Source organism: Chionomys nivalis, chromosome 2 (assembly GCF_950005125.1).
Source record: "Chionomys nivalis chromosome 2, mChiNiv1.1, whole genome shotgun sequence".
Classification (NCBI taxonomy): Eukaryota; Metazoa; Chordata; class Mammalia; order Rodentia; family Cricetidae; genus Chionomys; species Chionomys nivalis.
This window is the reverse complement of record NC_080087.1, coordinates 18445710-18517798: the sequence shown is the minus strand read 5'-3', so window position 1 is coordinate 18517798 and position 72089 is coordinate 18445710.

Sequence of the window (72089 nt, the reverse complement as noted above, 5' to 3'; positions counted from 1 at the left end):
CAGTGAGACACCCTCTCAAAAATAAATTAAAAAGTACATAATGGCATAATTGGTTGTAAACCATCATGCTAATATTTGAAATGCTAAAATTTCAAATATAATGCATTATTATAAAGAGTTGGGAAATTTGAAAATGATTTTAATTTATTTTGTATATTATGTATGTGTATGTGTGTGTTTGCATGGCAGTCTATGCATGTGTAAGTGCGGGTGGCTTCAGGGTCCAGCAGAGAGCATTGGGCCCCGGGAGCTGGAGTTACAGGTAGTTGTGAACCCCCTGACATGGCTGCTGGGACTTGGGTTCCTGGGAAAGCAACAAGCACTTTTAACTGCTGAGCCGTGTCTCCAGCCTTCAGGAGTTGAACATTTTTAAGAGACTCATGACTTAATGGAATTTATCTTGTTGAGCTTGAGTTAATGAAGTATTTATCTAAGTTGCTCTTCCTCAAGGAGATTAATTTTATCTTATTTAGAATTTATGTTAGTAATATGTATGTCCATTCAGTTTTAATTTATATATACACTGTTATATAAACAATATATATATTTTGATATGTATATAACAAAATATCAAAGATGGGGACATTTATAAACAAGGAAATATCTTTTACTCAAAGTTCAGCAGGCCGTGTTTCATGGAAGTCTTTCTGTGTGTTATAACATGGCTGAAGACATCATAGATGAAAGAGTGAGAGATCAAACATGGAGGATCACGCCATTTTTCAGAGTTAGCATTATTCGCTTCATGGAGGCACAACCTTACCTCTATAGACTTCCCATCAGGCCTTGCCTCCCAGCATGGTTGCCTTGGCAATTGGGTATGCTTTTAGGGGGTTGTTTGAAGATACAGTATGGCCAAAACATAACAAACAAACCCAACTCCGGTGGCTTACACAAACGGGATTATTTTTCCCTCCTCCTGCTTGGAGGAAGATGTTCAAAACCAAATCCACCAGGTCAGAGAATTCAGGACCATCCTCAACTGCTCATTTGCCCTGTCTCATAGCCATGAACCATGGCCTCCACCATCACAGCCAAACTCAATTCTGGAAGAATGATAAGTTTCCAAAAAAATACGGTGTGCATATTGAATATCAATGCAGAGATATTTATTTATTATCCATCTCTCTTCTCATCCATCTACCTATCGATTGGACCACAAAATTTCACATGAAAGAGACAAAGGAGTCTAGGAACAGGAATTCGTATTTAACAGTAGCTGCAAGGAAGCCTGCTGTCCAGGTGAGGAAGAAACAGACAGCAATCTCTAGTGGACACATCAGTCTTCATGTGGTCAAGACCATCCGTCTGCTAAGGGAGTGTTTACCAAGTGTACCTCCAGCCTTGGCCCTTGCTCCTAAGCCCCAGACTCTCATGCCGGACTGCTTTCCATACAGACATCTTCCAGCCGTCAGCTTTCCCTGTCCAAAGTACTTGATTTTTCATCAACCTTTACCCGAACCATCAATTCACACTTTTCTTGTTAGGGTCCCAGTTTAGAAAGGATTTTGGATCATTCTTTTACCCCAACATTCCATTAGTAAACATTACTGATTCTGCCTCCAAATATTGTCCATGGCAAAGGAGTGTGAAGAAGCAATGTTGTGGGCTGCTGTGAAAAATAAGATCTTTGCTTTGGTGTAGGTGTCTTGTGTCTGCTTCTAGTACCCACAGTATCTAGTATAGAGGCAGACTCCCTCTTAAATCCTCACACGCAAGCACACGCAAGCGCACGCATGGGTGCATACATGTGTGTGTGTGTGCATGTGTGTGTGTTGTGTGTTAAACTCAGCCCCTGACAGAACTCTGCGCTCGATGCCCACTCTACATCAAAGGCTTCTTGCTCTAGATGCTGTTATAACTGGCTGCTTCCTGTCAGTCTTGTTTTTAGCTCAAGTGACCTCTTGAGGAGCTTTTGACTACTCGGTCCTTCCGTGCTCTAAGTTTTCTGTCACTCAAACAAATGCCTATAGTACTGACTTATTTTGGGTGCTGGACTTCCGGTGTCCAGCCATTGTTTGTAGGCCTCCACAAATATTCTGGGAGAATGAGCGCATCATAGCAAAGTGCTTTTTTTCACGGTCAGGAAGTAAAAGGAAAAAAGAGGGTCCCACTATCCCCCTCGAGGGGACATCCTCAATGACCAAAAGCCCTTCCTGTCATTAGCTAAAGATTCCACTGCCTTTCCATAGCTCATCTGTGGGGATCAAGACTTAAAATATGAGCCTTCAACACATTCATCTCTAAACTGAAGAATGCTGTGAGTTGTCTAACACAGGGGTTCTCAACCTATGGGTTGTGACCCTCTGCAGGGGGGGGTGGTGTCTAAGAAAAGGTTTCTCAACCTGTGGGTTGTGACCCTCTGCGGGATGATGTTAAATGAGCCTTTCCCAGGGGTCTCATATCAGATACCCTGAAAAATCAGATATTTACATTATAATTTACAACAATAGCAAAGCCACAGTTATGAAGTAGCAACAAAAATAATTTTATGGTTGGGGTCACCACAACATGAAGAACTGTATTAGAGGGCCACAGCATTGGGAAGGGTTGAGAACCATTGTCACCGATCCACCGTGATTTGAGATTCCATTACTGACTTCATCAAACATGACTAAGAGGAACCAGTTATTTTCAAAACAATCTTCTGAGTTACCTTTCCATAGGTTCTGTCTCAGGGAAGAAAGCTGAGCTTGAACTCACACTGACAACCAGGGGCCTTCTCCACACTGTCTGAACTGGCAAAAGGCAAACACGGGCTCCCAGTGCAGATCAGAATACAGCTCCAGAAGTTTCTTCAGCAAATGACCTTAACCTTCATGTACCAGAACATACCTAGGGAACCATGGATCCGCAGTTGTAGTAGGAACCTAGTTGGGATAGCACAAGGATGTGGGCCACTCCAAGAACTAACGGAGACCTCCTTCTAAAACCTGAGATCTTGTTGATCTTTACTTTAAAAGGCTAAGAAGGAAGCATGAATAGGCTTTGCCCCCAGCTCCCCACACATCCTTGTGAGGGTGGCCTGGATACTGCTTTGAGCCAAGGTGGAGCACCCTGGACAGCTCAAATGTATGCGCAGGCTTAGAGACCATTGCTCTGTGTTTATCCTGGCTTCTCTTTCCAGTCATTTGCATTTGGTTTTCTTCCCTCTTTGTCTTGGAGGCAGCCTGGGATGTATAAATCACTTAATGAGCAGTAAACAGCAGGACCACCAAAGAGATGAAAAATAAAACCCCCAAGAGATGGGTCAGAGAGGAGCAATTGGAGAAAGCAGAGAGGGTGGGGATGGGCAGAAAGAATGTGCTCTCCCTGGGATTGATGGCACTACCTCATTCCCCCAGGGACCAATTCTATTTCTACCCATTGTATCCATTGTATGACTGAACTAACCTCCATTCTCCCCATCTTCCCCATCTTCCCCTCTTCTTCTAGAGAGAGAGAGAGAGAGAGAGAGAGACAGAGAGAGAGAGAGAGAGAGAGAGAGAGAGAGGATAGTGAGCCCATGGCTGAAAAATAATTGTGAAGAGAAAAGGAGCAGGTATCCAACTTTGGGGAGTGTGGCCGTCATCCTGATGGTGTCCTTCTCTGGAGCATTGGTTCATCAAATTAGATCATCATCTGGCTGGACCTCTGCTGTCTTGTTTGCCTCCCTGCTCAGACCCAGAATGTCCTTCCTTGTCATCTCAGTTGTAAGGCCCCATCCTTTAAAGTCCAGCTTTATATCATGTTTATGAAAAGCTATCCCAAGACGCTCCAACCACACTGGGTGACTAAGACCAAGAGAAGAGGAGACCAAGGTGGCTCTTCTGATCGATCATCCCAAACTTTCCACTCCCCTTTCAGTTGTTGGTGGATAAGAGCCTAGTCTACCAGCTGTGTGTTCTCTGAGTACCTAGCAGAGGGCTGACATATGGCCCATCCTTGGTAAAACATGGTAGAATGGATGTCGACCACAGAGAGTCCCCACACTTTGAAGGGTGTCATAGGCCATCTAGCAGATTTCATACTTTGAGGGGTGTCATAGGCTATCTAGCAGATTTCATACTTTGAGGGGTGTCATAGGCTATCCATCTGGAAGACTTCATCACAACAGTTTTTGAATTTTTGGTGGGAAACCTGTGACGAAGGGTGTTTGAATCTAAGAGTTAGTAGTAACTGGGAGGCAGGGAGATGGTTCAGTCATTGAAATGCTTGTCCTGGAGGTGTAAAAACCTGAGTTCAATCTCCAGAATTTACGTAAAAAGACTGGGCATGATGGTGCATGCTTGCAACTCTAGGAAAACATCCTAGGTTGAGCTCTGACCTCCATGTATACACACTTGCACACCGACACATATTAAAATGTCGAGAGAGAGAGAGAGAGAGAGAGAGAGAGAGAGAGAGAGAGAGAGAGAGAGAGAGAGAGAAGCTGTGATATATTTGGGGACTGGTGTGGTTAAACCAAGTGCAACCTCTTCACTCTTTGGCACCCATATTTTATAGTTTCATTTCTGGCCACAAACCAAAGCAAGGAGCTAAATAAACATTCTTTCTGTAAAGTTTTGGACTTAAAATGAACCCAAAGGGCTCTGTCTAAACTCATATTCATTCTCACTGTTAATCTTTGACAAAAGGATTATGGATAGGAGCCAACCACGTAACAGGTGTTATTCATTCTATCTGCTTCCAGAAGAGATTTAAAACAGGAGATACTTGTGGAAGTGGAGGGGATTCTGGAAAAGAAATGAACTAGTAAGGAGTGGGCTCCTCAGCCTCTGGGACTTCCTGAACGAGGCCAGAACACAGATGACCTGTCAGAGGGGAGTTTGATACCTAGGCAATGTAGCCACATTTAGAGATCTGGCTTGAAGCAGAGAGCAAAGGAAGGGACAGACTTGTTTCCTATTGGTTGGCTGAACTAACCTCCAATCTTACCTTTCTTCCTTTCTTTTTCCTTCTTCACCTATTTTAAAGGAGAGAGAAAGAGAGAAAGAGAGAGAGAGAGAGAGAGAGAGAGAGAGAGAGAGAGAGAGAGAGAGAGAGAGAGAGAAATCTGATAGCTTACTAGGAACATGAAAACAGAAAACAGCGCTTGAGAAAGTAAAATGTAGGAGGCTCCATGACAGCTGTGGAGAACTGACTCTCTTTCAACCTAACCCCGAAGTATCCATATGAACTGCAAAGCATGGTCCCAGTTTTACAGATTTCACTGTTACTGGAGTCAAGAGCACAGCCTTGGAGCCACAGGGCTTGCACCCAGTCTTAACAGTGATCGTGGGCGAGCATTTCAACCTCTCCATTAACTATTTCCTTTATGGGAAGTGGTGGAGGCGGTGGCTAACAGTGGCTCCTGCCTCCTAGGGTTGTGGAGTTGAGGGCCTGAGCACAGCATCTGGACAGCAGTGTGAGCTCAGTCCTGAGAAGTCTGCTGTGGTCGAGGGATTCTACCTTGTCCTCAGAAAAGCCCTGCCCGTTGGGAAGCCCCTTCCCTTCGACGATATTTGAACTTAGAGATCAAATACCATCCATTCTTAGCCTTTAATCAGACATAGCTCTCTCTGTCGGTGGAAAACAAGTGCGGCCTTGACATCCAGCCAAAGGTCACCTGTCTCAAAGGCAGAGAGGCAGAAACACAAGTAAGGCTCTTCTGACTCCAGATGATGTTCCAGTCACTGCTAAGCTCAGCTCCTGTCCCAACATGACTCAGGCTCACCTGCTGCACCAGTGGAGGGAGGGGCCTACACTCAGTTGATGAGGTCGCCATGGGAAGCCCTGTCAAAGGGCCGGAAGAGTCCAGAGGACCTGCTGGGGGATGGATGATGTCTGGGCCTCACCACTGGTTGGCAGGTGGATCGGTTTATTCAAAACCTGTTCCCCTGAAAATGGGTTTAATTAGTGAGCTCTCCACTATTCCCTGAACAGTCAGTCCATTCTTCCTCAGCGCCTTCTTTCATTCCTTTCTTTCTTTTTTTTATTGTGTGTGTGTGTGCATGTGTGTGTTATAGGGACATTTACACGTGTGTGTACGTGTACAAGAGGGTGTGTTTGCACAAGTACACACATGCATGTGGGGGTTAGATATCAACAGCAGATGCTTTCTTCCATCACCTCCTTCTATCTTAATATTTGGAGACCGGATCCCTCACCGAGCCTGGAGCACACTGATTCAGCTAGGCTGGCTGGCCAGTGACCTCCAGGTATCTTACCTGTCTCTTCCCCTCCCAGGCTAAGGTTACAGACGCACACTGCCACATCTGACTTTGTCCATGGGTGTCCATGGGGTCTGAACTCAGTTCGTCATGCCTTTGGGAGCCATCTCCCCAGCCCTCTCCAACTCTCTTTTTTGTCCACTTTATTCTGCCTGCATGGACATATGTGCACCATGTAAGCGCCTCATGTCTGTGGCTAGGAACTGAATATAATAACATATTTTAATAAGTACAGTTCTAATTTGTTAAGGAGTAAAAACAAGGGCCGTGGTTCAGAAGGATTTGTGGTGTTAGATACTATGTAGTGAACCCACTGAGATGAAACAAGACTATAATAAAATGTAAGACTCCTCACAGATCAAGCATTTGTTTCATAAAGTTGAAACAAGGTCTTTGGACTCATATCACAGATGTGTTGTGTGTGTGCCTGCAGCTAACGGACTGCTAATTTTCAACGAGGTGTTTAAATGTAATTAAATTAACACTTCTGCAATTCCCTTAATTAAGGGCCAAGGGAATGAAGAGATTTGACTTCTGCCAAATTTTCTTCTGTGTCTGATTTTTTTTCCCATGTTGAAAGCAGTTCTCAGAGTTTCCTAGCTTAGAGGCAAACACTAAGCCAGAGCCAGCATGAACCCTGGCAGTGACCTACGAGGGGAAAATTGGGGGGGGGGGAAGCTGAGGTGAAAATCCAGCTTAAAAGAAGCAGGATGTCCACTAATTACAACTAATGCGGGACTTGAAACTGGTGGGCAATGGCTTTCATCCTTCGAGCCTTCGCAGCCAAAGACTTGTCCAGCGGCCACAAGCCCACACTGGATGTAATCTTGTTTGTTAGATACATGAAATTTCTTGACTTCCTTCTTCCCTCGTTCCTTTCCTTCCTTCCTTCATTTTGCTTTTTTTTTTTTTTTTTTTTTTTTTTTAAATTTGCTGAGAGACTTTTTACTCTGCAACCCAAACTGGCCTGGAATTTATTGTGTAGCATCAACTGTATGCTGGTCCTTCTGCTTCAGCATCCCAAGTGCTAGGATTACAGATCATCCCAGGTGTGTGTGTGTGTGTGCGAGCACACGCGCGCGTGCCCGCGCACCTGTCTGCCTGCCTTCCTGCCTGTCTGTCTGTGTGGTAGGTAAGGTCTTCACCATTGGGCTGTACTTTCAGTTCTCTTTAATATTTTAGTATCTACTTTTGAAAGGTTTAAAGTAGTTGAAAATACTGAAATTTACTGAAAAAAAAATTGACCCCAGAAAAGTCCATAAAGTAAGAAAGCATGCATTGAGGCACACACCTTTTAGCACTTGAGTGCAAAGCCATAGAACTTAGTTCCAAGCAGTCACACAGCACCGAGCTAGCCAAACAGAAGGTCTCTTGAAAGCAGTCCTGAGTGCGGAGAGCCTTTCTCCAGAGTCATTCAGGGTTTACTCTTCATCGTGTAAACCTGAAGCCACAGCCAATTTTCACATGACACATGGCATTTGAGATCCAGCCCAGGCTATCGATCACAGCCTTTGAAATAAATGACTCACTTCAAAATGATAAATTATGTCACAGTGCTCAAATAACCTCAAGCCTTTCATTGAATGATAGAATTCAAAATTCTATTTTCCCTTCTCAGCCATGTTTCTGTGATTCCTCATAAAAAATAAACTGATACATGCCAGACAACCCCCAGATCTACCTTCACCCACAGGGAGGGAAGAGAGGATTCTGACGCTCACTGGCCTCATTCTCTAGTGAAGTATTGACAGCTCATCATTTCAAACCGTTTATCAGATGAAGACTTGAAGGGAAGACTCTTTATTGAGTCTTATAGAAAGGAAATATGGGTTAAAAACTGTTAGGCCAACATGGGCCAGCATCCTATTGATTATAGAAAACCAGAACATCTCAAGGGTGGATGCTCAGAGTCACTCTGACGTTGATTCTATAAAAAGCCTCTGGTCACTTCCGGTCATTTCCAGTCTCGGAAAGCAACGGAGGAAGACACATGATGCTGATCTCTGACTTCCACAAGTACATACACGTGCACACACATATACAACACTGAGAGACAGAAACAGAGAAGACAGACAGAAAGAGAGCAAGAGACAGAGAGACTCAAATTTAAGGATCATTTATGAGACACTCTGCAGCTCCACTTCATGCAGATGTGACCAACAGAGTGAGGACAGAAATACCGGAGATACCGCAAACAATTCTTACTCGTACAATGATCCCAGATCTGCTCCTATGAAACAGAACTGGGGGAAATCACCCTTAATTGTAGGGGACAAGGAAATAAACGCTGTGCCAAGATGAAGTCAAAACAATTCAGTAATCATTGAGGCTTTTGAAACCCAACTCATGCTAATGAGCCACAGCCACAGAGCACAATCGATCGGATTAGTGTCTTCTTGGGTGAATATGCAGTTGTGTGAAAGCTACGTTAAAGATGCAACAGCAACAATAATAATCCGCTGGTCATACTCCGAAGTAGAGCTCATCAGCCAGATAAAGCTTGATCCTGCTCCCTTAACCATGGGATACAAATTAAGTGAATTTGTTTCAAGGAAAGCCTCCTAGATGAGACTACTGGGGAGACAACCCAGGCAGTGTCCTGTCTACTGCGCAGACATGACCTGAGTTTGGGTCTCCAGCAATCACATAAATGCTGAGCATGGTGCTAACACTGCATTCAGGGGTGGAGGCAGGTGGATGCCCGCCTTTCTCTAGTCAGTCACTGTAGCGAATTGATGAGCTCCTGATTCAGTGAGACCCTTGTCTTAAAGATAAGGTGGGCAGGCAATACGGAAAGGCTCCTGGTCTCCACATACAACACACACACACACACACACACACACACACACGAAGTTTCTAGATGTAAAAATCAAAAGAGACCAGAGGTGGTGACACATATGTTTAACCTCGGAGGCAGAATCAAGTATTTTAGAGGCCAACCTGGTTTCATTTTAGAGGTCAACCTGGTTTACATAGTGAGTTCCAGGTTAACTAGGGCTACACAGTAAGACTCTGTGTCAAAAACAAAACAAAACAAAAAACAAACAAACAAACAAAAGCCCTGAACTTTGCTATCTAATGAAGTATGGAAACAAAAGAAACATAAGCCTTGTAATGTCCTCACAGGGGTTCACAGGTCCTGTTTGACTTGCAAAGCTGCAGCAGTCTATCCAGAAGTTTGGCAAAGGTGAAAATGAAATCTGTACAAAGCTCCTGTCAAATGCAAGCATGACTCGCTGATGAATTCCCGGATTGAGGCAAATTTTCTAGCTCATGAGCCCCAACCCATGAGTGAGGTTTTTGTTATTCTTGTTGTTGCTACTGCTGTTGTTTTCTTTCCTAACTCAGGGCATTAAATAACTCACACCAAACCCATTCGGGAGGTCAAAATCAGTCCTCCACAGCCGCGGTCTTCAGACATGCTGAGGGTCTGCTTTGGAGGCAGGTGTAAGTGGCATAGTTGTCTAATTCTCACGATGTCATGAATTGAAATAGGAATTTAGAAGGCAAGAGAAGAGGCGAAAGTACACGAGGGATCATCTTAAAGAAAGACAGGAGCTATATCTGGGAAGATGGCTGAGGTGAAAAGTGCTTGATGCTCTTCCAGAGGACCAGGGTTTCTGGTTCCCTGCACCGACAGCACCAACACAGGGATGCTCACAACTGCCTGGTGCTTCAGCTCAAAATGATACGAAGCCCTCTACTGGTCTCTGTGGGTACTACACTCACATGCACAGCCTGCACTGCCTAGACATGGTTAAGAATAAAGGAAGGACAAGGACAGCTACAGCTCACTAGCTGCTCACCAATCAGAGACTGATGCAGAAAAACACTGAGGGAGATTCAGTTCACTGAGGAACTCGCAAATTTACATTGTTCCAGTTCTAAGTGAATACTAAAATCTTGCAAGACAAGAGAGGGTGTAGTGAGGTCTTAATTCATTTTTACTTTCTCAGAAAATTTGGAGCATGCATGAAAAGCATAGCGGGAAAACCCTTCCCCATCTAGTAGCACGGAAATAACCCGTGGCAGTGCTGTGCCTTATTTCTCCGCAGCTGCTACCGAGCACAGTCAATTTGCATAAGATGATATGATAGTTTGCTTCCTCCTGGCCTGGCTCTTTAAATAGAAGCTAATTGTTGCAGCTACCAAACCGAGCTCTGGTTTTCCCAGTGTTGTCAGTGAATGCCCTTCTAGAATACACTGTGAAGAACGCTATAAACACTCTGCGGAGATTTTTTTTTTCTTTTAACTGTATCTTTTCTGACCTCTGTTGAATTTGTTGCGATCAATTTATTTGTTGTTGTGATAAAGAAATTGTGTTACATTTAAGTTTAGGCCCCTGCAGTGACGCACACCTGCAACCCCAGCAGCTTGGAAGTCTGAGACAGGAGGACAACAAGTTTGATTTTAGTCAGAGCAGCTGAGGGAACCTTTCTCTCAAAATAAAATGTAAAAGAGGCTAGAAGGCAACACAGCAGTATAGCACCTGCCTTTTGTGTATGAGGCACGGAACTCAATGCCTAGCAGAAGGAAGGAAGGAGGTAGAGAGGGAGGGAGGGAGGGAGGGAGGGAGGGAGGGAGGGAGGGAGGGAAACTCAATACGCCTTGCTAATCTGTGATTGATTGACAGCGAAACTAAGATACGGTTGGGTGAATCCAAAGAATGCTAAGAAGATAGAGCTGCCGTCTAAGAAAATGACACTTAATAGGGACTAAAGTAAAAACATTTTAGAGGCTTCAAAAGTCAGACCAGCTGCCCAAGAACTGGGGAGTGACGGCAGGGCATTTGCAGCAGGTGAAATACTTAGCTGTCTGCTGACAAGTCCAGTTTGAGCAAATGTGTCCTATTGCCACAAAAGCCCTGAATTCTTAAGGTGAGTTATTAAAAGAAACAAGGTAGGACAGCCCAACAGCACTCTCACTGTGTGCACCTTTGCATGTATTTAAGACCTGTTTAGAAGGATGCCCTGCTGGCTAGTTTTATGTGGATTTGCATCATCGGAGAGGAGGGAACCTCAACTGAGAAGATGCCTCTATAAGCTCCAGCTTTAGGCAAGGCTGTAGAGCATTTTCTTAATTGGTGAGTGATGGGGGAGGGTCAAGCCCATGGTGGGTACCAGTCCTGAGCTGCTGGTCCTTGGTTCTATAAGAAAGCAGACTAAGCAAGCCGTGAGGAGCAAGCCAGAAAATAGCACTCCTCCATGGCCTCCACCTCAGCTCCTGCCTCCAGGCTCCTACCTTGTGTGAGTTCCTGTCCTGACTTCCTTCAGTAATGAGCAGAGATGTGGAAGTATGAGCCCAATAAACCCTTTCCTCTCCAGCTTGCTTGTGTTTCATTGCAGCAATAGTGACCCTAACTAAGACAGATACTGAGACACTTTTCACATCCAGAAAAGGCGTCAAGAAAGATAAAGGTACATAAGCAGTGATTTTATAGATGGCACATGTCTGCAGGTGTTTGCTTAAAAGAGAAGACACGAGGACCTGGTCAAGGCAGGCAAACTGAGATTATTTTAAGGTTTACCATGTGGTCACAAACCTTATTTTTAAAAAAAACTGTTAAGGCAGCAAACTTTAAAGATAAAGAAGGGCTTTCTAGAAATCCCAAAGAAAATGTTTAAGTCTTCTAGAGGAGAGTTCCCTAGAGAAGGATGGATTGAACACAATCACTGTCAGATGTGTGCTTACTTCAGTGGGAGGAACATCTAAGATGGTCCTGGCTCCCAGGCTGTGGTTTTATAAACACCGGGGCAGAAAGGTGCACAGCTGTGATTGCTCTCCTATGGGCTGGATAAGGTGAAACTTGTGGTTAGCTTTAGTGTGGAGATACGCTGTCCGTCCCGAGAGGTCACCTATTCATTTTTTCCATTAATACTGTCCTTGAAAATAAAACTAAAGCAGAGTCTGGTGAGCTATCTCAGCAGCTAAAAGTGCTTGCTGCCCTTACAGAGGGACAGAGTTGGGTTCTAAGAACCCTGCAGCTCCAGCTTCAAGGGATCTGCATCTGGATTCTGTGGGAACCAGAATGCACATGTGCATACTCACGTGTGCTCACACACACACACACAGATGTTTTCTCTGTCTCGTTCTCTGACACACACGCAGAGATGTTTTCTCTCTCATTCTCTGACATACACACACACACGCAGAGATGTTTTCTCTCTCTCGTTCTCTGACACACACACACGCGCGCACACACACGCACATGCACACGCACACACACACATGCAGAGATACTCTCTCTCTCTCTCTCTGACACACACACACACACACACATGCATGCAAATAAAAATAGTGTATAGGCAAACAACCCTGAATGCACAAATATTCTCTGATCTTGGAAGCAAAGTAGGGTCCTCCCTGGATAGTAATTGGATGGGACACATAAGAATAAAATAATTCTTAAACAAAAATAGCCAGTTCATGCTTTTAATCCTAGCATTTAGGAGACAGAGGCGGGTAGACCTCTGTGATTTTGAGGCAAGCTTGGTCTACACAGTAAGTTCCATACAAGCCAGATCAACATAGAGAGACCATGTCTCAAACATAGATAAATATAACCAATTACCTCTTTATAATATTAATGTGATGTGTCTATATTAATACTTTAAAAATAAAAATGGTAAATATATAAAGACACAGGGTCTGTGGTGGTTTGAAAGAGAATTGCCCCATAGGCTTGTATGTTTGAATACTTTCAATTGGTAGAACTGTTTGGGAAGGATTAGGAGGTGTGGCATTGTTGGAGGAGATGAGTCACTAGGGGTAGATTTTGAGCTTTTAGAAGACTCCCACTATTCCCAGTGTGCTCTCTCTGCCACCTGCTTGTGGTATGAGATGTGGGCTCGCAGATGTTCCAGCCGCCGTGCCTTTGCTCCGCCATACGGACTCTAACCCTGGTTAGCCCTATTAAACACTTTCTTTTATAAGTTACCTTGGTGTCTCAACAGAGCAACAAAAAACTAAGACAGGCCTTTTGTATATTCTTGGTAAGAATGTAAAATGGGTGACATAAATTAGCTTAATAATGAGTGTGTGTGTGTGTGTGTGTGTGTTGCTGAGGATCAAATCCCAGCCCTACACATTATCAAGCAGTCTACCACTGAGCACCCTTTTCCCAACTCTGGGAACAGAAAGTGGTTCATCTGTGGAAAATAACACACTTAAATGTGGAATTACCAAGCGATCCCATACTTCTTCCCCCAGCTATATACCTGAAAGCATTGAAACCATATTTATAGAGAACCTGCAGGTCAATATCCATGGATGGATTATTGAAAACAGTCAAGAAGTGGAAACAAGCCCAGGGTCCATCTACCAAGGGACATACAACTAACGTGCGGTACAGCCTCACTATGGACAACCATGAGTCGCTGAAGGAATAAGAAATAATAATGCAACGGACAGGTAACTTTCCAACAGTGTGCCAATGGACAAAGGCAAGCATTAGAAGTCGCTGCTGCTTGCTTCTATTCATATAGAATGTCCAGAATGGGCAAGTCCACAGAGGCAGAAAGTAGATTTGTGGTGGCCTAGGACTACGGCCGGCAGGGGTTAATAGGGAGCAACCACTGTGGAGACAGAACTACCTGTGAGGCAGTAGCAATGTTCTCGAATCAACCTGAGCTGACAGTTGCATGGACTGGTGACTGCACAAAGAATCATGCAGCAGTAAACTTTGAGACAGCGGTTTTTGTCTGTGACATCTGTATTCATAAAAAACAACACATCATGTTGTTCATGGTGATACGTTCTATTCTAATGGTTCCCGGTTTTTCCTTAAGCATCTCGGTGAAGCCACACTTTCTCCCCAGCTCAGTTATTTCATTATTATGTATAGTTGTTATGTATTTAGTCACTACGCCATTCTTTGCGCTGATGTTTCTATGGATGTTATTGGAAGCAGTAGTGTTTCCAATCAACTTGTAAGATGTACTGTAACTTTTTCTCCTCTGGGGGTTATTTTCCAGATTTCTTCTGCTAGCTTCTTGTTTACTCTACCGTGGTTGGCGCTGAGCTCCCTTCTTCTAACTGAGGATGTAGGTGGATGAGCAGGGACCTACTCTGACCTGAGCAAGCGTTGGAGTGTGGGATGGCCCAAGTAGAGCAAGGGAGAGGCAGAAGCTTCACCAGGCATCCAGTTGGGAAGTTCACTATCAGGGTAGTGGATGAGCACTGGTCTGGGCTTTCTTGATGGATGGCCAGTGAGATAGGGAATTCTCGAATTCTCCTGCATGTTCCAGTGTTAGAACTCATCACATCCTGGCACCGACATGAAGAAGGAACAAATCTGGGCTGTAGATAGAAGGCTTGTCTCTGTCTCTCCTGATACTGGACTAGTTTCTCTCCACCCACCGGGTTGCCCTAGCTAGTTCCCACAGTTGCTTATGAAATAAAACTCTTATTATCAGTTACAATTGTGGGTAACAATTCTCCTCAAGCAAGCAAACTTCTTCAGGGCCGCAGCTGACTCTACAGAGCCATCAGATTTTCGGTGCACAGCCATGGGACACTTTGGCGTGATGACATCAGCAGTCTGGTTTGGCGTCCGTGAGTGCGATGCTCCAGTGCCCCCTCCATGCATGGGTCAAGGAACTTAAAAGTAGCCACAGAAGGCTGCTGAGGCTTCATTCTCCTTTCCTTGTGCCAGGTGGGACTTCTCAACTCGGTCTGCTTCCCTTCTGAGGTCGTCCCTGTCAAACCACCAGGTGGCACAGTCTCGCCAGATGTGAGCCAAATCCGGGACAACTGGGACAATGAGAGTCTTGTTAGATAACGTCATCAGACACTTCAAGGAGCTTAGCTGACTGTTTGTTGTTCATGCCTCCCTCCCCCAGAGTTTTCCTATGTGTTGGCAATGTCTGTCTGTCCAGATCGTGTCAATACAGATGTGTGAGAGCTAGTCATTCGAGTCAGCTGTTCAGACACTAAAGCCAGCCTGCAAAGGGCCTCTTCTCTTTGTTTTCTGTTCAAATATTTTGAGGACTCCCATGTCACACATTCTTTAGCCTTTCATATGGTTACATCAGCACCCAGGGCCGCTTTTCTGCTATGCACGTAGGGAGACGTAGGAAAAATGACTCATCTTTAATATACAGGAAATTCTCACACAGTAAATAAATTTCCCATCTCTCTTAAAGATTTCTTTGGTTTTCCTTTGCAATGCATTAATAAACTCCAGCTTTAGTGAAGAAGCCAGGAAAAGAAAATGTCCCAAGACAAGAAAAAAATGACCACTTTCTCTTTTAAAAGTTTAAGCATTTTATCTATCTCTATCTATCTATCTATCTATCTATCTATCTATCTATCTATCTATCTATCTATCTACCTACCTACCTGTTTGTGGAGATACAAGTATGGAGGTCAGTAGACAACTTTTGGGAGTCCTCTGTTTTCCACTCTGTGGGGTCCCAGGGATCGAATTCTGGTTGTTAGGATTGGCAACAGGCCACTGAGATATCCTGAAAGTTCATGATTACTTTATTACCATCTTTGTGATTTGTCTGTATCCCCCCAAAAAAAATAAAAAAGATTTGTTCACAGTTCACAGGGTCTGTACTAGCAAAGATCAGGTAGCTTAGTGAGACTGTGTTTGTGAGATTATGTTCATGGTCAATTAACGTAGGCTACCTCCCAGGCAGTCTGTGGTCCCCACCAGCACCCACACATGCAGACCCCAGGGAAGAAGCTTGGTAGGGCTTTGGGAGGGACAAGTTCAGATACAACAAAGGAAAGAAACGGAAGAGATTTGCCAATGAGAATTGCCCTTTTTTTGGCCTGGGTTTACATGATATGGCCAGCAGGGGGCTCATGCTGTGGACTTGTGACCTGAGAACTGCTTGGAGATTCTGGTCTAGTGGAAGCCAGAAATTTGGGGCACTGGGTCCCTACTGTTGCCCCCCTGAAATGTTGACATTTGAGATATCATGAAGCATGAAGAAGTCCCACTGAGTGCTGTGGAGATGGCTTAGTTGGTAAAGTTCTTGCTGTGTAAGCAGGAGGACATGACTAGATCCCTGAGGCTCCCTGGGCAGCCAGCTTAGCTGGTTCAGCAGTCCCAGGTCCCCAGGACAGAAACTGTTTCAAAAAACAAGGCAGATATCAGACACACATCTGAAGTTGACAGACATGCAAGAACACACAAATGCACTCCACACACAACCCACAAACACCCTCTCCCAAGCCTCATCCATGTGGTAGTAGCCCAGAGTGGATGGGGTCAAGACAGTCGTATATCCAAGGTGGAAAGCAAAAGGTGAGAAAAGACCCATTAGTCAGTTCTCCCCCAAAGTCTTCTTGGTCCTTGATTTCCACAGTGGAGGGACAGAAAGAATAGAGTCTGAATTACAAAGCAAGGATGTGATTTTTTTTTATGGGGTTTGATTGTGTCAACAGAATTGTAGGAGCTATTTATGGGTGTGTTACTGCAATCTCTGGAGATGACCTTTAATTCTAGAACTGTATGGTTAAAGATTTATTTTAACTCTGGGATATAAAAAGAACCTCGTGGTGCTTTGACAATTGTTAAGCGGTAGGTTGTTTTTAATTTTTGAATAAGTGGGATCAATTTTTATACGCTGTTGCAACATTTTTATAACCTTTGTTTGCTGTTTGTTTTTGAACCCTATCTTCCTCTTGTCTGTTCTTTTGACCCATATATTATAAAATGAGCTCTGGCATTATACATCAACAACTAACAATTACAACTGGGGGTTTTGACACTCTTACTTTTTTTTTTTCCTAAGACAGGTTTCGCTGTATAGCCCTGGCTTTTCTGGAACTCACCCCATAGAACAAGCTGACCTTGACCTCACAGAGATCCACCTGACTCTACCTCCCCGAGTGCTGGGATTAAAGGCATGAGCTACCACCTTTACTTTTTGCACATCCTATAATAAAACACAAATATTCAAAAAGTAGACATGGATTCAGTTTTGTAACAATTAGATTTGATCTCAAGATGGCAAAAACTTATATGACTAATCTTGACGTTAGCCATAGAAAATGATGATGGATACAGTCACAAAACTCAGAGACTGGCACGATGTGGGAATACTTATTTATCACAGTGCAAAGGGGATCTCTCGGGAGACAGAGAGGGCGCTGGGCTCTGTGTTCTCACTCAGAGATCAGACACTTTCCATCAGGTGACTCTACAGTCTTCTATCGCCTTGGCTTCCTCTACCTGTGTTTTGCTTCTTATCAACAGGTTATAAAGTTGAATGTGTGGGGGACAGGGGAAGAAAATGAAAGGCTCACAGTTAATTTAACTGCCTCAACTTACAGGTGATAGATATCCCATCCTTTCTGCTTAGATTCCGTTGGTGAGAACTCCCCCAAGAACCAGCCCAGGGAGAAGAGAGTCTGCAGGGCAGAGTAAACTATTCTGGCCTCTCCTACACAGCAGGGAAATACGAATCCCAAAGTGCTGTAGCTTAAGGGTAAGGAGTGCCTCACACTGCTCTTTGGTACAGTCTTTGAACAAAACCTGTCTGCTCACACCGTACCCAGACAGGCCTAAGAACATGCTAGCCCTGGGAGATAACTCTCCCCGTCCAGTGGGTGTCTAGTCTAAGGAGTCCAAATGAGGTTCTGATGGAGGATAGTTTTTCAAGAAAAGGGGATATTTTTCAAGTCGATTCAAATTCCTCCTGATGAAAATAGCTCTTGGTCAGTAGTTCTCAACCTCTGGATTGTGACCCCTTTGGGGTCTAATGACCCTTTTATAGGGGTTGCCTAAGACCATCAGAAAATGCAGATATTTACATTACAATTCATAACAGTAGCAACATTAGTTATGACGTAGCAACAAAAATAATTTTATGGTTGGGGTCACCATAGCATGAGGAACTGTATTTAAGGGTCACAGCATTAGGAGGGTTGGGAGTCACTGCTCTAGGTCCTTTGTCTATGTGATAGCCTTAAGTCTTTGTTAATGTGAACACCCCATGATTCCTGCCTCCCTATATTCACCCTGTGTTGTTTCCTTCCGGGGTAAAAACTGTCAACTGTATAGCCAGTAAGATGTTTTGAACCTGATGGAGCCTGGTTTCTGAGAATAGGTCGAAGACATGGTTGTGGCTTCACTGCTCTTTCTTAGCTGGCTTGCTTTTGAGGGAAGCCAGCTGCCACATGATGAAAATACTCGAGGGTCCCTACGAAGACGGAGAGCTCCACACGTCAGGGAATTAAATATCTTTCCAGCAATGAGCACTGGTATACCAGCCATGTGAGGGTGCCATCTTGGAATCAAATGCCCCAGTGCCAGTCAGAGCTGCAAATGGCACAGCTCTCAGTGATATTTAGCCTACAATGTCCCATGAGACCCACATGCTGAAAGTGCTCAGTCGGGACTCTCCCAAATTCCTGATCCACTAAAACAGTGAGAGACAATAAACGGTCATTGTTTAAGCCACTAATGTTCAATTTATCCTAAGAGCAATTTATCCTGTGGGATTGCTAGCTCAGTCTCTCTGTACAATCTGTTATTCTGTCTCTGGCCATAAGGTCAAGAAGGGAGGAAAATAGACTCCTTAGTTCTATTCCTTTGGTTAGAAACCTCTTTGCCTTAAGTCAGGGGTTCTCAAGTTCCCTCATGTTAAGACCCTTTATTACAGTTTTTGTAATGAGTATAGTAAAAAAAAAATGCCCTTTAGACATGTAAAAAGGCTTAATCAGGATCCCCACTACACCCAGGGCTGTGCCTGATAACCAGAACTCAGTGATGTTATTCACTCAAGATAACCAGACACAGTCCTGGAGCCCCATGACTCCCACTGGACAGTATATAAGCAGAGACCAAGAGTAATGCTCTGTTCTGCACATCTGGAGAGATGCCACCTTGATCTGACCTGTGCCTGGAAAGTCTCCTCCAGGATTCTGACCGTCGAATCAGAGACTTCTGTTAGCGACTGAACCTAACCTGCAGCTAAGATATGTCACACAGGCGAGCAATCTTGGAGAAATAGGCTTAGGACTATAGTCAGTATGAACCTTGTGAGGTGACCCTCAGCATAATAAAATACAGCTTTTCTTATAGTAAGAAATGTGTATCCACCTTCTTGCTCGCAACAGTTCCTCATGTTATGGTGACCCCCCGAACATAAAATTATTTTCATTGGTACTTCAATAACTACAATTTTCCTACCATTATATATCATACTGTAAATATCTGTGCTTTCTGATGGTCTTTGGGGGTTGCAACTCACAGGTTGGGAAACACTGACATAAGTGGGTTCACTGTATTTTTAATGTTCATAAAAATGTTGTTACTTCATCTAAAAGTTTGCTAACATGCAATTTACCTTAGCCAGTTTATTAGGCAGGGTTTTCTAGGAGAACCAATAGAATGTGTATACATCAGTAAAGGGAATTTGTGAGACTGGCTTACATATTAGGGGCTGGGTACTGCAGGACTTTCTGTCTACACATTGGAAGACAGCGAACCCAGAGTTACCCACTCGGTGAAGCGAGATGCTTCAAGACCCCCAATTTGGCAGAGGCAGAAGTTGTGAAAGTTGCCTGAAGAGCCTGGTACTTGGTTCATGTTCATTGAAGGAAAGGAGGAGTCTGATGGGAGTAGAGTAGGCAACAGCAGCCACAGGTGCACTGGCTTTACAGCTGGGTACCCACTGCAAGCTGTCACCTACCTGGAGGGTGGGTCCTTCCCCTCCAGTTAGTCTTCTCTGAAACGTCCTCACAGACATGCCCAGGCCTGTCTCCTCAGTGAGTTGAAATCTCTTCAAGTTGACAGTCAAGCACCGTGGAATGGTTGTTTTACTTAAAACGTTTTCATTATTTTTGAAACGTTCACCCGTGTACATAGCAGAGCATGATCGTATCTACTCCCCGTTCTCCTCCTCCCTCTTCCCTTACATGCTTCCCAGCTTCATGCCTTTCAATTTGTTTTCATTTAGTTTAGATAACTTCCAAGTCCAGCTTATAAGTGCATGGACGTGGGCCATCCAGGGGAGCAGGGGAAACTACCACTGATCATATTCCCAATAAAGGATTTTCCCGCCCCCAGCAACTATCTACTGCTAAGAGCAATGTGGGATGGGGCTTGATGATCATCTACCCCATCTATGCCACGACATTGGTAAGCTTGATCTTGTGTAGCTAAGCACAGTTGCTGTGAGATTATGGCATAACAGCCATGCCAAGTCCTGAAGACAGCATTTCAAAGCACTCCTCCACACCCTCTGCCTCTTCTTCCAGCATGTTCCCTGAGCCTTATTGATGGTGAGGTTAATACAGATGCCCTATTTGAGGTTAAGCTCTTATTCTCAGAACTCTGACCTGTTACACATCTCTCTATTGATTGCTGGCCCACTGCAAAATGAAGCTTCGCCAAACAATGTTGAGGGTAGCCCAAGTCTGCTTGTGCCCAAAACTCAAGATTGATTTGTTCTTGGAGAAGAGATCCCCTAAGTAGAGTGCTAGTCATTTAAATGTTTATACAGACCCTAATTGAGAGGTGACTGTCGCTCACAGATGAGCAGATGAAGTCTTGGAGTGTTTAGATAATGTATTCTACGTCACAGTCAGTCTTCAAAACCAGAGGAGTGCCATTTTAGAAGGAGGAAGTGTTTCATCATGGACTCACCCAAAGTCGACAAGATTCCTCTGTGAAGAGTGAGGATCCTGCAGGGAGGGCGCCATCTGTTTGAGCAAAGTACAAGCCCAAGAAAGAAGAGCCCAATTGCAGCTTGAAGTCAGTTCAAAGAATCAGCTGAACAGCACTTTACTAAGCACCAACCTGGTAATATAGATGCCCCCTTTAGATCTTACTAGCTTGTAGATTCTTAACAATGGTGACGATGGCGGCGGTGGTGGTGATGATGATGGGGGGGGGGATAGCCTGCTATTGCTCACATTTCAGTTACTATTCCAAGTTATTCAAATGCAGCAACTCATGTCACCTCACGATTGTATGGTAAGAACTGCTTTTTTTTTATCACTCTTTTCCTGAATAGGTACCAAGACAAGGAGAGCTGAAATAAACTGTCTAATGTCACTTAGGAGTAAGAGATGAACCAAAACCAATGAGGCTAAGCACATAGTGCACAATCTACATCTTTCCTGTGTTGTACACCTATCTGAGCTACTGAGTTATCAAGTTAGGCTTGTCCTATACCTGCTGGCTTGGTAACAGCTCTCTTACTACACCTTATGTCTCCCAGTCTGTGCTTTGCCTCTCTTCAGACTACTGTCTGAACACTCTCTCCTCCTCTATCTGCTTGGAATTCCCGCCTTGCCCTATTCTGTGTTGCAGTAGGACCAAAGCAGCTTCTTTATTAACCAGTGGTATTAACAGCACAGAGAGGGGAATCCCACATCAACTGTCCATTGTTGCTCACCTGACCCTATATGAGTACAGTGTGATCTACTAAGCTACTCTATGTTTTGTATGTGCATATATGTATATACATACATACGTGTGTGTGTATACATATATATTGACTTCTGGGAACACATGGGATGTGTTCTTTGCTCTCTGTCAAGTGCATGGGCTCCAATGGCTATGGTCCCAATCTTGTCAGCCTTCCTGCAGCCTGGATCAGCGAGCGCTAAAAAGTTTGCGCTTAACCAGGCTGGTGTGGTTCTCAAGCTGCGGCATGAAGGGAAATCACTTGGAGGATGTTGCCTCCTGGAGAAATTCAGAGCTCTGGGCAAGGACAAGAGAGCCATCCTCGGCTCTAGTTAGAACCCGGGAAGGGTGGCCTTTTTCTCTCATACCCACTTTCTCCTTTCCAAGTGTTCACATGTTCCAATTATCATTCCATGTTTAAGCTCTGTTACAGCTGTCACAATGCAATTCCAAAGATGATATGGCTTATGCAGGGCAGAAATTCATTCCTTACAGTTGTGAAACCTGGGAAATTCAGAGTTAAGACAGATGCCATGTCTGTGAGAGAATGTTCTTTAGTCTACAGTTGATGTCCTCTCCCTGCATGCACACACAGTGGTCAAGACAAGGACTCCTTATAAGACACTAATTCCATTCATGAGGACTCCACCCTCATGGTCTATTCATCTTCCCAAATTCAGTTGTTTGCATGAAGGGCCATATTTGAGGTGACTGTGAAGGACTAGCCATAGTCTAGATTGGACTTGGCAACCATGTCCACAGGCTCGTTTCAACCCCTCGCCTCTTCTGTCAGAGCCGCAACCTACAAATCTCTTTCTCATCCCTAAGTGATCATAAGCATCAAAAGATGAATAACATTTTATGGTGGCATATAAAAGACCAATGTCAATTGGGTGAATCAGTCTCTTAGTGGAACCCAGCCATAAGCATTTGTTTATATAGAGCCTGTGCCTGCTTTTGTGAGTTGAGTTGCTGCAACAGAGATTGTATGCCCCCAAAAGCATCAAACATTTACCATCTGGCTCTGGAGAGCAAAAGTGTGCTGACCTTTGGTCCAAGTGGAAGAGGAGCTGCTCTGGCCCAAAGCGTGAGGCCAGAAAACACAGAGTATAGGGGAAGCTGCCTGCTCAGAGCAATGTCCTCAGAGGAAGAAGGCCATGGAAGAGAGAGGAGGTGGAGCAAGGTGATGCAGGCTTTACCTAAAAGCAGGAGGGAGTTCCAGTGTAGTGCTAATAATAAAAACCAGAGACAGATATTGGGGTTCCAGATGAAGACCATAAAAGCAAAATAGCCAAGCCACTAGAGAGATCTTACCTCTACCAAAGTTCGGACAAAAAAAGGAAGGGGGCAATCCTGTCCTCAACATGACTACAGACTGCAATGCTCTCCATCAAACCTCAGACTGCAATGAGCTCCTGTCTCCTCCCACCTTATATTCCTCTCTCTGTCCAGCCATGTCACTCCTAACTCCACCTCCCTAGTGCTGGGATTAAAGACACGCAATTCCTGAAAGTTGGGATCACTTCTTTTTAGACAGATTCAGTCTTGTGTAGCCCAGGGTGCCCTTGAGTCCTGGGATCAAAGGTGTGTGCCACCACTCCCTGGCCTCTACTGGCTTAGCTCTGTACTCTGATCTTCAGGCAAGCTTTATTATTAAGACACAAATAAAATATCACTACACTCCATAAAACAGGGTACCATGGTAGAAAACTGAATGGCGCGGCCACAAGTTGTCCCTTTGTCAGTTTGGGAATTTATTAGTTACTGTTATAGTCATGATGACCAAATGCCTGAATAAACAAAGAGGAATGTTTTGTTTGTTTGCTGTTTGGTTCATGATCTCAGAGGGTTCAGTCCATGGCTGCTTGACTCTCTGTCAAGGACCAGGACATTATGGCTGCCAGATGGGAAGCAGAAGGCAAAACAGGAAGAAGAGAGGGACAAAATACTTCTAAGAACCCACACACAGTGACTGCTTCCTCTAGCTAAGTTCTACCTCCTAAAGTTTCCAGAACCTTCCTAAATAATGCCACCAAATGGGAAACAACTATTCAATATTCACGCCTGCAGGGGGCATTTCGTGTTCAAGCCATAGTAGAACAGAGGCGGGAAGTGAAAGAGCAGGAAGTACAGGCAGAACTAGGCAGTGTGCGAGGAGGACAGTTCATCAGGCAATGTCACAGAGGAAGCACAGTCCTCAGCTGCTATTCTCATGCCATCTTCCTCTGCCAGTTTAGTCTGGCGTCTGAATAAACGGTGAGCTAAGGGCTTAGCTGTGTGGCTTATTTTTCAAGTCCATAAGGAATAGTAATCCTTTTGCTTTTTCTCACACCAGGGTACTGAAAATATGCTAGCATACCCCAAAGGCAATTTATAATCAATAAGGAATTGTATTTTGTTGACACAGTCAGGGCAAGACCACACACAGTAGGACAGCAAGTTAGGGACAAAGGGCTCTTTACAATGGTACTTTAGTCCATAGGTGGCAATTATTCACCGTCTGTGTCATGTCTCCTGTGACCTTCAGCGTGTGCTTGTGCCCATGAGTCACTAGGCTGGGAAGCAGCTTAACCACGTGTCTGTGTTCATGGCACCGGAGGGACTCTCGAGGAATCTTGGGAAGGGGCCCAGAGTGCCCATGTCTTAACCTGATATTCTATGGTAATTAATCACTCAGACATTCTTCCAGTAAAAGGTATGGACTCTGAAGGGCAGGAACTGTGGGAGGCTGCTGAGGAAGGATGAAGTACTTCAGAGAGTCTTCCTAACCTCAAATATACCCAGGGAGCAGAGTCTGGGCAACAAGATGAGCCAAGTAAGGAGGAAGCCACATGAGATGCTGCCTCAGCGCCATTTTCCCTTCCTTTATGTTTGCGGGGGGGGGGGGGGGGAGGAATGAAGTCAGAACTATTTTTAAATAAGATTATTAAAAAAAAACCAAACCATTAAAAGGTACACATTAAATATTCATAAGCACAAGCCCACATCCTTTCTAGGCCATCTTCCACCTCTTTGTGGGGCATCTTCCTCCTAAGCAGGGAGGAGTTTGGGCCTCACCTGTGGTCAGTCCCCGGGGATCCTCCCCAGTCCCAGCCTCCATTCCTCACGTCTCGGCTCTGAACAATTCTCATCGTGCTCAAATTTCTTAATTTTCTAAGTTTATCTTTAGTCTGTTACCACAAATACAAGCTTCAGTTGGCTAAACGTGTCATTTGCATCCAGCGATTTTCCTTACAAACTTCCCTCATTTACTGTGTGTATGGAAAAAGCCAGCTTGGAATACTGAACAAAACCTGGGGTGTTGGGGGGTGCCCTTCTGTACTGACAGGGAGAGATGAAAGGGAGTGTTTTGTTACCCACTGGGCACAAGAGCCCCAAGATCACTAACTCCTGTGACCTTGGCCCTTGCCCGCCACCTTTCAAAGGGGTGAAAATGGCTTTTGAAAGTTCAGTCTGCCATGGAAGAGGGTTTAAGTCAGTAGGGTGGATTCCAAGCATGCATGTGAATTAATAAACAATCACACACAGAACAAAAGGTTCTGAAGTGTCATTTCTAACCAGCCACTTCCTCACAGTGGCCCCAAAGCAGGAACAGGTCTGAAAGGCTCAGTGCAAAATGAAAATGAGGGTTTCCTATTAAGACGTTATTAAGACTCTCACAATAGTGGGAGTGGCTCATTCAACCTGGATTGCTATGTCCCATCGTGCTCCAGGCCCTGCACCAGCTGTCACACTCTATGCATACCCACAGAAGTTTAATGTAACTTTGAAAATGTGTCTGATTTCCTGGAAAGAGTCCATCCAACGTCTAGAAATCTGCCTTTTGTACACAGGCAAGGATGCACTGTCCTGCGACCAATTTCTTTTCTTTAGCTTACGGAGGAATGAATTTGCAAAGGATCGAAGGTTGCTTGCTTCAGAAAAGACCTTTGTCAGTGAGGTGCTCGGGGAAGAGCTGCCAGGCCTGGGTGCCAGAACCCCAGTGTTGAACAGATCCAACACTTCAGGTTGTACATTGTCTTTGGGTGGACAAACCCATACAGTGTATTTTGTAAACACACTTGTATAAATGTCAATACCCTTACTTTGTTTCTGTCTGCTCTACTGTTGAATGAGTTCAGCCATTTCTAGCTCCCAAAACCTGGTAATTTATTTAGGATCCCTTTCAGAAAACTGTCACATTGAAGTTGGCAAAAATAGTCAATAATGTGTTGTTAGCTACAAGGTAAAGATTCAGAGTGAGGCATGTTCTTCACCTTCTAAGATGAATATGATGTGGAGGCAAAAGCTGGGAAATATGTCTGGGAAACTGCAGAACTCTACTTCTGGAGTGGGGAGGAACTGGGGGAGGAGAGTTCAGGGGGCCAGTTAGGCAGTACATGAGTGACCATGGTCAGCAACCCCTCTGCTATACATCCAAGGTGGGAGACAGTGCAAAGCAGACAGGGGTTTCCCAAGCCATGGCGCCTATCTCAGGGACCAAAAGGTGAAAAGCACCGTGGGACGAGCTGGCAGCAGTGTTATGATGAGCAGATAAAGTCCCCTTAGGCAAAGTCCCTTCCACTGTCGTAAGACCCCTGAATACCAAGGTCTCATCCTCACCTCTGGTGTCTACTGAAGGGCATCAGACGGGGGCATCATGCCCAGATTTGGGATGACAGCAAACCTGCGAGGTTGAGGGACAGTGTCTGGGGCCAACACAGAGCTTCCCAGGGTCCAGCCTGTGAGATGTGACTTACCAACCCATCCAGCTACTGTCCCTACCAGTGAAGCTGCGGTCTGGAAGGTGGGCTGGCTGCTGGGATGTGGAGTCGAAGTGGGCTTCTGTGGCAAAAGCTGAGTGCCAGGTCGATTCTAAGAGAAGCAAGCAGGCTAGAAAGTTAAGACCTAGAAATCTTTTAGGACCCAAAGGCCCTGGACAAATGGGTTTTTGAGAGGATCCTGCATAGCCCAGAATAAGAGCAATGGGGATGTCCCTCCCCTCTGGACAGCTGCTCCATTTGACCATGAATAAATCTACACACAAAGGCAACATAAAATTAAATTCATAGTGTCTGGGGGTGGGGATTGAGGGGTGACGAAGAGGAGGCAGGAAGGTATGGGGTGAATATGTGCAGAGCACATTATTTACTTGAATGGAAATGGCCTTATGAAACACAACGCAATAAAGTGACCCAGGAAAAGGACACTTTTTCGCTATTGTTAGTGAAAAAGTTAGCAAAGATCTATTAGTCGGTAATGTTGGGGTCATGGCACTTCCGTGTATAGAATTTATACTGAGGTGAGGGCTTTTGAGTAAAAACTCCCCAATATGATGAGTAACCAGTTTATAGGCACATGTGCCTTTAAATATTTAGATCAAGCTGTGCAGAACTAACATCCCTGCAGGATGTGACCCTGTACAACTCCTTGCAGGAAGAGGCTCCAGCAACAACAATGACAAGAAGGGACCCCACCGCTCCAGCCTTCCCTGCCGTGTTGCTGAGCCAGCAGCAAAGGGCGAAGGCTCAGGCAGGCAGCTCTGCCGGCAGGAGATAAACCAGCCTGGGTGTGTACCTCTGTGGGGGGATATTATTCTGCTCAGCTTTTCTTGGGGGCGGTGGTGCCAATATATGCATGAGGTCACTCCACCACACCCCCATTCACCACCCTTTTCCTAGCATTGAAGTGCAACAAAAGGCTCCCCCACCCCCAATCTTGGATGTGCTTTTACAGTAAAAATGTAGGAGAAGAGGCCAGAGGGACGACATTTATTATATATAAATGTTTGTGCTGGGGAGATGGTTTAGTCAACAATGTGTTTGCCAAGCAAGCATGAGCCCCATAGCCCATGTAAAACAGAAGCTAGGCATGTGCTTGCGACCCCAGAACTGGGGCAGCAAATAGGCAGGTCCCAGAGTCTGCGGGCTAGCCAGCCTAACCTACTTAATGAGCTCCACTCCACTGAAAGGCTGTTTCAAGGGGGAGGGGAGGGGGAATGGGACCTGAAGAATAACACTGAGATTGCCCTCTGCTCCAGGTACCACACACACACACACACACACACACACACATGCTCCTATATGAACATGCACACACACACACACACATTTAAAGAAAGAAAGGTAAAAACACGAGGTTTTATGGGAGGTCACTGCTAACAGGCTCTTGTTTCCATTTAGGAAGACAGAGCTGGGGGGGCGGGGTGGACAGGGACTGGGATAGGATGGATGGAGATGGAGATCAGCCCCTCTTCCTCCTGCCCCATTCCCCGCTGGATGATTTTTGAGGACACACCTTTCCTAGCTTTAATTTTCCCCAACTCTATACTCCTTTCCATTCCAGTACTGCCCCCCCGCAGGGTGTTCATTTTATTCCTGAATAATAATTGTGTTTGGATACTATGACCAACTGCTCAAGAGTTCAAAGGTTTATGTTTCTTTAACTACCCTGAATTCATAAAGAATGTATGCTGCTCATGATTTTGGATTTGTTACTTAAAAAAATCTATAATAATGTGCCTGAGATGATCAGCTTATAAAAAAAAAATAAGAGGGACCCCTATGGCAGTTACCTCGAGAACTGGACAATTGTCCAGAACTCATCATTGTCATAGCTCCTTTCAGCAGCCCTGGAGCCAGGCTGTACCACAATTGACCAGCTGGGGGTTGTTGCTACATCGACCCATACATAGTAGGTCAGTCTTGTCTTGTCACCTGTTGACTTGCTACATTTACTCAATTCTATGATAGGACTGGAGCAATCCTTGGACAAGTTATAACTTCTGGCAGAAGGGTTCCATGTCAAGGAAGTGGTAATCCAACACCCTGGGGTCCAGAGAACTTTGAGGTTGCACCTGATATCAATGCTTTGTTGTCTAGATGTCATTAGAAGTCTTGTATTACAATTAGAAGACCACAGCAGAAACCCATGAGACAGATTTCATACAGGTTTAATACAGAGGCTGTAACAGTGAACGGGCCTGCTAGTTGGGATTTCTGTCCCGCCTGGTACCCCACAGCCAGCAAGCTCCAAAGAAAATCACACAGAGATTTCTATAAGTTATAAAGCTGATTGGCCCATTAGCTCAGGCTTCTTATTAGCTCTTGTAGCTTATATTAACCCATTATTCTGATCTATTTTTGCCATATGACTCAGTACCTTTTTCAGCTGGTAGGTCACCTCCTGCTTCCTCAGTGGTCTGGGCAGGACTGGGAGGAATCCAGAATTCTCGTGTTCTCATTGCAACATTTCTACTTCCTGTCTGGTTTTCCCGCCTATACTTCCTGGCCAATCAGTGTTTACTTAAAACATGATTGACAGAATACAGACAATTCTCCCACACCAAGAGGCAACCCTTGGATCTCTACCTGGCATCCACAGACATTCAGATCTGTGCCTCAACAGCCATCTTAGCACTGATTAGAAACTATAGTTCTTGAATCATTGCTAGCATGTGAGCGAGTTGAAACACAAAGTCCAAGAGGTTGTGTTTTCATTGTCTAACTCAAGGTGGTTGCAGCATAAGCTGAGATGCCATCATTTATGGCTGTTCAGTCATCTATTGAAAGTGTTTATCCCATGGCAGCTATGCTCCTGGGAGTTGATGCGGAAGCAGTCATTTTCCAGGGAACTACCAGATAGCTCAGAGAAAGGCAAGGAGGTAAGTTTGGCTTCATAAAAGTTTTATGAGTTCCCAGTCATTGGAAACTAGCTCTGGGGAATTCTTCAAACCTTTCTAAAGTTGCAACTATGAGGAAATGGAAGGTTGAGGAACATTTTGAGGTTATCACTCAAACAAGGAAGTCATGGGGCATCTCAGTGATCAGTAGATAGAAAGGGCTCCTTAGGAGCCTCCACTAAAAGGAAAAGGATTGGCACAGACAAACGCTGAACAATTAAGGAAGTCTTTGGTGCTACATGTGAAGACTTCCACTAGGGATGAAGAGAATGAACACCCGGGGCCTGGTACAGCAATGCAGGCTTTAGTTGAGGCCCTCTGTCCACAACTATACACTTGGGGACAGGGAACGACACCAGATCAGTTCTTGCAGTTGACCAATGCATCCATTTACAAAGAAATGAGTCCACAAAGACAGTCTAGGAGGCTGTGAGATCCTGAGTTTGAGGGAAAAAGGAAGGAGACACATGAGCACACAAAAGTCATTTATTTGCAGCAGCTGATTGACCCAGAGCAATGTGAGAAAGTTATCAAGAAGGCCTCCAAAGATGCTGGACTGGAGCCTGCTCCCTCTGAAGTTGGGCTGTAAGGTTGTAATCCAATGTTAGTGTCCTTGTACCCCAAGGCCAGCAGTTCACAGACCATTGAGATCACTGTGTAGAAGTTAAGTGAGAAAATTCACAAGAAATCTGGCCCAATGGTAAGACGACTCAGCTCAGACACAAAAGAAGGCATTGGCTGACTGCCTTGATACAACAATGAGTACAGTTGAGCAGATTGACCAGACATTTGCTACTTTGTCAGTGTCTGCATATATAGAAACCAAATCTCCCCAGTCGAAGTCTGACGTAAGTCATACTCACTAAAGCCAGCTCCCATGCAAGTTCAGTAGCTACCTGCAACTGAGAAAATGTTCACATCAAAAGTAACTCAAGATCAGGCAGAATTTTGGAGTGTATTTAGTGTATAGAAGTAGCCTATAGCAAATCTAGATACCTGATTGATGTGAAACTCCCCTCTGTATGCTTATAAAAAAGTTATAGAGTAAAAAAAAACATATCTAGATAAAATATACACAGAATCTGGATTATGAATGTTACTGTGTTTTCTTTGAATTTTTTGGCTGTAAATGAGCTAAGTACAGAGAGACATTTCATTGTACAGGATGCTAAGCTAACCAACATATATATTTTAAAGGTATCTTGACTTCAAAATTTGGGTCTAAGGATATGTTGCTTTGGAAAAGAGGTTCTGCTTTTGTTTCCACAAAGGATGAGAACCTGTAGATTCCTTCCAGGCTAATGTGGTTTGATGGACCAACAGTCTCTGTAAACCCCCCCCCCAAAATACTTTGCCCAACAAAAAGCAGGAAGCAGATTGGAGAAAAGTATGTCCAAATTCCCAAATACTGTTTATAGATGTTTCCTCACATTTAAAGGGGGATATGTTATAGAGATGGATACTTTGTATTGGTATGGATCTTGGTCTATTGATACAAATTTAAGGTCAGTTTTGTTATTATATGTATATTTCTGCTCTTGATAAAAATATTGTGTTTGTGAAGCTCATTTAAAAATGTAATACATAATTAAAATACAGATTAATAGATAGTCATTTATAATAGTTAAACTTGTAGCCATGTTAGTTAGGTTTTCTAGATGTACAGAGATGTATTTTAGATGGATAGGTATTCTTAAGATCTTTCAAAGACATACAGAATATGGTCTTTAAAATGTTTTAAGAACTTAGACTTTTCTCGAAAGTGAGACATGTCTGCTTCTGGCAACACAAATTACTTCAGAGAGGTTGATGGGCATTGAAAAAAATGATTATGGAATTTGCCTTCAATGTGACAAGGCTAGGCAAGAAACCCCTCTTACCTGGACTGCTTGATGGTATGCTGTATAAACAAGACATGCAGGACCCACAGAGAAATGACTGCTGAAGTTGCCTAAAGAAGGTGAGACAGTCCTTCTTCATGAAAGAGTCTGCCAGACATTCTGCAGGACACATAAGTAAGTGACTGGCAAACTGCCAATATAGGCAGAACTGTCTTTGAAATTTCCTGCTTCATGGAAAAGTCTGTTAAATACTATGGGCCTGTAGACTGAAGATGGATGCCCCAATGTTACAGAAGAACCTTGAGTGACTGTCCAGGCAGCGAGATGTCTCTGTCAGTTCTACAGTTTTGGAAGTTGCTTATAATGCACTTCTTGTTTACTTAGGTAATATTAAAACTTTCTAGAGTCTTTGATGGAGTTGAAGAAAGATAGTTAAATTATAAAAGATTAGATATAAAACTTTAGACTCACAAAGATAAGATAGATGAGGGCTGGAGAGATGGCTCAGTGGTTAAGAGCACTGACTGTTCTTCCAGAGGTCCTGAGTTCAATTCCCAGCAACCACATGGTGGCTCAAAACCATCTGTAACGAGATCTGGCGCCCTCTTCTGGCCTGCAGGCATACAGGGAGGCAGACTGTTGTATACGTAATAAATAAAATGTTTTTTTTTAAAAAAAAACGGCTGGGTACTGGCATAAAAACAGAGAAGTCGACCAATGGAATAGAATAGAAGACCCTGACTTTAGCCCACAAACCTATGAACACCTGATTTTCGATAAAGGAGCTAAAAGTATATAATGGAAAAAAGAGAGCATCTTCAACAAATTGTGCTGGCAAAACTGGAAGTCAATCTGTAGAAGAATGAAAATAGATCCATATCTATCACCATGCACAAAACTCAAGTCCAAATGGATTAAAGACCTCAATATCAGTCCAAACACACTGAACCTGATAGAAGAGAAAGTCGGAAGTACTCTACAACACATGGGCACAGGAGAACACTTCCTACGTATAACCCCAGCAGCACAAACACTAAGGACATCATTGAATAAATGGGACCTCCTGAGACTGAGAAGCTTCTGTAAAGCAAAGGACACTGTCACTAAGACAGAAAGGCAACCCACTGACTGGGAGAAGATCTTCACCAACCCCGCAACTGACAAAGGTCTGATATCCAAAATATACAAAGAACTCAAGAAATTAGACCGTAAAAGGTTAATCAATCCAATTATAAAATGGGGCACTGAGCTGAACAGAGACTTTTCAACAGAAGAAGTTCAAATGGCCAAAAGACACTTAAGATCGTGCTCAACTTCCTTAGCAATCAGGGAAATGCAAATCAAGACAACATTAAGATACCATCTTACACCGGTCAGAATGGCTAAAATCAAAAACACCAATGATAGCCTCTGCTGGAGAGGTTGTGGAGAAAGGGGCACTCTCATCCATTGCTGGTGGGAATGCAAACTTGTGCAACCACTTTGGAAAGCAGTGTGGCGGTTTCTCAGGAAAGTCGGGTTCAACCTACCTCTTGACCCAGCAATACCACTATTGTGAATATACCCAAGAGATGCCCAAACATACAACAAAAGTATATGCTCAACTATGTTCATAGCAGCATTGTTTGTAATTGCCAGAACCTGGAAACAACCTAGATGTCCTTCAAAGGAAGAATGGATGAAGAAAGTATGGAATATATACATATTAGAGTACTACTCAGCAGTAAAAAACAATGACTTCTTGAATTTTGCATACAAATGGACGGAAATTGAAAACACTATCCTGAGTGAGGTAAGCCAGACCCAAAAAGAGGAACATGGGATGTACTCACTCATATTTGGTTTCTAGCCATAAATAAAGGACATTGAGACTATAATTCGTGACTCTAGAGAAGCTAAATAAGAAGGTGAACCCAAAGAAAAACATATAAGCATCCCCCTGAATATTAACCTTCATCAGGCGATGAAAGAAGACAGAGACAGAGACCAACATTGGAGCACTGGACTGAAGTCTCACGATCCAAAGGAGGAGCAGAAGGAGAGTGAGCACGAGCAAGGAACTCAGGACGGCGAGGGGTGCACCCACACACTGAGGCAATGGGGATGTTCTATCGGGAACTCACCAAGGCCAGCTGGCCGGGGACTGAAAAAGCATGGGACAAAACCGGTCTCGCTGAACATAATGGACAATGAGGACTACTGAGAACTGAAGAACAATGGCAATGGGTTCTTGATCCTATTGCACGTAATGGCTTTGTGGGAGCCCAGGTAGTTTGGATGCTCACCTTAATAGACCTGGATGGAGGTGGGTGGTCCTTGGACCTCCCACAGGGCAGAGAAACCTGCTTGCTCTTTGGGCTGAGGAGGAAGGAAGACTTGATTGGGGGAGGGGGAGGGAATGGGAGGTGGTGGCGGGGAAGAGGCAGAAATCTTTAATAATTAAATAAATTAATTAATAAAAAAAAAGAAAAAAAAAGAAAAGTTGCTGATTATGGAAAAAAAAGATAGGATAGATCATAGAGTATTTTCCTTAATTTGCCAAGTGTAAATAAACTAAATTTTGTAACTATAATTCTTGCTTAATAACTGATATGTTGTATATAATCTTGCTATGTTAAACTTAAAAATCTTCCTTTTTATTTAGACAGAAAAGGGGAGGTGATATGGGATTCTCCTCTGTATGCTATGAATATGTTTTATTACCACTATTTAATAAGGAAGCTGCTTTAGACCTACGGCAGTACAGAATAGAGCAAGGCGAGAATTCCTAGCAGAGATAGAGGAGAAAAGAAGGCAGAGTTAGAGAGATGCCATGTAGCTGCAAAAGGAGACAGACACCCAGGAACCTTACCAGTAAACCATGCGCCTCATGGTAAAATATAAAATAATATAAATGGGTTAATTTAAGATGTAAGAGTTAGTTAATAAGAAGCCTAAGCTAATAGGCCAAGCAGTGTTTTAATTAATACAGTTTTTGTGTGATTATTTCAGGTCTGAGCAGCCAGGAAATGAACAAACAGCTTCTATCAACAAAAGATGACCATTCAATGCATGTACCCTTCATACTTATGAAGACACACAGCCTCTCTGGTTTAAGTCACAACTTAATAAATAAGCAAGTGAATAAGACAGAAAGAAAAGAATATTAAGTGGTGATGGGGAATGCTGTTCTAGGATCCACCATCAACTCTTCAGACTCCCGGTGAGATAGCATATCACTCACAGAAGTACATGGTAGAAAAAACCACTTATCATTTGATAATCTGTAAAGTAAAGACAAGGAATGATCAGGGGTCCTGAATCTCCTTCAAGGGTACACTTCTGATAACCTAATAACCTCCATCAAGGTTTCTTCTCCCAACAGGCCAACAAGTGGACCAAGCAAATCATCCTTAGGGGACATAAACTGTGGCAATGAGCTGGGGAGAAGACATCACAGAGTGATGTACCTGCAGTGCTTCCTGCCAGATTTCAGGTAAACTATCTAAACCTGATGGTCTCACTCAGGTGTGTTATCGTCTCTATGGGGACAGCCCACCCAAACCCTATCAAGCATCCAGCATCTTTTAGGACTATTCTTGCCTGTATAGAAGAACATAATACAACCACAATTTGCCCTTTTTCTAGACTATGAAATCTATAAAAGTGGCTTTAGGTTTAGATATTACATGGAACTAAATTTTCTACCTACAATTTTGAAATAATTTAAATTCTTATAGGACAAAATCTGGTTGTGGGTTGCATCAGGATCATTGAGAATTAACCTTGTTTTACTTTGGATTATATGACAATAAGCATGGCCCAGAATGTCAGCCCAACTCTGCAGACAAGTGGGACAAAGGACAAACGTCTTTCTTTGGAGAATGGTGCTTAGCTTAGATTTAACTTGAGGAGGAATGTATTGTTTAGTTTGGGGACAATCTGAAGGATGTCTATCAAGGAGGGTAATCACTATGTTCTACAGTACAGGCCACAAGAAAGCTAGGTAGAGAAAATAACTGCTCAGACTTAAAGAGAAATTGAAAGGATCATTCCCCAATAAAAGAAGTGGTCCCCTGGAGACAAAATCTGCCCCATCTCTCCTTCGTCATCTTTTCTGATGAGGGGTTCATTCATATATCTGTATAGATCCTGCCTAAAACACCATCTTTATTTTGGTCTGCTATAACAAAACACTAGAGGTGGGTAGTTGGTTCATCCAGAAGAGATGGTTCTTTACTCATTATCTGGAAGTTGAGTACTCCATAAATATGCTGTGGAATCTGAATGAGGGCCATGGTGCATCATAACTTGGAGAAAGGAATCTAAAGACAGAACAAGTGTTTGTTCACAGGTCTCTCTTCTTGGAGAGTGACCAAGGCCATCATGAGTACCCAAGCCTTATGGTCTCATCTAGTACTAACTCCTTCCCAAGGACCTATGTTCAAATGCCATTAGGGTGCGGTTTTCAGAATGGAGTTTCTGCCATGTAAACTTTTGCAATCACATTCAAGCCAGCGTGCCCTGGTCTATTTTCATCCAGCCAGAACAACAGCTGCTTTTCAACCCAATTCTTACTTCAACAAATAGCAGCATTTAGACAATTCTCAACTTTAGAACATGTGCTTTCCAGACCCCCAAGCTTGTTATTCTCCTCTTAGTCTGCTGGCATGATTTCCCAGTTTTCACATTGTGCTATGGGGCTCAGGCTTAGGATTCCCAAGGTTAAGTTCAGCCATTGTCATGTGGGCAAATGTTCATGCATTGATGGTTTCTGAATTCTTAGCTCCAGTTCTAACCTCCCCCATGGTCTCAGCCTGACATGTCATGGACACCTCAGATTGGGTGTGACCAAGCAGAGCTACCGAAGGCTTGCTTCCTATAGGTCCTTACTCCTTCTTTCTCAGTCCCATTAGATATGAGAACCTTCTTCAGTTTTTGCATCTAAATGTTTTAAAATTTCTGTCTTCTTGCTTATAAATAAAACAAAACAAACAAACAACAACAACAGAAAAAAATAACAACCAAAACCTCCATAACAACATAAAACAAGAAAAACCACGGTCTAACCGAGAGAATGAGTTGAGGCTAATTTTAAGAAACAAAGTGTAGACATTCAAATACAGAATATTGAATGAATTATGAATGGATGGAAGCAGGATACTCAAATTGTCACCATAGGTCTTCATGGTTCCATTTATCTTAGTAGACATTACAAGTATGTGGATCTCCTAAGTATTTAAAGACCTTCTTCTCTGGCATGCCAGACTTCTGGACTATCATTATGACTAAACTTCTAGACCGGGGGTTGTATCAACAAATGGACCTAAAACTATGATGCTGATCTAACTTTTCTTTTGTTGTCTCGAGAAATGTTCTAAAGTATCCCAGGTAGGCCTATAGACTACTGAAGCAAAGCAAAAATTCTAAATATTGATCTTTTAGCTTCTACCCTCCCTCTGGGTGGTCTGGGATGATGTGTGTGCATGTGTGTGTGTGTCCATCCAACACATTATTTCAAGCAATGATAGGGATCAAACAAAGTGTCTCTGGTTTGTGAATCTAGCTCTCTACCCACAAAGCTACATCCCCAGCTTGATGTCTGATATTAAAAAGTCAACTTAAATTAAAAACCCTGGGCAGTACGTGCTAGGCCTCACATACCAGTCTCCACGTAAATACAAAGCACTTCAAACTGATTGCCTGCCTCAGTTGCCTTTCAAGTAGTGGAAAATAACCTTAGATGTGAATCTAAATGAGTGTTTAGAAGGTGGGAACTCACATTTCAGCTTTCTAAGCTCCACACCACCCCATAAAACAGCACAAACAAAGAGATGCCGCATGTCCAGATACTGGCTTAGGTCATCTCTCAATGAGCTTTTGAAAATAAAGTGAATGGCATTCACGGAAGTCAGATATATTCTCTTTTTTTCCCCTTTGGATTCTTGAATTGCCTTAACCCTTGATATTATTTTCCTATGTACGATCATCCTTTAAATGGCCCCCAACAAATCTTGCTATTAAAGTTATCAGTGATGAGGAAATTTGGAGTGGGCCAGAGCTACTGATTAGCAGAGGAAGTGTGAAGTCACTAAGGGCTGTCATCACTTCTTTGCCTCTAGATAAGACCTCTCATCAGATGCTGCAGGCTCCTTTGTACAGCACAAGAAAGGGCAACCTGCTGCCCCAGACTTACTGATTGAGGAAACCAGCTGTCTCTTCGCTTGGCAGACCCCTGACAAGTGGGAGGTGAGAGCTGTACCGGATGTGCTCTGAAGAGGAAGCAAGGGCAAAAAAACCCAGAAGGCTTGGGGTGGGGGGCACCTTTTTCTGTAACCATGGAAACCAGGCTGGGCTCCTTGCTTACTTGGGCATTTCTCCCCTCTTCATATGGCTATGATTCTCTTTTACCATCTTTAGAGTTGTAGATTCTGTCCATGTCTTCTGAAGTCTGAAGAGCAGGACGAGGAAGGAAAACCTCTTCCACTATGCCCCTCTGCCCCCATCCTTCTGATTGTGATTCTTTCCCCCACGGGAAACTTCCACTTGGAGAAGACAGAAGGCATGGAGTTGCTCTCTCGGGCGCCTCTCACAGCAGAGCCAATATCACATGGAGTATGTCCAAGAACTAGACACTCTTTCCTCCAAATCCCACTTCAGGTCCTCACAACCCAAGCTACCTAGCCCGACTCACTTGCTCACAACTTGCTGCTGTCCAAGTGGGCTACAGTGGTGGGGGTGCTAAGAGGGATCCCTCCTCGATCACCTAGCAGGGGAAGTGAGGTGAGGGGCAGAACCAAAGTGGGCAATCAGTGATAATTCTGCCAGTAGAGTGTGTGTGTGTGTGTGTGTGTGTGTGTGTGTGTGTGTGTGTGTGTGTGAGATGGAGGAACAAGGGTAGGGCAGGAAAGGAAGAATGACCTTACATGAAGGTCTTGTTTTGTAGAGGTGGGGATTGAGCTCAGAGCCTTATTCATGGAGACCAATGGCTCTGCCGGAGAACCATATCTCCATCCCATATATAGAAACATTGCAGATTTGATGATGAGTTTTTTGAGGCTAGTATCCAATCAGCATGTATTTTATCGAACCAAACTAGAGGAGACACATCAATCACTTTTTCAACATTTGCACTGTATACATATTTGTACTTGCAAAGACGATTACAGGACACATGATTGGTGTGTAGCTGTTCGGGTTAGTTTTCCTAGGGGGCTGGACACTGAACATGCATGTGCCTCTTATACTTTGTAAGACAGAAGAAGTCAAAGGCGGGAAAGTTGAAGAGGATCATTGGCAATAGCACAGGCAATGGTGATGTGGGTCTCCTGGGAAGCTAAACTTGAAGGATTCTGGGTCTAAGAAGAGCTTGGGAGGCTGAATGATATGAGTTGATTTCAGTCATTCCTGCCGTAGGCTGTTCTGGTCATGGGACACTGTAATCTGGTCAGTTCCCACCCCTACCCCCACCTTTGCTCTCTGTCTATTAACTCATTGGAGCCATGGCCACAATTATTTGTGCTGTATGCATCTGGAGGAAAACTCAAAGGTAACATTGACTTGCCTTTGTTTTGAGTTTTGGCTGAAACCATTTTACTGTATCTAAGATACATCAAAGGTGTGAGTAAAACTATAAGAGAACCCAAAATACTCTTTGTTACAGAGAAAGGGTGAAAAATTCCCAAGGTATTACCAGGTCTTTTCTTCCCCCATTGCATCCTGGGTAGAGAATCTTTACAAGAGGAAAGGAAAATGAACTCTGTTTTCTGGGAAAAGAACATATGGTTAGGCCCCCTAACACAGTGCCAGAGATGTGCACACAGGCTTGCTCCGGCTCACTATGTGGTCCAAATGTGCTCTTTAACCTCTCTGGTCTGCAGTTTTCTCATAAGCAAAGTGAATGTGTGCCAATGACAGACATGATTAGCTGCCTCCCTCATGACCATCTGTCTTTCTCCTCTGCTTTATTTGCTGTGCACAATCTCACGGAAGGTGAGTCTCATCTTAAGCCCCGATGGATGAATTTCATTGGTATTGGCTGTGCGCAGTAGCTCCCTGTTGGGAGGACTGGCTTGGGGGTGGGCATGTGTTATGATTTGCCTTGCGAATCCCTCAGCACATTTGCTAGGTTTTTAATTTCCAGCACCTCAGAATGTGACCTGATGAAACGGGTCTTTACCGAGATAATTGAGTTAAAAATTGTATCATAAAAAATGATATCATTAGCACGGGTTCTGATCCAGTATGAATAGAGCCTCTACAAAGAATGACACATCCAGAGGCAAGCCATGTGAAGGAACACGAAGAGAGGTTAGCCATCTAAGAGGAGAGAGATAGTTGAAACAGCTTCCAGCCTAAGGGATAGGAATTTCTGCTGTTTAAGATTCTCGCAGAGGCAGGCGGATCTCTGTGAGTTCGAGACCAGCCTGGTCTACAAGAGCTAGTTCCAGGACAGGCTCCAAAGCCACAGAGAAACCCTGTCTCGAAAAACCAAAAAAAAAAAAAAAAAAAGATTCTAATCTGTGGTAAATTGTGAAGGGAGCCACACTTCTAGCAGCACATCAGCTTTCCAAAAGTGAGTGTGGTGATCTGAATGAAAACTGTCCCCATGGATTCGCAGGGAGTGGCCATATTAGAGGGATGGCCTTCTTGAAGGAGGTATGTCATTGAACCTCAGACTTCTAGGTTTCAGAAGCACAAGCCAGGTCTAGCGGCTCACTGTTTCTTCCTGCTACTTTCAGTCCACATGAAAATCTCTCGGGTACCTCTCTATCTCCATGTCTGTCTGCACGACGCCATGCTTCCCACCATGATGACTGACAATGGATTAAACCTCTAAACTGTAAGTCAGCCCCTATTAAACACCGTCCTTTATCAGAGTTGCTGCAGCCATGCTGTTTATTCCCAGCAGTAAAGCCCTAACTGAGACAGAGAGAGTCAGGAGGCCAGGTGTGTGTGTGGGGGGGGGAGGTCTTAGACCAGAGATAGCCAGTGGGTGGGACCTGATGCTTAGTGCGGGGGATTGCCTTGCTTGTGAGAAGACCCAACCTGAAAGCGGGAAGGCCATTCCTGGGATTGGGGACCTACACTGGTTAGAACAGAGAAACTTAGATGAAAATGTAGACCTTTCTCCTTCCTTTGACCACGGGTGAGAGGTAACTAACCTCCTCAGGCTCCGCTGCTATGTGACTTCCCTCTAGCGGTGAACTGTAACCTGGATATGTGAGCTAAAATGGATGCTTTTATCCCATCTGTTGCTTTCTGCCAGGCTGTTTTATCACAGCAACAGAAATAAAACTAGAATACTTGGCTGTGTACAAACGGAGCCAGGGTTGAGAGGTCACGGACATGTCTGGAATACACGGAGGCCTTGGAGCACAGTGGTTGGGGGAGAGCTGGGAACCCAATGTTTGGCCTTGGCTCTGGGATCCTACACTGGTTGTTTGTGACCTTGGGCAACAAAATCTCTCTGCTTCTGTTTCCTCCAGTTAGAAGGAGATAAAGAGTTGTGAAGTCTAAGCATGAGATAAGGACAAAGTCCTTAGAACAAGGCTGGCACTCAGTGCCCCCAATTACGGTGGCCCCTTTATGTCCACAAAGGATTGATTCTAGGACCCTCTGAGAAACCCCATTCTGGACACTCATGTCCTCTATATAAAATACCATGGCATTTGCACAGGACCTGTGATTATTCTCCTGTATACTTTAATCTATCTCTAAATTCTTTTTTTTAATGTATTTTTATTTCATGTGCATTGATGTTTTGTCTGCAGGTGTGTCTATGTGAGAGTGTCGGATTGCTTGGAACTGGAGTTACAGACAGTTGTTAGCTGCCATGTGGGTGCCTGGAATGGAACCCGGGTCCTCTGGAAGAGCAGCCATTGCTCTTAACTACAGAGTCATCTCTCCAGCCCTCTAGATTATTTCTAATACCAGACACATTATAAATACCATGTAAAGAGTTCTGCTGCTTTTTAAAGTAAGTAATGGCAAGTATACATGCAGTGCAGACACATTTTTCCCTAAATGTTTGTGTGTGTTCTGTGTGTGTGTGTGTGTACGTGCGTGTGTGTACGTGCGTTTGTGACCAGAGGACAACCTCAGTGTGCCATTCCTCAGCATGTTCCACCTTTTCTAGGAGACAGAGTTTCTCACTGGCTGGAAACCTCCCAAGCAGGCTAGAGTAGCTGGCTAGCAAGTCTCAGAGATCTCTGCTTGTCTCTATGACCCTGGTGCTGGGATCATAAATGTGTACCACCATATCCAGCTTCTACTTAAGAAGAGGGTTCTGGGAATTGAATTCCAGCCTTTGTTCATGCAAAGGAAGCGCTTTGCCAACCGAACTCTCTCCCTATCCCTTCCACATAGTTTTGATGAGGCGTTGGTTGCATCTATAGAGGAGACCCTGTGGGTACAGAGAACCAAGTGTGCGTTTTACAAAGTAAGTGTGATGCACTCTCTGCTCACCATTCTGAGGCAGACCCCTCAAGCCCTTCTCACTTTATGTCTCTTTTACACTGACTCATGCCTAGGGCTTACCTAAGTCAAGGCCCAAGTGTTCCACGGTGATGTAAATCAGCTTTTCATCTAGGTATGCGCTTGTTGTGGCGCGCCAAGATTGATTTCAGTTGAACAGAATTTTGTAAGTACCATTGGAGGCGCTTTTATTCTAACACTGTAGAAATCAGTATTCTTCTAATTCATTTCTAATCGTTTCAAAGTTAGCATAAGAAAGGGTTACCTGGGGAAGAGGCTGGGTTTAGTGAGAGACCCTGCCTTAGAAAAATAAGGTTGATAAGCCACTGAAGAAGACTTTCAATGTCAATGTCTGACTTCCACATGCACACACACACACACACACAAACACACAAACATACATGCACTGCACATACACAGAGTTGAGCACATGCACACACACAAGAAATTGTTACTACTGACACATTTATAACAGAGCAAATCCTTTGGATACTAGAGGACATGAGCATTACACAGTCACTTGATATTAACTATAATTATTTTATATGAGTTTTACATTTTTCCAACTTAGTTTGGAAACAAATGTGACATGCCAAGCGCCACAGGAGGAAAAAAAAATGTTCTGTCAGTGCACCTCACAGGACAGAGAAACTTTGCAAAGCAGGTCCTCCTTCTGCCACAGATTTTTTTTTTAGGCTCCTTTCCAAATCAGTCTAATAAATCAGTTTTATTATTTTTTGGTGAAGAGAGATTCAACAATATCCACCTTTATTCACCTACATGGGCACATTCTGGAAACATCCTAGCGAGTGCTATAAACAATGGCCTTTCTATGCTGCATGCAGCCTGCCACGGAGCCATTACCAGCTGCTCCAGGAAGACTGAAACACAAACACACACAAAAAAAATATGTCCATAAATATACAATTTTAGCTCACTGTTTTTTTCTGGGAATTTATTCTGGTCTACAGTGGCTTCATCTTTAGTGACTTAAAATTTGAGGCAGTTTGCCTCACACAACCAGCTCTAGTCACGGGACTGTTGAGCACTGTTGCCAACAATCATGTATAATGATGGATTTTAGAAGCCACTTTCCAATCCAACTGTAGACAGTACCTTGGGGCAAGGTTTAACTTTTCTTTTTTTTTTAAAAAAAAAGTTCTGACATATGGCATCATTTGATTATGGTCTCGATGTAGCACACCTGTGCAGAGGAACCAAGTGTCAGTTCTTGGCAGTGCAAGAAGAAATGAGCCCTCCATCTCTATCTGGGAGGAAACATTAGGTTTTTCATTAGTCAGGGGATTAAACGCATGAAAAGATGCACAAAGCACAATCCGGTAGGTACTGTAATTCTGATAGCCAGTCAAGCAGCTAAAAAATAATTAACAAAACAAGTCAGTCGAAAATTCTAAGTTTGGTCAGGAAACGTCTCTGAAAGTAAAGAAGGGCCTGAGGAAATGGCTCAGTCAGTAAAGCAATTGCATGCAAGAATGGGACCTGAGCTAGAACCCCAGAACCCACAGAAAGAAAGAAAGAAAGAAAGAAAGAAAGAAAGAAAGAAAGAAAGAAAGAAAGAAAGAAAGAAAGAAAGAAAGAAAAAGAAAGAAAGAAAAAAGATTGTGGTGGAATTGCAATCTCAGTGTGGGGAGGCAGAGATAAGAGAATTATAGGCAGAAGTCTCTGTCCCACTAGCTGCTCACAAATAAACACATTAAGGCTTATAGTAATTATAAACACTCGACTGATAGGTCAGGTTTATTACTAACTAGCTCTTACAATTTAAATTAACACATTTCTATTAATCTATGTGCTGCCACATGGTTCAGAGTTTGTGGCCTCATTTTGTACATGACCTGCTCCTCTGCTTCTGGTTGGTGACTCCTCTGCATCTGGTTGACGATTCCTCTGTCTGGCTGTCCTGCCTATACTTCTGTCTAGCTACCAGCCAGCTAGCTTTTTGCTAAACCAATCCAAGTCCAAATCTTCACAGTGTACAAAAGGATTATTCCACAGCAGAGGATCCCTGGGGCTTGCTGGTCAGCCAGACTAGCCTACCTAACAAGCTCCAGGCAAACAAAAGAATCAAGCTAAGCTGCTCCTGGAGGACAGTCTTGAGCTTGGCTCTATCTTCCACAGGCATAAATATGCACATACTGATAAGATATGAATAATTTACTTTGGTATAAATCTTGATTTGTGGATACAAATTTAAGGTCAATTTTGTTGTATGTATATGTATTTCTGATCTTGATTAAGGTATCGTGATTGTGTAGCTCATTTAAAAGTGCAATGTATAATTAAGAAATATAGGTTAATAGATAATCATCTATAATAGTCAAGTTTGTAGTCATGTTAGTTAGATTTTCTAGATATGTATAGAGATATATTTCAGTTAGATAGGGATTCTTTGTATCTTTCAAAGACTACAGAATATGGCATTTAAAATGTTTTAATAACTTAGGGTTTATCGTGACAATGAAATGCATCTGCTCCTGGCATCACCAGCTACTTCAAGAGGAAGATGGACATCAAAGAGCCTCCTTATGGAATTTGCTCGCTATTTGGGCAAGAAACTGCTCTTGCCTGGACTGCTTCACTGGACATGCAGTACCCACAGAGAGATGACTGCTAAACTTGCCTAAAGGTGAGATGATCCTTCGGGGTTCCTGCTTCATGAAAGAGTCTATGAGACATTCTGCAGGATACAGAAGAAAGTGACTTAACTGTCTTTGAATTTTCCTACTTCATGGAAAAGTCTGCTGAATACTATGGGCCTGTAGGCTGAAGATGGATGCCCCAATGGTACAGAAGAACTTTGGGTGACTGTCCAGGCAGTGAGATGTCTCTGTCAATTCTAGAGTTTTGGAGGTTGCTTACAATGTACTTCCTGTTTACTTAGGTAATATTATATCCTTCTGGAGTCTTTGATGAAGTTGAAGAATAGATAAATTGTTATAGTTTTCCATTTTATGCTAAAAGATAAAATAGATATAAATAATGTAACTGTAATTCTTGCTTGATAATTGTTTTGTTATATGTAATTTTACTATGTTATAGTTAAAAACTTTCTTTTCTGTTTAAACAGAAAAAGGGAGATGGTGTAGGAGGTCCTTCTGTTTGTGTGTTGTTTTCATTGGTTAATTAATAAAGAAACTGCTTGGCCTGTTAGGGCAGAACTTAACTTAGGTAGGCGGAGAAGACAGAACTAAATTCTGGGAGGAAGAAAGCAGAGTCAGAATGAGAGCTGCCAGGTCAGACCTGCTAAATCTTTCTTGGTAAGCCACCACCTCGTGGTGAACACAGATTTAATATAAATGGGTTAAATCAAAATGTGACAGTTAGCCAATAAGAGGCTAGAGATAATGGGCCAGGCAGTGATTTAATTAATACAATTTCTGTGTGGTTATTTCGGTTGTAAGCTAGTTGGGCAGACAGGATGAAAAACAGGCTCTCTCCTCTTTCCTATAACAACATACAAACACAAAAATTAAAAAAGTAAAAAGAAAAGAAATTGATGAAAATCTCCATTGCAAAATTAGATCATCTTATTAAAACTGTATGTACACCCCCATGTTTATTACAGTACTATTCCCAATAGCCAAGGCAGAATCAACCAAAGTGCCCTAGATAAAATAATCAATAAAGAAAATAGTATGTATCCACAGTGGACTATTGGCATATAAAATGAATGAGGCCCTATTTGAAGAAAAATAGATGTGCCTGGCTGAAACTGTGTCAAGTGAAAGAAGTCAGGCCCAGATAGACAGCTATCACACTGTGCTTACTCACCTGTGGAAGCTTAAACAATGCTGTGTTGGCAGAGGCTAGGCAACAGTGTGGAGACAGCGTAGCAGCACGTGGGTGGGTACCCAACACAGCTGCATAGAAAGAGCACATTCTAGGGCTCCGTAACAGGGAAAGGTAACTACAGTCACAGCAACCTGATGCACATTTCATGAGCAGCCAGAGTAGGACAGCTTGAAAGCTGCAAACACGAGAGAATGTTGAAAAAATGGAAATCATTGACCATTACACATTATAGACAGGGACTGAAATATCACCTTTGCCTTATAAATAGGTACAATTATCTGTTAACAGAAAAAAGATGAAAATTAAAAAAAACAAACAAACAGAAAACAGAATTGGTGCAGATCTGTTTTAGAGATCTCGCCTAGAGGCAAGCGCTCCACCTGAAGAGTCAAGCATACTTTTTGCACTAAGTGCTGTCCGTCTGTCTGCCTGACTCAGCTGGAGCAAAGAGCTTCATCATTCAGCTATCTCCAGTGCCCTTGTGCACAAACAGAGGGTGAGGAACAGGACTGAGGATGAAGGGAGGATGACAAGAATGGAGACTGGGAGGCTGCTGCAAGGAGAAGGGATCTTTAGAGCTGGTGAGACGACGTGCGGAGGAAAGGGGCTTGATCCCTAGTTCCTTCATGACAAGAGGAGAAAACTGACCCCTGAAAATTATCCTCTGCCTTCTGCACACACATGATACACACACACACCACACCACACAACACACACATTCACACATACCACACCACACACACCACACCACACAACACACACATTCACACACACCACACCACACCCGTACACCACACCACATCACACACACACACACACACACGATACCACACCCACCCACCACACCCACATACTACACCACACACCACACACATTCATACATACCACACTAAACACCGAGAGTAAATAAATAAATAAATAAATAAATATTAAAAGAGGACTTTAATGATAAAGATTAGTAAACAAAATGCTAACCAACATGATCAGAAGGCAAACTTTTCCTTCAAAATGCCATTCAATTCCTGTCTCCTTTCGATGACTGTTGATTGATGTTTATTTTTTAAAAATACGCGATCTCTCCCTTTTGTTTCCAATTTAATTTTATTTCTTTTAATTTTATGAGGAAGAACCCTCGGATTGATCAACATGAGGGGAAATGGTAATTTGCAAAGTTTCTTTTCTTCCCTCCACACTCTGTGGGTTTGTTTACTCACAGAGGAAGAAAGCCTGTGAGCTGCTTTTCCCACCTAGCCTCTATGATTCATTCTGCTTTTGTTTATAACTTCTCTCCTGTTGCGCTTGAATTGGCCTCTTCTTGGTGCTTTATGATTTAATCATACTGTGAGTTATTCATTTTAGGCTGTAGTTTCTGAAGGGTAGGAATTACACCTACCCAGCCTGAACATTTAATGTCCTCCAATTTATGCGTTGCTGCTCACTGTCAGATAGCATGGTCTAAGGTGATGGGCCTTTCAGCGATGAGTAGGTTATGGGTTCACAGCTCTCACAAATGGAGCTGACATACGATCAAGAGAGGAAGGGCAAGCTTCTTTGATCCTTCTCTTTTGTAAGGACACAGGAAGATATCACCTATAAACCAAAAGATGGGTCTCACCAACACTGCAAGCAGCGTGACCTTGGACTTCCCACCCTTCTGAACAGTAAGAATTAAATTTGTGTTGTTAGGCACTAGGGTCAGTATGTTTATAGCAGTCTAAATAGCCAATGAAGTGTTCCTTGTATTTGTGCTGTTATTCCTACAGCCCTGAGATGGGCTACTAATACCTCAGGTATTCTACTGATGGAGCAAAGACTGCTGCTTTCTCAATCCCTCGCTCTGGTTGAATACCAGGTGTCCTCCTGATATCTGGTACAGCACCCCACTTTAAAGGTGTGTTGCACAGGAAACATAAGACACCCTATCAGTATACTGGCCTCAACACATTCTGGGAGATGCTTTATGGCTGATTTTCTTTTCAAAAGCCAAGCTGTCATTGGCCAGATCCAGGAAACAGAGTCAACAAACCCACCTGACACAGGACGCTTAGGAATGTGACTGAGAGAGGAAAAAGGGGGACTTCTATCTGCCCAAGTGTCCAAGACTCACAGATAAGGTTGGGCGGTGCTAACAGGTGCCACCCACACAAATCCCAGGATAAGCGTAAGGATGTGAACTGTGGACAGGACTGCTCAGCACATGCAGGCGTTATCAGCGGCCATGTGTGGACGCCCACAAAGCTCTTTGTGGCCCGCCGTGCGCATCCACAATTAACTGAGAGCAAACATGAGTCCTTGCCTCTGTGAGCTGCCATTGAAGGGGGAGACGCCCAGAGGCAGCCGAGAGGGGAAGACACTCGCTCAGGGAGATTTCATCACCTTGTCCTTTGGGAAGCCTTTGACAAATGAGAAGGAAGGCTGTTTGCTCGCATAGCTGAGGCCCTCATTGCTTGACATGGCTTTGCAGATATCTGTCGTCAGGGAGCTAATGAATCGCAACGGCCCATCTCTGCGAGAACAGCAGGTCTGAGAACTGTTTGTTCAATTGAGGCATTCAAAGTATTTCTTGCGACACGGAACAGTGATGTTTTTTTTAAATTAAAAATGGTGTTATTTCTTTAACTCAGGACCCTGTGTTGCTAAGAACCTAAGGCTAAACATCCCAAGGCCGTAGAGGAAGAGTCTACTGCTGTTCGTCTACCAAGTTTCTATGGTATTACACCAACTCCTAATGACTCATAATTAGACCCATAGATTAATGAATCTCTCAGCCCTCGTCAGAACAGCTTCTATTTGCAATAGATGGTGATTAATATAGACACTCACAACATGTCGAGGGGCAAAGAATTTAAAAGAATGCTCAACTCTAAATGAGGCATCTGGATCACACCACACCCCTTCCAAGACTCAGGGATCATTATAGAAGAGGACATGAAACAGACTGTAGGAACCAGAGACCGTGGGTGACTCTCAGGAAAGAGCACCTTCTGGACACAGCAGGGCAGTGGCCCTTCTGAACTCAGAGAGGTTGTGACAGTGTACGCTTGTACGATGTCAACCAGACAAAACCCCAGCATGGAGGTGCTGTGGCTGTGATTTTCTAACTCTGGCCAAGGAGCTGCTGGGAAAGAGGGAGTTGGTGTTCTTTGTGTAGCCTCTGGTAAGTCAACCAAGGCGACATATCCAAGAATATGTAGGTGGCACAGATTTGTCTTTATGGGTGCTTAAAAGAAGGGCATAAAGTTGGGTCAATAGGGAGGCGGTGGGAGCTGAGGGAGGGGTCAAAACGTATTACATGCATTGTATGAAATTTTCAATGGAGTTAAAAAAAAAAGAGTAAAAACGTTGTTTCCTGTCACCCTCAATTGTCAGCTGGGACTTCTCCTGGCTTTGTTATCATTCCTGGGAAATGATCTTGTCATGGGCCCCGTTCCTGTTGTGTTAGCTACATTGGTGATCATCACCCTGGAAGTATGGCTTTAAACTCTGTGAGCCAGAGAATGGCCTAGAATCACAGAAGGACGTCTTCCTGCTACTCCGTTAGCCTTTGCTTGGTTCTAAAGTCACTAGAGTCCTCTCACTGGCACAGGTTCCTTCCTTTGCACCAGGCTGTCCCCATACCCGTGACCCAGGGCCAACACCAGGGCCCACGTGTGGCCACTGGGCCGTGGGATGCCAAGCAGCCACCCAGTGTTTGGATTGTTTCCTAATGTCTGTGATTCCTGGCAACTGCAAAGGGCTTCCAGGGACAGGACTTAATGGTGGGGCGGAAGAGGGAGGGGAGGAAAGTGATGTGAAGGCTGCTGACACGGTGGAAAAGGCTGCCCGGAGGTCCCTGAATCAGTGGAAGGACACCTTCCTTCCTGTCCCTCTCCAGAGCCAGTGGAGGGGTCAGCAGTTCATGCATAAGAAATCGGGATTTTCTGGAGCCACTCAAGCAGCCTAGAGGTAAACCGACAGCCCGAGGCCGATCCCTTTCCCCCACCTCGCCCCACCCCCAGGCAGGTGAAGGTCACTGTTCTGCACCAAGCACACTTGACAGTTGCTCAAAGGGCAGCAAGGGAATGGCCTGGAATCCATGAGTCACTCGCCTCAACCTCACACGACTTGGCATTATCCAGGCAAATGTACACAGCTTTCCCTAAGGAAGCCATAAAGTGTGCCTCGTATTTTGTACCCCTCTGTTCTGTTGTCCACCGGGTTCGAAAGTGAAAAGGATATAGACATGTCAAGGGAAGGGGTTTGCATCCCAATTACACACGGAGAGGAAGGAGAGAAACCGTGCTCCTCGTCCTAGTGGGTAAGACCCTGGTGCAGCTCTCTTTCTCCCATACCTGTTCTCGGAGATTGTCTTCTCTCCAAGGGTGGCTGGCTCCAAGTGGTGGGGGGACACGAGGAACTGCAGTCAGACATCTATCTAATCATAGGCACCATGTAGATTGGAAAGAGGCGCCAGGCAAGCTGAGGGGGGTTGGCCATGGGCTGGGCTAAGCATGGTAAACCAGCACTGCAGATGACAGAGCCGGCCACACAGATGACACCTGGATGCATACTTGAAGGCTCATTCAATTGATACAGGGTTTGCTGCTCATGCGGGGAAAAGACTGAGCCAAGACTGTGACTGTTGGATAAAGGAAACTGTAGACCAGTGGTTCTGGGAGTCGTGACCCCCAATAGGGACACCATATCCGATATTTGCATTATGATTCATGACAGTAACAAAGTTAGTTATGAGCTAGCAATGAAATGATTTGAAGCCTGCGGGGGGGGGGGGGTCACCACAACATGAGGATCTGTATTAAAGGGTCGCCGCATTAGGAAGGTTGAGAACCGCTGTGGTAGACTGCATGTTCACACCAAACAGAATTGGAAGACATCAGTCATTTAAGAAAACATAGCTTTCCCCTTATTTTTTAGGCCCTGCTAGAAACCACAGGATGCCAGAGGGAGAGTCACCTCTTGGAGGTGTCAAAAGTTCAGTGTGGAGGCAGGAGGTAAATTTAGCCTCACAAACCTTGCAAGCTTTAATGATAATGTGTATCCAGTTCACTGGGGACAATGGTGAGCGTGTGTGTGTGTGAGGGAGGGTTAGTTGGCCATTGGACATATTCATTGAGGTCTCAAAAATTTCAGCCACTCATGCATAAGTTTTTAGTGAAAATCAGATTACGTGGCTATGTGTGCAAAGAATCAAGATCTTTCTAGGTTAATGCGTACTAATCACTAAGGTATGCGTGCATGCAGGAGGACATCCAGAGTAGACATCATTTCTGCCACGTGAACAGGAGCCCAGGGCAACACCTGCTGAAACCCATGAGGATGGATGCCATAGTGACAAGGTGAACGCTGCATTTAGTCTTCAGTTCTGTCCTTAAAGGGACCGCCTGCATAGCATTGCCCCGCCCCTACTACTTGGCATGAGCAAGATTTTTACCAGGGTTTATTAGTGCTGTGACCGAGTATTTGACAAGAAAAGGGGAGGGCTTATTTGTCTACCTTGGCTGGGAGGACCTGACAGCAGGGGCGTGAGGCAGCTGGTCACTTTTCCTCTAGCAAGACTCCACCCCCTGCGGCAAGACTCCACCCCCTGCGGCAAGACTCCACCTCTTGAAGGCTCCAAACTTTCTCAGGCAGCTGAGGATCAAATATTTAAACACGTGAGCCCACAAGGGACATTTCACATGCAAATCAGTACAGGGAAGAAGCAAAATAACAGGCGGCTGTTCCCTCTCAGCAGGTAAAGATTCCTGCTAGAGAGGACTTCTCACCTAGAGAAACACAGAGTCAAAGTAACTGTCCTTTGATCCCCTCTTCTAAATACGGGCCACACGAAGCCCTTTCCCTTTGCTGGCGCGTTGTCCCAGGCATTTTGTTATAGTAAGGCTGAGCTGAGAAGATAACAGGAGGACAGAGTAATCGAGCACTACACACTTTAGGGTCCCCCCAAAAGTAATTCCAAAATCCTCACAAACAAGCTGAGCATTTGATGGCTACCTTAAACAGCTTGATTTAATCACTCTGCATTGCATTAAACAATCTTTGCACCACTGTGTGTCCCCTAAAATAGTCACACAACCAGCAAAAAACCTTCATGTACTTGTAATAAAAAGAGTGGATTCTTCCCAAAATCTCAGAGAAAGCCAAACATTGTTTTTCAGATGCTTTATGTTAATTTATGAAACCCCATGACAAGCCTAAGAGTTAATACTATTCTTCCCATTTGGTAAATGCTGATACGTGGCACAGAGAGGTAAGTAATTCACCCCATGTCACACAACCCCCTAGGAGGCAGAGCTGGAATTCAGTCTTGGCGATCTGTCTGTTCTATGGGGGTTGGCTTTCAGGTGTACTATTGCTCTGTTGTCACCTGGGTTGCTCTCTAGTAGCTGTGGTCTCCTGGTCCTGGATCTCACCTTGAACTCCGAAGTTCAAAGTCCGAGATCCAGCATCACTGAGGCAGGTAGAGAGCGCTGAGCCACCTCAATGATTCAGGAAGCCACAGACTCAAATGGCAATCGATACGTTGTCCCAGTCAAGCCTGGATTTTGTTTGTTTGTTGCAGAATTCTCCCTCATCTCTGCTATCTGGTTGGTACAGATGAGCCCTGGGTTTTCCTCTATTTAAAAAGTCCTGGATGTGAAGTTAGTAAACAGTTCAGTAAGTGACCAGATGCTAAGGAAGTGGAAACAGCTGGATGGGCCGCTGCAGGGGAGGAGGCAGGGGTTGTTTTGATGTGGGGGAGTCACTGGAAAAGTATCAAGCGTGGCCTGGAGTGTCTCCCTTGCTCCTGTGGGACCCACAAGCCCTGCCCCTCCCCAGACCCTCCTTCCTCTTTCCACCCCCTCCCCCCTGCACCTCATTGAGGAAAAGTATGGGCCTTCCTTGCCAACTCTGAGCTGAGGAGTTGGGGGAGGAGGTGGCTGTCACAGTTAATGTCATCTCAAACCCTCTAGGACACGGCAATAGAAGGAATGAATGCTGTCAGCCATTCAGCGGCTGTGACAGGGACGGCAGCCTCCCACAGCCTCAACGCTAAGCAGCTGCAGGAGAATGGCTGGGACTAAGGAGCTCAGGCAGAGGATGTCCAGAGAGACAGCCATCGACTAGTAGGGAAAGGAGGAAGCATAGATGAGCAACCTCAGCAAGGCGACACAGTCCAGTGCTTGGTTGGTATTATAGTAAGAGTGTGGGATTAAATTTAAAACTCTTGGGTCTTTAATGACAGCTACAGCAATACAAAAAAATACCTTGACACGTACTAACTTAGTCCTTAAATACACTAACTTCCCCCAGCCTCCTAACTGCAGACATGCATATATGTATGCCCTGTGTACATTATGGTTATTTTTGTTATTCCTATGTGTTATAAAAATCAGGAAACTAAGGCACACAGAGGACAAGTCACTTGCTCAAAGCCACAGGGTTGGCAAACAACTGCGGCTCATAACAAGGAAACCTGCCTAGAGTTTGAGCTTAAAGGTTTGTTTGGTGTGTGTGTGTGTGTCTGTCTGTCTGTCTGTCTGTCTGTCTGTCTGCGAGTGGCTATGTGCCCCTGAGTGCTTGTGCCTGCAGAGGTCAGAGGCAACAGATCCCCTGCAGCTGGAGCTACAGCTGTGAGCCACCTAATATGGGTCTTGGGAAGAACCCAGGTCCTCGGGAAGAACCATGTCTCTTAACCCCTCAGCCATCTCTGCAGTCTCTTGAACTGCAGTCTGAAGAGCCTGTCCTATGGCTTGTACAATTGTCACATGACACAGACCACCTAATAGATGGCAGGTTTTCTCCTGTGGATGTTTGCGTGCGACATAATCAAGCAGTGGTGCGTAGCAGGATCTGCTTGGGTTTTTTGATTTTTCTTGTTTGTTTGTGTTGTTTTTGTTGTTGATGTTCTTCTCACTGCTTTGGATGTGACCTCATGCATGGATACAGAACTCTCTACTGAGCGTACTTTTTCACCCAGGGAGTTTTGTCTGAGGATATGCTACCCTCTCTTGATAAAAAAACAGATGAGTTACCTGTTCACTTACTCATCTGCTGCTCACTTGTTCTGAGACCAAGTCAAACACTGAGGATACAGAAGAGGACAAACTTGGTCTGGTTGAGAAGATGATCAAATGAAAGCATCAAGTGTACCAACAACTGTAAGATGAAAGATGCTTCAGGAGACTCCCCTCTGCCCCCCAAGCCCTCCCACCCCACCCCACCCCCACCACTGTAGAACACAGCAGATACTGTGAGAGGGAGACTTTAGAAGAGTAGAGTTCCCATGTAGGCTTCACCCTACAGCCCAGGCCAACCTCCAAATTGCAATTGTTTCACCTCAGCCTCCCAGTGTCTGTGTCACCAAGCTTGGCACTTGAAACGTTCCTGGTTAGACTAATATTTATGTGGGAACCCATAGCTGAAAGCATTGTGGCTGGGAAGTGGGGGACAAGAAAAGGATAGCTCCGCTTTCTTGTGTAGTGTTCTTATGATACTCCTTGAGAACATTCCAAGTGAGCCAACTGTGATGGCTTTTCTCTAGAACAGTGGGAGAAAAGTACATGGCTTTTTTCCAATCTAGCATGATTTAGAAGTTGATTATAAGCTATTTACCCCAAACTCCTCATTAATATCTAGTAATAAAAAAATAAGCAGATGGTACCACACCGCCTATTAGCTAGAGATTCCTTGTAATTACCATGATAGTCTAATTATCTTTCAAATAAGGACATTTTTTGGAGAAGAAGGAACTATTAAAATCTATGCCAAGACAGTCACAATCCTGGCTTGTCCCGAGCAAGCATGCAATGAGTAGACTCACACATGCATAGCCGCTTGTCTCCGCCTACAGCTGCCACTGAGGCATCTCCCAGTGCAATCTGTCACCACGCGCTAAATCATAAAAGTCACAAGCACATTCTCCTTTCATCAGACGAAGTCATGTGGATGAGCTCAGGGTATCACGCATATTTTATTTTCCCTAAAGCGTTGCCATGCCAACACTGCATGTTTAGGTACCACATCTGGATGCTGGATGCTCAGTGGGCCACAATGTTGCTGGTTCATGAAGGACTAGAATTTGGAAGAAAGATTGGTAGGCTCTAATTAGAAATGCAAAATTCTAGTTCTGGTTTGGCCACTTACCAGCAGTGCAAATAGAAACGTCCTTTTTCTGTGAAACTTGGGAGTGAACTACGTGGCCTCTAGGATCCTCTCCAGTGCCTGTAGTTGTCTCCATAGGGGACTGCAATGAACATAGTGTGTATTATATTACACAGTACTATATTTTGGTCATTTCACTCCTCATGTCCTTCTCTCGTTCTACCTTCTCTCTACCTTCCAAGAGGTCCCCTTATTTTCATGTCTTTTTTTGGTTTTATAACTCACTGAGTGTGGTGGTTTAAATGAAAATGGCCCCCATCGGCCCATGTGTTTCAATGCTTGGTCTGCAGTTGATGGAACTGTTTGACAAAGATTAGGAGGCATGGCCTTGTTAGAGAGGACGTGTCACTGGGAGTGGGATTGGAGCTTTCAAAAGCCCTTGCCAGACCCAGTCTCTCTCCCTACCTCCAGCTGGTGGATCAGATATGAGCTCTCAGCTACTGCTCCAGAACTATGCCCGCCTGCCTCCTGCTGTGCTCCCAGCCATGATTGGCAGGCTAGCTCTCTGGAACTGTAAGCCAGCCCCCAATTAAAAGTTTTCTTTTACAAGTTGCCTCGGTCCTGGTGTCTCTTCGCAGCAAAGACACCAAGCATCTAAGACACCAAGTGTTCATGAACATTGGTGATGTGTTACTTACTGGAACAAGAACAACTATTAGTGGTTATCCTACTGAAGAACATGATGTCTCCTCCCCGAGAAACCATCATGGCAGAACCTCATGAGCCCTCTCCTTTTCCTGGGGGTGTTATGCTGTTCATGTGCAGGCAGCTCCCCACCCTCTGACCCCTGTTGTCAGTTCATGATTGGGACAAGCCTATCATGCCACGTCCTTTTGGTGTTTCACCGCCCTCCTCCCTGTCCCGGGACTCTTGCATTCTTTCCGCCTGCTCTCCACAAACAGAAACAAATTCCTCATCAGCCAAAACCTCATTGGCAATTGACTTTCAGGGGCTGGACCTCTAAGGCTCAGTCTTTTCCCATAGAAACCTATTGTCCAAGAGAACAAGATAAGAAACTGGAAATTATCTATCTCGCTCACTAGAATGGCGGAGAAGTCAAGCATGAAATAATCACCGGCGATGTGGGCTATCAGGATGCAGACATCACTGTATGAATATGCACAGTTTCTATTGAGTTTTAAATAATGGTCATTTTGTGCTACAATTCATTTACAGCGCATATACCCATGCAGAATGATTGTTGTTTTAGATCATGTATCACAAGTCACCACGACAGTCTTACAAGTTATTTTCAGCACCGCAGTTCATTTTCTGTCACCAAGTTAACCTGTCTTTTCTAGAATTGCATATGATATATTATTTGTATCTTGCCTCTTTCAGATTCTCACTATTACATTGCTGTGGGGACCAATTCATTGCTATGTATCTGTATAGGTATATCACAAGATGTACATATACCACAAGGCAGGCACACACATCCCCCACACCCACACACACATGATGACACATATATACATACATTACCACAGTGTATATATACATACACCATGAGATATATAGATATATCACAAGATATGCCACTCGCTTGAATATTATAAAGAAAACTGCCATGAACATGTGTGTACAACCTTTGTATGAATGTAGGACTTCATTTGTCATAAATAAAAATCAAAGAATGAGTCACAAGATAATGGCGTGTTATAAGACATTGACAAATTGGTTTGCAGTGTGATTATCTCGCTTCAGACTTCTACCAGCAACTGTGATGACAGGAAATATGATCCCACTGTGGTTTTATGGGAATTTCTCTGATGATTAAATGTGCCGGACACCATTTCACATGCTCATTAGCTATTCATGCATCTTTTGTGAAATATTAATTCACTATAAGTTCTTTGCCTATTCTGGGAAGTTTATATTGAGAATCTTTTCTCTCAAATTGTGGCTTGTTTGTTTAGTCTTTCAATTTTTTTTAAAGAACAAGAAATTTGATCTCAGATTATTTAATCGTTGATGAAAGTCTTACATATACATATATACACACGCATACACATGTGTGTGCTATTTAACTGGGTGGTTTATATCCTGTGTGTCCTTCTAAAAGCTTTACTGCCTTACTGCTCACATTTTTAGTCTAGTCACTGTTCCAGCGGAACTGTCATCTTGTCGTAGTCTAGAGTCTTTTGAGGAGGAAAACCTCAACTGAGGAATTCCCTAGAACATATGGATCTGTAGCTGTGCTTGTGGAGGACTGTCTTCACCGTCAACTTGCAGGAGAGCCCAGTTCACTGGGCACCACCATTCCCTGGGTCCTGGAATGTATACAGATGCTCACTAATCGTGAGCCTGTGAGGAAGTCAGCAAGCAGCACGTCTCTCCACAAGTTCCTGCTTGAGTTCCTGCCCTGATTTCCCTAAATGATGGACTGTGTCCTAAAAACTGAAATAATCCCTTTCCTCCCCTAAGTTACTCTTCTTCAGAGTGTTTGTTGTTTAGTTTTGTTTTTTGTTTTTCCACAGCAACAAAATGAAACTAGAGCATCACTTGGAACTGATATCTGAGTGTGAAATGAGACAAGGGTCCCAATTGATTTCTGGTCCTTAAGGACAGGGAACCAACAAAGAACCAGTCGTTAAAAAGATAAGTGATCTTCTTTTTTTTTTTTTTCCAGATCTGCTGAATTATGGTGTTCATTTCCTTATCGCTGAGTTGTGTTCCACTTTGTTTTCACTCATGGCTGTGATAAACACCTTGGCCCAAAGCAGCAGAGTGGAGGAGAGGGTTTATTTCATCCAACACAAGCAGGGTCACAGTCCATTAGCAAGGGAAGTCTGGGCAGGAGCACAAGAAGCAGCCAGGGAGGAATGTTGAGGAGCATACCTTCTCTCAACTAACTTTTTAGGCAGCCTGAACCCACCAGTGTATGGATGGTCCTGCCCCCAGAGGGCTGAGCTATCTCATGCTAATTATCAGTCAAAATAATCTCTCACAGACTTGGCCACAGGCCAATCTGATCAAGGCAATTTTTCAGCTGAGGTTCCTTCTTCCCCGCTGACTGACTGTAGGTCAAGTTGAGAAAGAAATAACTGGAAGTAGCAAGAGTTCTTAAATTACTTGAAGACTTGGTCGGCCAAACACACTGAGCGTGTTTCCACCCACTCGGTCACCTGCTTTCGTTTTCCTTAACAGTGTCTCCCCAAAAGCAGAATGTTACAATTTCAGAGTCTAATTCAACAACTTTTACTTTATAATTAGTGAATTTTGTGTTCTACGAAACCTTTGCCTAATGTACACATCGCGGACTTTTTCCTTCCCTCTTTTCCTTTAAGAGTTGTACGCTTTTAACTTCACATTCAGTTCTGTTCTGAATGAACTTTCGTATAAAGTGCAAAATAAGGGCCAAAGTTCAGTTTTGTTTTGTTTTTTTAAGTTGCTTATTTTATCGACACTTTCATTTCTAGAAATGCTCCAGATTTACAGAAACACTGAAGAAAGCTCACAGGAAGTCCCTGGATGCCCCACGCCTAGGTTTTCCTATAACTACCATCTTACCTACGTATGGTATCTATGACATGGTAAGAAGACAGTGATGACATCTTGTCATTGCTTGGCCTACAATCTACTGTGTTCTCCTTAATTTTATCGCCCCCCGCTTTTGTTTCTACTCCAGATCCTATAGCATAAGTTCAAGTCTCCTTTGTCTTCTCTTGACTGTGAAGACTTCTCCAATTTTGATGGCCTTCACAGTTTTAAATGACACTAATTGGGACTTCTTGAGCTCTCATGAATTTGAATTTGTCCAATGTTTTTCTCATGATAATAGTGGTGTCAGTTTAGGGGGCAGAGGCAGTCTCACTGTTTTAAGGCTGCATTCTAGCGGGTTGGTGTGTGTTACTGTTGGCCTCGTCTCTCCACTCAGTAGGCATCACATTGCCCGCTGTTGTTCTTTCCCTGGCTCCCACACTGTGTTCTTTGGACAGCAGTGACCGTGCCCAGCTCACACTGCAGGAGCGAGACTTGGTGTGCTCTCCAGGTGTGCTACCCTCTGGTCTGGAATTCTTCAAAGGATAGGTTTCTCTTTTTCAGCCATGTGTTTATAGTGGCAAGAATGCATGGACATGAATTATGTACTTTGGACTACAGTCCAGTTTCGCTTTTGTGCTCAGCTGTTCCCGTGGTGGCAGTGGAAGCTTTTTCACTGATTCTTGTGCCCCAGGCAGAGAAAGAGAACATTCCCAAGGGCCCTCTGGCAAATTCCTTCTCTCAGTGGTTATGATTTCCACGTTTTCTTCACATGAATTTTCAGTCCTTTTTTTTCTTTAAGATTACCATTTTCTCCATTGACACCTGGAAAGCAATTGACAATAAAGTTGGTCACAATGTCCTTCTCAGACCATTCTTTCATTTGGGGGAAGTGAAATGATTGGCTACATGCTGTAAGATCACTCCATGCCTACTCCTTCCTAAGGGGTCTTTTTATATTGTCAGCTCTGCTGCGCCCTGGTCATCAGAATGTGTTGCCTCAGTGGCCTTGGCTACTGCGATGTCTTGTGGTCTGAAGTCTTGAAACAAGGACACTGAAACAGTCAGTTGAGTGCTTTAGCATGAAATTTAAAGGGACTCTTGCTTGTTCCTTGACAGAGAAGGATTCCTTAACAATCAGAACACTCAGACTTACCCCTGAGCTCCTGTGATAGTAAACATGAGTATCCCCAAGGTTCCAAAGGGCCATTCCTATTTCCACTTCTTACTTTCTGGGTCTAGTGAATACCATGGTCTTGCACTCACTACCATTTGGGACACTGGCTCTCTCCAAGTGTATAACTTAATCATACACTTTCTTCATATTCATTTGAAGTCCCAGAGGAACCTACTCCATCCTATGATGAGTTGCTCTTGAATCTACCCAACCTTTGTGTTAATGGGCCCTTGCCCATGAGATGTATCTCTAAATACATTATCATCTAATGTTTCATGGACAAGCTCTACTGTTATCTTAGGCAAGTGCCACATCAGGAGAGGGTTTCCAAATTCTGTAGAATATTTTATTGTAGAACTATGGACATACTTCACAATTGAATCCCACATTGAAATACTCCTATTGGGTTTGCTTTAATCATCTAATAGGCCTTTCCCACCTAGATACCTTTAATAACACAGTGTCTGGTGTGTCGGTGTGTCAAGTGGACTAAATGGCTGGGATGCTTACATTTCTGACTGGACTTATGCAGAAGCATTCTCTGACTTGGCCTGATTCAAATCTTGCATCATCCATAGCATTCAAAAAAGAGAACATTCTCCAGTGTGAAAGATTCTTGTTCAACGAGATGTCCCAGCATGCCCATAAACACTTCACTGATGTTGCAGTCCCCCAAATCTTCCATTTTTATGGTATGCACACACTAAGGACTACAACGGACTAACCACATCTTCCTACAAAGCTAACAATATGGCTAACACAATGGTACCATCTGATAATGTCATTGTGATAAACTAGTATAACTGGAAATATCTCTCTATGCATAACACCAATGTCAGTGGTGTTCATACAGTTCTAAGACAGCTTTGCAAAAATAGTGTCATCTGCTCTAAATGGATAAGATCTATTGCTGGGTCTTCTTCTAACGCTCACTAAATAGATTCATGGCTATGACCTCAGACCGAGATGGTGGAAATATAACAAGACCCCACTTCTAGTCCTGCAGCTGCATTGGGGGCAGGGAGAGAGAGAGAGAGTGGTAGGAGGTGAACCTGGAGCAGTTTAGGGCAGTGTCTGGTCATGAATGGAGTTAATAGGCTCACAGTGGGGTCCTACATTACAAGGAACAGACAGAGGCCCTTTCAGGTTTACAAGCAGTGTATTCTACCCACTCACTAGTCTCAAACAGAAAGCAGTGGTTTCTAACATTTCAAGAGCTTCCAAATGGCCTGACTCACCGGGAAGAGTGGGTGGTCTTGCCCACATCCTACCTTCAGTACCGGAACACATATTTTGGCTTTTGGAGCCTCATGGCTGTGTCCCAACCACCATTATTCCTGGAATAATGTGTATTTTCAACTGCTTTGCCTTTGCTACTCCTTGTTTGGAATGTCGTCTCCATTTCCCATGCCTCAAGAAATGCCATCTGCCCTGAAAGACTTTGTAGGTGTCTTCTCTCCTCCCAAGGAGGATTGCTGTTTTGCTCTGTTCACAGGGCACTTTCCTCAGTGTGTCAACAGAGGTGGTATGTTGAATCACCTTAAGGCTACCCTACCACACTCTGTACTTCTTTATTTCCAGGCCAGGCAGGACCCACTGATCTTGCCACCAGAGGTTTGCTCAGAGCCAATACTGGTAGACATTTAAGAAATGTTTGGATGAACTAAATGTTTTATCTCATCAACTCTGATTCTAGTTGTAAGGGGAACAATCAAAGGCTGGCATGCAAGCATTTGTTCTCATAAAGCAGGTGGCTGTTGCCAAATACAGGGTCCTCAAATCTCCATGCTTGTGACAATTATCACCCTGTTGACTGAGGCTTTTTGTCCCATCCGGTCCTGCAGTCATTCAGTCCCAAAGAAATACACAGAGGTCTACATTAATTATAAACTGATTGGCCCATTAGCTCAGACTTCTTATTAACTCTTATAACTTACATTAGCCCATAATTCTTGTCTGTCTAGGCACATGGCTCAGTACCTTTTTGGCGAGGCAGTCACATCCTGCTTGCTCTGTGTCTGGGTGATGGCTGCAGACTGAAACTTTCCTCTTCCCAGAATCCTCATTGCCCTGCCTCTACTTCCTGCCTGGTTGTCCTGCCTATACTTCCTACCTAACTACTGGCCAATCTGCATTTCACTAAAGTACAATTGACAAGGTACAGACCATTGTCCCCAGCATCACCCTGAGCCTAGAGACTAAAGCTGTCATATGCCTAAATCTTTAATTTTCCTTCCATCTGAATTGGATCCATTTAACCACACAGAAATTTGCGTGTATATGGGGTAGGAGACATATGTATGTGTAGGAGGTTAGAAACTTTTGGGTATTCTGGTTTGTTCTATTTTTGTCTTCAAAGTGTGACCCTTAAGAATAATTAAAGCAGGGGCTGTTACAATGTCTAAATGTTTAAGAGCACTCTCTGCTTTTGTGAAGGACCCATGCTTAGTTCCCAAAACTCACAAAGTGGCTCATGATCATGTCTGTCTTCTTTCCTTCCTTCCTTCCTTCCTTCCTTCCTTCCTTCCTTCCTTCCTTCCTTCCTTCCTTCCTTCCTTCCTTTTGGTTTTTTGAGGCAGGGTTATTCTGTGTAGCTTTGGAACCTCTGCTGGAACTCACTCTGTGGACTGAGCTAGCCTTAGACTCATAGAGATCCACCTGCCTCTGCCTCCCAAATGCTAGGATCAAAGGCATATGCCACCACCTTTGGACTTTGTGATCACTTCTAACTCCTGTTCCAGGTGATCCAATAGGCTCTTCGGGCCTCTGTGGGCCCATATACATGTGTATGCTCTTTGGGCCTCTGTGGGCACTAGGGACACATGTGTTACACAGACATACATGCAGATGAAACACCCATGCAGATATTTATTTATAAAACTTCTTAAAGAACAAGGAAGGTAACCCAAATATTGCAGAAAGCTTCATTTTTGTTTAAATGGTTTTAAAATTACAATTGGGTTTTCATTTTAGTGCAAACCTTATTCTTTTTTAAGTCTTCTTGAAACTTAACTTTCATTCTTCCACAAAATAAACAAGCAAACGAAAAATCAAAACATGAATTTGGCACGTGTTTCCATCTTCCCAGATACAAATGCTCAATGGAAAGATTCCATGCACGAAGTCCAAGTTGATATCAATGTAAAACTATGAACCACAGATCAACACACATCAGCCCTTTGCCAGTGTTTTAACTGGAAAAGAAACACCTAAATTTTTACCATAGACAAGGTATTTACCCAAAACGTGGCCTTTGTATTGTGCTAGACCTAATTTCTGTTAATGTTAAGATTCGCAAGCCACGGTCATCTCCTCACGACAGCAGATGGGTCCACACTAACACATTAACACATTTATTTCGGCAGTTGACAAACTCAGGCTCTCAGTTGTTCTCACTAAAGTTCAACTGCAGTACAGAACTGCTTTTGAACAGTTTTAGCAGAACAGCACAAAAGAATGTCAGTTTTTCCGGCTCCTCCTCAGGCCTCCCACCATCTGGGGCTGAACCTACTCCAGTCCCATCCTACAGATTTTATCTAGTGTCCCCCACGCAAAGTTTCTGCTCCAATTAGTTCCACTTCCTGCGCCGGAAACAAGACTTGCTCCTGCCTCTCTCTACAGCCCCCATGACACAGTCAACGTGAATGTAAGCAGATAGGAGAAAAAGTGTAAGGTATTGTCATGTCTTCCTCTGTGTGTGTGTGTTTGTGTGTGTCTCTGTTTGTCTGTCTATGTGTATGCATGTCTACATTCACGTGAATATAGATATATGTGTGTACATGCGTATACTCCCATGCCGGGAGTCAACCTCTCCCATCATTCCTCAAGTGCCTTCTACGTCGATTTTTGAGGAAACATCTCTTACTGACTTGACATTGCCAAGTGGGCCCAGCTGGCAGGCCACTGGGCCAAGCAATATCCTTATCTCCACCTCCCCAGCACTGGGGAAGCAAGCAAGCGCCACCATTCCTAGATTTTAAAATGTGGGTTTGGAGGATAGGGCTCAGGTCTCCTGCTGGTAATGTGAGCATTTTGCTAACTGATCTCCCCCCTGACCCCGCCCTCTTGCCTTCTTCACAGTGATTCCTAGCAGTGAGGTGGGCTCCAGCCTGGCTGACAAGGGAGCCAGGAACATGCTTGAGTTTTCAGCCACATCACTTAATGTCAGACTGAATTGTCACATGAGAAACAAGCCATTCAGCCACTCTTTCTGTCAACCCAGAGACTCCCTAGAAGAAAGGAAATACTCAGGAAGCCTCTGCCCAGTCCAGTCATCTCCTCAAAGACTCTCTTGGTTCTGAAGTGATCACACACCTTGACAGAACACGGAACTATTCCCGCTTCCCAGTTATTTCCTGAAGGATAAACACTGACCTAAAATCCTTTTAGTCAGTAAGTCTGGAAGGAACCCATCTTCACGTGAACACCTTTTCCGGTCTTGCTGTGGTTGTTTGTAGCCTGGGGCAGGATGTTTCTCTCCTAAGCTTCTCATCTCTCAGATGTCCTTGAACAACCAAACAGAAATGACATCATTCTCTAATGGCTCTAGTCTAAATTCAAGGGGAATAAAATGACTCTCTCTGTCTGGTCATGTGGCTTTGTCTCATAGGGAATGGGCATGTGTGTGTGTGTGTTTATACATGAGTGTTCCAGGTTATATATATACCCCAGTGTTTAATATATAAGCATATATATGTGTACATCTTTGTGACCTTACCTATCATTATATCCCTACAGAAATACTAATGTGAAATTATTTAATTCAATTCTGAGGGCAACTTGACCATTTTAACAGTTACTAGGCACCAAATGATATGCCTGACTTATCTAACCCTGCATGGTAGCTGCAGTTTTGCAGCCAAGTTAACGGAGAGGCTCTGGGTGTACAGCTACTAACTATTGAAAGTCTCAGCTCCTTGACCTTTCTCCCCATTTTTTCTCCTTTCTCTGTAATCCAGCTGCTTCCGTTGTAGGCTCCTCCCTTTTCCCCTAGTCTGTACAGATTTAGAATTGACTTCTGTCTGAAGCCTTCATCTCACTGATGCTCAGGCCTGTTGTTTCCAGCAAGGTGCTGGAGCAGGTAGAAGCTGCTTACCTCACCTCCCAAGATCTGACTCTCAGCATCTCTCCCTATACTCCCATGCTCAGTGGCATGTTGGTCACGGTGGGAATACTTACACCACTGCGATGTCAGCAATGCAGATTAGGGCTTTACTTGGAGAAAGCCAACTGTTAAACACTTGCCAGCACAATACCTTCTTATACCAGTTGAAATGTGTATCTATTTATCTTTGGTCCATATGTTCTAGGGTGAGCCCCATAGATCCAGGACTGAAATGTCTTCTGGGACGTGTGTGTGTGCGCGCAAGCGCGCACTCTAAAACCACTGTGGTGCTGGACAAGTCTGGAGAGTTGACCACCACTATTGGGACCCAAAACAAAGGATCCCATAGAGGGGCAAATCCCCAAATGCAGGGGAATTGCAGGCAAACCAGTGCAAGTGGCATTTCTATAGCAAAGGATGATACCTGGTGGTCCTCAATGGGGGTATTGCAAGAAACCCCCAAAGCACCCACTGGAAGGACTTTTTGTTTACACATCTCCCAGAAGCATCACAGTGGGTTGCCCCTCTTTGGTGTGGGAGGACCATGTATGCCTTTTTTCCCCTGCCATTCCTCTGTGGTAGATCCTGGATAGCCTGATAGATAATAAAGGTCTTGGCCCTGACTGGTCCAGTGCAGCCTGCAGAGCCTGAGCTGCCTGTTGCCTAGAGACTATATCCCTTTCTGGGGAGGCAGTAGTCAATGACTGATGCATGAAGCAGAAGAAAGGTCCAAACCCCTCGTCACCACTTGGGACAACTGTGATTGCCACCCCAGCTTCAGACCTCTCTGAAGCTTGATGAGGGCTGTGTGACACTCCACCCCAGTCCCAAGTGATGGCGAGGAAGTTTCATCCAGACGCAGGAAGGACAAGAGGCTCTACTGGGTGAGGGCTGGGAAGTTGGACTCATGCCTGATGTGTTCAGCTCCATCAGTAAACCCTTTACAGTACCTTTATACTAACTCTTTCACTGTCCCCCAAATGGGTAAAACCTTTCCATATTTACTCCCCAATTCACAAAGACCGCACCGAGAAACAAAAGATGATTCAAGTTCTGAGATAAAGGTAGACAAAGGTCTGAATGTGCTGGAGATCAAACACGTCCTCAGAAGAGCAACACTCAGTTGACCACAAATCGAGATATGGGGATTTTAGCTGTGTCACCTCACCCAGCTAATCATTAACTCAGATTGCCAAGGGCTTGCACTCGCTTCCTAATAGAAACAATATGGACCGTGTGGGCGTCCTGGGTAAATGTGACTGTTTGAATTCTATCCCGGGCTTTTCCTGGGTCTTTGAAGACCACTAATCGTATTTGGACAGGGGGCATGCATGATTTCTTTGAAAGGCACTTCAAGTGCAGGCTGAGGTCACGTCACCAACGGTCATATCAAGCACAAGAAACTTTGTTGACTTAGGGGCATGAAAGGTTACAACCTTCCACCCTACCCCGCCACAAGTTCTTAGCAGGTGTTCCGGATACCGGCATATTTGAGATGTTTACAAAGTCCAAGAAATTAGAGTTCATTCATTCTGTGTTCACACTACAGGTCTGTCTCCCTCCCTCCATCCCTCCCTCCATCCCTTCCCCCCTCCTCCCTCTCTCTCCACACAGAAACACACATGGTGGGAGGAGAAATGAAAAACCATATTAAAATATCAAAATCCTACTTCAAAAGGAACCAGGAAAGGGAGAAGAAAAAACTAAATAAAAACACTTTATCTACCAAATGTATTTTTAGACATCGTTTTTCTTGTGGATCTGTCTAGCCTGATTCTTTTGTTTATATATAATATATAACGTATAATATGTAGTATTTGTGAATATAAATATAAATTCACATATATTTTATATATGAACTTAAATTATCTTTAAAGCCTGCCTCAGGAGAAGAATATTTGGATTGGAACAGAAGAGTCCATCACGCATTATCTCTAGGTAAGTGAAGAAATGGCACCAGAGAGGGGCTTGGAAGTTAGCAGCAGGATTCGCACTACCGGCACAGGACAGTCGATGGGAGATGGGAACATTTGCTTCAGAATATCCCAGCTCTTCAGCAGATGGAAATTACTTTTTCTCCTCCAAATAATGCTGAAGGCAGTAAGCTTCTTCCTTCCAATCTCGCATCCTCACTAATAACCGGTCCCACCTCTGGATGTTCTTATCTTCTTACCACTCCCTTCCTCTTACTGGCCCCACCTGCGAGACCCCCCCCCAGGCCTTTTGGCCTCCTTCCAAGCCCTCGTTTAGACACACCATCCCTCTGGTGGCGGATGCTCTCCTGAGGAAATTGCTGGGTGTGGTTGGAATCCCGCACCACACTAGCTGTACAGGGTGAACCCCGTGAGATCCCGGGATCTGGTTTCCCACTGTGAAGTGAGAGACCTTCACTGCCTCTTCAGCTGCCATAAACCTGGCCTTTGACCCTACAGAGGCAGAGGCGACTCAAGAGTTCACACACAGGAAGCAGCCCTCCAAGCCCTACAACCTTTTCATCACCTCTTGACTCTGAAATAAAAACTGTCGTTTTCTCCCATTTACCAACCCATTCAGGAAAGCACCAAGTAAATGGGCGCACCATTTAGAGCTTTAGGGTACGCCTTGGAGACAATTTCAAGCTATGGGATATATTTGTTTTCACAGAGAATGTAAATGAAGGCGTGGAAAATACAATGATTCCTTAGAGAGAGCACAATTGAAATGTCATTTTTTCAGGGGAGTTGCCTTCCCTGGCATTGGCTGGCATAATGTCTAATAATGCCCCTTTCATCACCATAATAAAGCAAATATTTATGCAACCATTTGCTTAGCACCCACTTTGCCAGCTACAGGACGCGGTTCATGTCTCTCTCTGTGGCTTTATCCCCAGCACCTGTACATTGCGCAGGGCAGGGGCAAAATCAAATAAACCCCAGCTGAATGAGCAGCCCGATTCTTTAGCTGCCAACACGTGGTCCGCAGACCTTCTGAAGTTTCCTTCACCTGGAACCTGGCTTGAAATGCAAATTTAGGGTCCTTCCCCAGCCCAGAAACCACAGGCTCTGGGTAGAGTCCAGAAATCTAGTTAAATAAGTCCCACCCACCCCAGTGATCTTGGTTCTGCCCTCAAGAGCGCAATAAACTAAAGCTGAACACAGGATGGTCCCACGAGGGGTCCGGGATGATAGTGGACCCAAAAAAGTTTAAACGTAGGCAGGAACAGAGAGAGTATTCTGTGGGATGGGCCGTGCAGCTGCCTGCACACAAAGAATGGAGATACACTGTAATACCAGCTGGAGATACACTGTAATACCAGCTGGAGATACACTGTAATACCAGCTGGAGATACGCTGTAATACCAGCTGGAGATACACTGTAATATCAGCTGGAGATACACTGTGACACCAGCTGGAGATACACTGTAACACCAGCTGGAGATACACTGTAACACCAGCTGGAGATGCACTGTAATACCAGCTGGAGATACACTATAATACCAGCTGGAGATACGCTGTAATACCAGCTGGAGATACGCTGTAATACCAGCCGCCCTGTAACATTGCCCCCTCTGACTTCTTCTTCCTTATGGTTTGAGTGAAAAGTAACCCCCGACCCTACCCCCCACCCCACCTGTGTTTGAACACTTGGTCCCCATGTGGTGGCTATGTGCTACAAGCTGGGCATGCTTTGGATACAGGGCCCAGCTGGGTGATGGAGGAGCATAGTTGCAGGGCGAGAGAGTTCCAGTGGGCCTGCTTCTGCCTTTAGCTCTTTCTCTGCTTCCTAGTCTGCTGAGATGTTAGGAACCATGGCACAAGCTCCTACCACCACAGTCTGGGCCCTGACTGCCATGACTGACTAGATGCCTTAAGCTAGAGCCAAACCCTTCTCCCCTTAAGCTGGTCAGGCTTTCCTGTCACAGCAGCAAGAAAAGCAACTATCACGCTCACCTGCTCTCCCTCCACCTAGGATTCTGAATTCAAAAGAAAAACCACACCTAGAAGATGTCATCTGGAAGATGAGCTTCTAATCCTAGCATCGCACAGGGGCGGATAGGGGTGGGGTGGGGCAGAGGCGGGGTGGGGAGGGGCACAGAGGACACAGAGGCAGGTGCATCTCTGTTGTTGAGTTGGAGGCCATTGTGATCTACACAGCAAGTTCCAGAGGAAAATCCTGTTTCAAAGACAAAAGCAAAACAAAACAAAACAACAAAAGCATAATTTGTTGTCAAAAAAATATTTGGGGCTGTGGGACTGGGTCAGCAGTTAAGGAGTGCTTATTGCTCTTGCAGAGGACCCCTGGTTCTGTTCCCAGCGTGGACCTCAGGCAACTCACAACTGCCTGTGATTCCAGTTCAATATATAGAAATACATGCCAAAATGACTTAAAGGTCTTGATTCCCAGGGCATCTGACCCAGTCTGCTCTCCCACAGTGCTCAGAAACTTACACAGGCACTAGACATTACATGTAATATTTTTTTTAATTAAATAAAATTTTCAAAAAATATCTCGAGTCACATTAGTGCCCGAGAGTGCGTGGAATGAATGTAGAGAATAGGCTTGGCTCAGAGCTCGTGGCTTACCCGGGCCACAGGCCTCCCCTGGAGGGTACCACTTCTCTGATCCTCTGAGGACTCCTCCTTCTATTGCTCTCATCTGCTCCCCACCCTCACTCTTGGTGACTCTAAGGGCATCTCTATTCCCGCTAGGAATCCCTGAAAGCCATCATGTTGGAGATCAACCCACTCAGCGCAGCTGAACAAATTACTCTTGTGACCTGCCTGATTAGAACGTGTGACTTACTCTGCCTGGTCAGGGCTGTGTGTGTGTGTGAATGTGTGTGTTGTTTGCTGTTTCATTTATAAGGGGAGACCATTTAATACATATAATGAACAACATTTACACTAAAGAAAAAAATCAGTGGGAAAGAGAAAGAACTTATAAACAGCAACCCCTGTCCATGAACGAGTTGGGCGTCTTCAAGACATTAGGTCACTATCAATTCATAAAGTCTTATTGGTACAGAAACAAGATATCATTTGGCGTCATGTTCCATAATAAAATCAAGAGAAGCGACTTCCACAAGTAATTTACATGAGAAGATGGCTCACACCCTCTGATCAGGGATCTCAGAAACACCGAGCCCCTTCCTCTGCTGAGCCTGGGCCGCAAAGGTGCTCCCTGTTAACTGTAGGTGGGCAGTGTTAAGCTGCCTGATGTAGGGACTTAGAGCCAAACTTAGGTCCTCTCCCAGAGCTGCCAGCTGTCCCAACAGCAGATCCATCTCTCCACCCCAAGACTAAGACATATTTAAAGTATCCACAATGCTTTTGAAAATGGCTGACTTTATTTATTCTTTCAGATCATCCATCTGAACTGATCTATTTATTCCATCAGATTATTTCAGATCATAACAATGTTCTTTTCAGGATATTCTGAAGTCCATTTCCAAGGAGTAAAACTTGCAGAAAATCAAGCAGAGTCATAGTCTGTGCGTCAGTAATTCATGACTTTACCAGGGATTGCTTTTCAAAACTGCGTGTAGCTGGGCAGTGGTGACACAGGCCTTTAAACCCAGCACTCGGGGAGGCAGAGGTGGGCAGATCTCTGTGAGTTCGAGTTCAGCCTGCTCTACATAATGAGTTCCAGGACAGCCAGAGATACACAGAGAAACCCTGTCTTGAAAAAAACAAACAAACAACAACAACAACAACAAAAAACAAAACCCAAAAACCCGAACAAAAACTGTGTGTATTCTGTGTGGGTGTGTCCTGGACGCCACTGTCAGTCTCCCCCAATGACCATAGTCATCTCTTCCCTTGAAGCTTCCCCCCTTTCACCAGTTTCTCCGTACTGAAACACCACACATACGTGTGCGTGCCCGCCCACGCGCGCACACATACACACTCAGCAGGGCAATGGGATGATTGATGTCTGGAACAGCGTCTTCTCCCTCTCCCTGACCAAGGAACTGAGTCCCTTCTCGTAGGCCTCCTTTATCTCTTTCATGCTAGAAGAACCTTCCTGAATTCAGCAAGTGAAAATTAGATTTGTGCTTGAGATATGACTTCACTATCAAGCTACATACTCTATTTAGACGGACTGGCACCTAGCTACTTATTTTACCATATTTTTACGTGTTTCCATAGGCATAAGAATGTGTCTAGATTAAATGTGATTTACTATTATTGTAACCTACAATAATCCTGCTAAATAGTGATATTTGTCATATTTTATATTCATCAGAACTATGTGGGTTTTCTTTTATCTTTGTGAAATTTCTAATTATCTTCTTTGGTCGGTTTTCTATTTGTCATGTCCCCCCTCCCCTGCTTTTTTTTTTTTTTATCAATTTCTAAGAACTCTTTATCCATCACAAACACTGTCAGGCATTGTTCTTTGCCTTGTGTCAGACCCATTGTGTATTTAGAGCTTGGGAGGATGGGAGTAGTCCATGTCCAGAAATGTGCAGGTGTGCGCTCCCTTGCTGAACACTTGGAAGGCCAGAGAAGGCATCTTTGCTATTGCCCTCTCCCTTATTCCCTTAAAAACAGGCGCTCTCAAGCTGAACCCAAAGCTTGAAGTTTGGGCTAGACTGGCTGTCCAGTGAGCTCCCAGGCCTGCCTGCCTCCACCCTTCAATGCGGGAATCACAGACACATCCAGCTGTGCCCAGCTAAGATTCAAACTCAGGCTCTCATGCTGAAGAGCAAGTGCTCTTCCTCACTGAGCCATCCCCTCAGGTCCCTTCTGTGTTTGTTAAAATGTGTAGTTATGTGTGTCTGATTAAGATTTACTCTATTTGATTTCTAGACTCTGGGTTTCTGGTCTTGCTTAAGAATCTTCTTCTTTCCTTTTGGATGTGTATGATCACGTCTCTATAGTACCAACTACTCAGGAAGCTGTGGCAAGAGGATCTTGAGTTCAAGAGCGATCTGGACTATATCATGAGAACCTGTCTCAAAATATTAAAAATTTTTTTTATTAATTAATTTATTTAATTATTAAAGATTTCTGCCTCTTCCCCGCCACCACCTCCCATTCCCTCCCCCTCCCCCAATCAAGTCTTCCTTCCTCCTCAGCCCAAAGAGCAAGCAGGTTTTAATAGATAGAAATGGGTCAGGCTGTCATTTTGTCTCGGTGTTCTTCTCACTAATTCCTCCTTTATTTTAATATTTATTTTGTATTTATATCTTATTCATGTGTCCATATGGGGACATGTGCAATCTGCAGGTATGTGCATGTGTGTGCTCCAGCCTATGGAAGCCAGAAGAAGGCATGGGAGCCCCTACAGTTGGATTACAGGCAGTTGTGAGCTTCAACACATGGGTACTCTTTACTGCTAAATCATCCCTCCAGCCTCTGTGGATTAATTTCTGCAGGGGGAGGGTATTTGATTTGGTTGCAGTTGGGTTTGTTTCTGGTAACTGATGGAATAGTTATTCAAATGTTTCATGGCTAGTATCAGGTATTCTTCCTTATAAGTTTTCAAATCTTTTAACATCATCAAAAAGCTAACTTTCAACTGTAAATTCATTTTGTCAGCCTGAATTTGCAAGATCTGCCAAAGGCACCAGTGAGTTTATTTGGCAAAAAATATGTCTGCTTGCTGCATGGTTCTAACTGGAACTGTTCTTCTAATATGCTGTTTGGCATAAAGTTGAGATTGGCTTCGGGAGTCATCAAGTCAGAGCTGGGAGTTCTCTGTGGCTGCCATTCTGTAAGGAATTTTTTCATTCAACAATAAGCACTTCAAACACTATGAGAGTGACTCGATATTACTCTTAGCATTTGGTGGCTATGATGGTTATCCTTGATTGTCAACTTGACGAGATTTAGAATCGCCATGGACACACAGCTCCATGGAAACACG